The sequence below is a fragment of the Pristiophorus japonicus genome, chromosome 10, assembly GCF_044704955.1.
Source record: "Pristiophorus japonicus isolate sPriJap1 chromosome 10, sPriJap1.hap1, whole genome shotgun sequence".
Lineage (NCBI taxonomy): Eukaryota > Metazoa > Chordata > Chondrichthyes > Pristiophoridae > Pristiophorus > Pristiophorus japonicus.
Genome location: NC_091986.1, coordinates 29,342,130 through 29,414,218, shown reverse-complemented (window position 1 = coordinate 29,414,218; position 72,089 = coordinate 29,342,130). Strand labels below are relative to the sequence as shown.

The following is a 72,089-nucleotide window of genomic DNA, read 5'->3' as shown; positions in this document are numbered from 1 at the left end:
AAATGTCTGCAATATTGAAAACATATCAAGATACTGTGGTGTTATCAATTTCTGGTCTGCCCCAGATATTCACTCAGGTCTCCCCTGTGAGACGACCTTACATCCTTCATGATCAGGAGTTGGCTTTCACTACCCAATCTCTAGATGTAAAATAGTGTGATCAGAGGTCATAAAAATGAAATCCCTTTGCGATATAGACTAGGTATCATAATCCTCTGCCCGTGTCCTCACTTGAGCTTCTCCAATCTTCTGACAGGCAGACAGATTAACATCTTAGTGAGAAAAGGACAAATACCAATCATTAAGCTGCTTTATTTTACAGTCAGTAAGTCCATGTCCAAATTAATAGTTGTAGCAAATCTCTCCTTACTTTAACTTAATGCCAGTCTCTTCTTGTAATAAGGCAAATAATAAACCAGGTCATATTATTCCTGCTGGCTAGCTAAGTGGCCCTTTTTTTGGTCAATCCCAATGAGTGACCAAGGCTTGCTCTGGACTCTGTTGTCTCTTTTCTTAATGCAGACTGGCCTAAGCTCTTGTATGCCTCTTCCAAAAGGTGATTGGGGGAACCCTTGTGGAAATTCTATCCCCAGAACCTTTCATCATCATCATAGGCAGTCCCTCGAAACAAGGATGACTTGCTCCCCCGCCAAAAATGGATGAGTAATGAAGAGATCGCAAAGTTGCTGTTTAAAGAATGGACTCAGTCGAGAATATTTCATGGACTTGATGGGTTTTTCTGAGGGTATTTTCCCTGTGATGGGATCACCCTGTGCAGAGAAGTGAGAAAAAAAAAACTGTTTAGTTAAAACTCCAGAGACCGCATGGCAGTTAGCTGTGACAAAAGAACTGTCAGTCATCCAGAACGGGTTTGCCCACCAGTCCCAGCTAAAGGAAGGGGCCACGAATATTGACAAAAGAGCTGTCGGCCAGGAAGGGGGGGCCATTGACAAAGCCACTCTAATATGCAAAAGCACTTCTCACCTCCACCTCAGAAGGAAAAACAGGACAAGGAACCCACTAGCCTGGCCTGCCAAGGAGGAACCGGGTGTTTCCCAACACAAAGACTCAGAGATGCCCAGATTAAGGGCCATCAGCCCAATCCATATGGGTTGGATGGCCCAGCACTGACTAAGTACCCGTGCTTAGAAACAAAGGGGTTTTAAAGATTGGCGGGAAAGATAGGGATTGCAAAACTCCCATAAAGACAGTGTCTTTTCCACTTTGTTTTTAGCTTGAAGCTTGGAGTTTGGAGTGAAGCTTGGAGCTGGCAGCTTGTAGAGAGAGAGAGAGAGCTCTCCCTCTCGCTCCACCAAGATCGATGTGCCAGGAGGGAGCTGCAATTCCACAGAAGAAGCCGCCGAGACTGAAAACCAGGCAGTGACCTCCCACAGCGGAGCAGAACTGTGTGTGGAGCGGTGAGCATGATCGCGAGAATCTCACTCAGCTTGGGACAAAGGGCTCAGGGTTTTCTCAGAAGTGAAGCTCTTCAGGGCTATTCTGGGGCGGGAGCTTCGACTGGGTAATTCATGGGTAGGGGTAGAGTTAGAATCCACCAGGGAATTACTGCATGTTACTAGGTTTCATTTCTGTACTGTATTGTAACCTGGATTTTATTCTCCACAGAGACAGTGATTTTGTTTAGTACTACATGTTTTAGCCAGTGTAAATATGAATGATTTTCACCAAAGCATTCCTGCCCGTGACACATTTTATTTACACTCTGAATAATAATTCCCGTGTCTAGAACTTGCGTAAGGCGGGGGTGATTCGAATAGCAATTGGGCCAGTATCAAAACCGCTTACAGTTCACAGACGTTTCAATCATATTCCGGATCCCGAACTACATCCTGAAGGGTGGAAGATGCCTGTGCATGGGTTTTTTTAACGTGTGGTGACCGTTGCACACCAGCCATCACACGGGGTTGACAGAGCTCGATCTTGGTCCAGTGGCAAGGATTAACCAAGACGACTGGAGACCAGCTCTGCTGCACGGACATAGTGCGCACACATATCGCAGTGTGGGCTGGCCCGTGCTGCCCCTGGGCCCTCACCTCTGTGGGGCCCCGAACCTTCGCCTCTCCTGGGCCCCGATCACATCCCTCTGCCGCTCCTTCGTCCCGACCTCACCGCTCCTGCTGCACCTGCCCACCTTTCAGAGCACACAGTGTAAGCAAGAGGGTAGCCCAAACAATGAGGCAATGTAGAAGGAGCCTCATGACGCACGTATACACTACATCAAGTTAGGTCCATTCGCTGTGTAAATATGATGTCACACCGTGGGCATCTGCTATACATACAACATGTCTGGTTGGAGAGGTGATGGGTTATCACAACACTTCCTTTGAAAATGTAAAAACACTTTTTTTGATTGACATCTAAACGTAGCTACGATATTCAACTAACACTGAAGCAATGCAGCATTCAACACAGTCCCATGAAGCAGTCGGCTTCACATTATTGCTATTGCATATTGCAAAGATTCTTTATAGTCATCATCATAGGCAATCCCTCGGAATCGAGGAAGACTTGCTTCCACTTTTAAAATGAGTTCTTAGGTGGCTGAACAGTCCAATCGAGAACCACAGTCCCTGTCACAGGTGGGACAGATAGTCATTGAGGGAAGGGGTGGCTGGGACTGGTTTGCCGCACGCTATTTGCACTGTCTGCACTTGATTTCTGCATGCTCTCGGCGATGAGATTCAATGTGCTCAGCGCACTCCCGGATGCACTTCCTCCACTTAGGGCGGTCTTTGCCCAGGGTGTCAGTGGGGATGCTGCACTTTACCAGGGAGGCTTTGAGGGTGTCCTTGTAACGTTTCCACCGCCCACCTTTGGCTCATTTGCTGTGAAGGAGTTCCGAGTAGAACGCTTGCTTTGGGAATCTCGTGTCTGGCATGTGAACTATGTGGCCTGCGGAGCTGATCAAGTGTGGTCAGTGCTTCAATGCTGCAGATGTTGGCCAGGTCGAGGACGCTAATGTTGGCGCGTCTGTCCTCCCAGGGGATTTGTAGGATCTTGCGGAGACATCGTTGGTGGTATTTCTCCAGCGTCTTGAGGTGTCTGCTATACAAGGTCCATGTCTCTGAGCCATACAGGAGGGCTGGTATTACTACAGCCCCGTTGACCATGAGCTTGGTGGCAGTTTTGAGGGCCTGGTTTTCAAACACTCTTTTCCTCAGGTGACCGAAGGCTGCACTGGCGCACTGGAGGCGGTGTTGAATCTCGTCATCAATGCCTGCTCTTGTTGATAGGAGGCTCCCGAGGTATGCGAAGTGGTCCACGTTGTCCAGGGCCGCTCCGTGGATCTTGATGACTGGGGGGGTGGCAGTGCTATGTGGCGAGGACAGGCTGGTGGAGGACCTTTGTCTTATGGATGTTTAGCATAAGGCCGATGCTTTCATACGCCTCACTAAATACGTCGGCTATGTATGTGCACAGAAGCAGGCATCGTCCGCGTACTGTAGCTCGACGACAGAGGTTGGGGTGGTCTTGGAACTGGCATGGAGGTGATGAAGGTTGAACAGGTTCCCACTGGTTCTGTAATTTAGTTCCACTTCAGCGGGAAGCTTGTTGATTGTAAGGTGGGACATGGCAGCGATGAAGATTGAGAAAAGGGTTGGGGCGATGACGCAGCCCTGTTTAACCCCTGTCCGGACATGAATTGGGTCTGTAATGGATCCATTGGTAAAAATCACAGCCTGCATGTCATTGTGGAGCAGGCGGAGGATGGTGACAAACTTTTGGGGGCATCCGAAACGGAAGAGGACGCTCCATAGACCCTCGCGGTTGACAGTGTCAAAGGCATTTGTACGGTTGAAGAAGACCATGTATAAGGGCTGGTGCTGTTCCCTGCATTTTTCCTGCAGCTGTCATGCTGCTAAAATCATGTCCGTTGTGCCCCGTAGGGTACGAAATCCACACTGCGACTCCGGGAGGAGCTCCTCGGCCACAGGGAGCAGACAGTTGAGGAGGACTCAAGCAACGACTTTCCCAGTGGCTGATAACACAGAGATTCCTCTGTAGTTGCCGCAGTCGGACTTGTCTCCTTTTTTCAAGATGGTCACGATTACTGCATCTCTGAGATCCACCGGCATGCTCTCCTCCCTCCAGATGAGAGAGATGAGATTGTGTATTCGCGCTAACAGCGCCTCTCCACCATACTTCAGTACCTCAGCAGAGATTCCATCCGCACCCATAGCCTTGTTGTTTTCAAGCTGTCCTATGGCTTTTTCTACCTTGTGCAGTGTTGGGGTCTTGCTGAGGTGGTGACGAGTAGCATGCTGTGGGATGGAGTCGAGAACACTCGAGTCAAAGGCAGAGTCTCGATTGAGGAGATCTTCGAAGTGCTCCTTCTAGCAGGCCCTGACAGCCTCGGTGTCCTTGATGAGTGTTTCCCTGATCTTGGCCAGTCATGGGGTGGGGACTTGGGTGTTTGGACCATAGGTGGCCTTGACTGCGATGAAGAATTCTCGCACATCATGGTTGTCGACCAGCTGCTGTATCTCCTGCGCTTCCTCCATCCACCACCTGTTCTTTAGATCCCGGGTTTTTTGTTGGACCTCAGCCTTGAGCCGCCTGTAATGCAGCTTTGCTGCTCCCGAGTTGGGTTGTTGTTTAAGGTTCAGAAATGCTCTGCGCTTGCGATCTATTAGCTCTTGGATTCTCATCAAACCAGTCCTGATGTTTCCTGGTTGAGTGACCGAGCGTCTCTTCGCAGGCACTGGTTATGGAGGCCTGAAGGGCGGACCAAGCACTGTTGTCATTCTGCGTCTCAGGATCATCGAGGCACGCCAGGTTAGCTGTGAGGCGCTGACTGTAAAGGGCTCTCTTAGCTGGGTCCTTAAGTGCTCCGGCATTGACTTTTTTGCGGCACTGCTTCTGCTGCCCCCTCCGCTTTGGGGCTGTGTTGATGTCGATGATGGATCGGATTAGGCGATGGTCCGTCCGGCAGTCGTCAGCTCCTGTCATGGCGCGGGTGATGCGCACATCCTTGCGATCCCTGCCTCTGACGATGACATAGTCGAACAGGTGCCAGTGTTTGGAGTGTTGCCACGATGCCTTGTATTTGTCCCTCTGGCAGAACAAGGTGTTGGTGATGACAAGTTCACGTTCTAGATATTTTGTCAGGAGTAGGGTACTGCTGGAGTTGGCTTTCTCTACCACCTCTCTGCCAATCACGCCTCCCCAGAGGTCTGTGTCCTTGCCGACCCTGGCATTGAAGTCACCGAGGAGAATCAGTTTGTCATCCGTGGGGACGCGGGACAGGGATTTTGTGAGGTTGGAGTAAAAACCCTCTTTGGTCTCGTCTGTTGCACGAGTGTTGGGCGTATGCACTGATGACTGTGGCGCATTGATTCCGGGATAGGGTGAGTCAAAGAGTCATGAGGCGTTCGTTAACCCTGCAGGGGGAGTCTTTGAGGTGGTCGACCAGCTCATTTTTGATGGTGAAGCCGACTCCGTGGAGGCAGCGTTCTTCCTCTGGTTTTCCTTTCCAGAAGAAGGTGTAACCTCTGCCTTGTTCCTTGAGCTGGCCTTCCCCTGCCCGCTGGGTTTCGCTTCGGGCAGCGATTAGTACACTAATAATGTTAAACCAATCACAGGGCCACGCTATATAATATATTGACATGGGCTTTGATATAAGCTCTCTCAGATGAGGCGTTAAACCGAGGTCCCATCTTCCCTCTCAGGTGGGTGTAAAAAGATCCCATGGTACTATTTTGAAGCAGAGCGTGGGAGTTATCCCCAGTATTCTGGCCAATATTTACCCCTCAATCAACATTACTAAATCAGATTATCCGGTCATTGTCTCATTGCTGTTTGTGGGTATTATGTCTGTAATGTACTTATGAATGACTCCACGAGGCAATGTGTTGTACTCAAACTGTAGTGACCTTGGTCCTTTATTCCAAAGTCCAGAGTGAGGCACAAGCATGGTGTTCAGCCTTTTATACTGGGCCCTGCCACCAGTTGCACCCTCTAGCGGTACCAGCATGTATATACACAGTGTAAACCTTATTGATAGTACATCAGGTAAACAAGTCTCCATTTTATGCAACCACACAGTGACTACACAGAGAGTACATCCATAGTCTGCATATACAACAATGGGAGCTTGCTGTGTGCAAATTGGCTGCCGCGTTTCCCACATTATAACGGTGGCTACACTTGAAAAAAAGTACTTAATTGGTTGGAAAGTGCTTTGAGGCATCCTGAGGTTGTGAAAGGCGTTGTATAAATACGTTTTTCTTTCTTTTCTCTCGCGACATCTCTACATTGTAGAAAAAACAAACACCAGAAATAAGTGCAAATGCTTCTTTTGTGCAACTTTGCATTCACGAATTTGTACCTCTTCAAAGAAATAATCGAAACAGCATTAAGAGACATAAAGTAACATAAATTGGTGGACCAGTGAGAGGTAAGGATGGAAATAGAATGGAATACAAGAGTATTGTCCTATTACAACTCTGTCCTCCTGTGAGATGATTGGGAAATTAGCATCGTAAGCCGTATAGTGCTGGCAGCACGATGACATCAGCGGCAGACTGCTGCAGTCACATGCCATGTACGAAGAATCACTGCAGGACTGTCAGAATTGCCTTATTAATGGACATGCTTCACACGGCTAGTGCTTGGCAGCTCATACGAAAGGTCTTCTTCGCCAGGCCCCTGAAACCCCAGTGACAACCCAGTTTTGTGCATCACTGTCATAAATCAATAGCCGGAGACATCTGAAAGTCAATAATCCACACGTGTCAGACAGCAGATGATTAATTTGTACATTTTTGAAAGTATAATGAGATGCACTGAAAGAAAAGCTTGCCTATATTTTTCTTTTTTTTTCTTCCAGCTTTTTGGACATTTATTAATGAATAACCGCTGTAACAGTGACAATAACTAATACCATTATAGTGCATTGTTTCCAGGTATTGCATGTTTGCCACCTAGGAACATGGTCAGCTGTTAGAAACCAACAGTTGTGTCTGCGCGACAAGACCAGAAAAAATGCTCCTTAATTCAGATGCCACAGGATTCTGTGGCATTTCTATTTCTGAATATATTATACAATTTGGCTACCTGCACTAGGTACCTCAGGCAATGGAGTTCTGGCACACAGATTGCCTATAAATCTGCCATTCAAACTGCATATTTAATTAAATCTGCACCATGATTACATGTTGTACAATCGTGTATTGTAATGATTCCTGAATTTTTAAATACTGACAGAATATTCCAAAGTTTTCTTTTGAATTCTTTTAACCTCTTCTGTCATCTCTGCTTCATAGAAGCTGACAAGAAAGCGATAAAATGACATAATCAGATAGCAATTTTGAAATGTAAGACATTCTTTTGTCAACTTGTAGTTACTTGTTAGTGGAGATTTTACCCTTTTTTTAAAGTTCGAATATTCCGATTTGTAGGTATTTTAGACAGTTATTGGATCATATGATGCTGTATTTTATTGTAACGCTGTCAATAAGTTAAAACAACCAATTATCGCATCGGAAGAAAGGCCTTGCATTTATATTGTGCCTTTCACATTCTCGAGATCTTTTAAAGTGCATTGCAGCCTATGAATTGCTTTTCTTTCAAAGTGTTTTGTAGGCAAGCGTGATAGCCAAATTGCGCACAAGGTCCCACTAAGAAATTAGATAAATGACCAGATAATTCTTTTTGAGGGTGTTAGTTGAGGAATGAATGCGAGGAAAGACACCAAGAGAACTTCCCTTCTCTTCTTCAATGACTACCGTGAGATCTTTTACATCCACCCGAGTAGGTACATGGGACGTCGGTTTAATATAACACCTTAAAGATAGCACATCTGATGCTGCAGGACTCCCTCAGTGTTGCACTGAAGTGTCAGTGTACGTTATGTGCTCCACTCTCTGGAATGGGACTGGAGCCCACATCCTTCTGACTCAAAGACAAGAGTACTTCCACTGAGCTGAGGATTACATTTATAGGATTGCATTTCTAGAATTAGTAAATGAGGCCCTTCTCCCTTTGATGGTCACTTGACAGGAATTACAGAGCCAGAGCCGATCAGAAAATAGCACCTCCGCACAAGTTGGTGGATCGCACTGATCGGGTAGTGGCTTTGGCCCTCGATGGTGGAGGAGGCTATCACCAAGATACCTGCAGTATTTGGGATTGGCCTCTATTGTTCATAACACATACAATAGGAGGGCGGCATGGAAATAGACTTCACAGCATGGGAATGTAATCTCCAGGAATAGAAGTACATGGAAGAATGTCTCTAAACAGTTGAATGAGAATGATGTTTAGAAAAGCATAGAATTAAATATTACACTCAACCACCATGTGAATAGAAAAGAAAGAAAAACTTGTATTAATATAACATCTTTCACAACCATGAGTTGTCTCAAAGCACTTTACAGCCAATGAAGTACTTTTGGAGTGTAGTCATTGTTGTAATGTAGGAAACGCGGCAGCTAATTTGTGCACAAGCAAGCTCCCACAAACAGCAATGTGACAATGACCTGATAATCCATTTTGGTTATGTTGATTGAGGGATGAATATTGGCCAGGACACCGGGGATAACTCCCCTGTTCTTCTTCGAAATAGTGCCATAGGATCTTTTACAGCCACACGAGGGAGCAGACGGGGCCTCAGTTTAACGTCTCATCCAAAAGACGACACCTCCAACAGTGCAGCGCTCCATCAGTACTGCACTGGAGTGTCAGCCTAGATTTTTGTTCAAGTCTCTGGAGTGGGACTTGAACCCACAACCTTCTGACTCAGAGGTAAGAGTGCTACCCACTGAGCCACAACTGACACCAGGGGCCCGAAATTCAGTGCCGCTGGAAAGCTGGTGCTCCCCCCACCTTTTGGGGTCATTATCATGGAAATTGTTTTGTGGCTGGGCCACCCCAGATTCAGCTCCAATAGTGGAAAAATGGGTCCCAGCACTAATGAACCCTTCCAATGTGGATTTTTCAGCGGTGTGGCTGTCTTAATTTGAGCGCTATGACCGCTGAGAAATTTTAAAGGCCAGGGTTTGCAGCAAGGCCCTGAGGGGGGGAAGGCGTTTGGAAGGAGTTTGGAAGGATGGCTGGCGTAAGAGATGCAAGGAGAGCCAACAGGTTCACTGATATGGAGCTGGAGACACTGATGAATGGTGTGAAGGACAGAATTAGAATACTGTTCCCTGACGTAGGTAGACCAGGCAGTACATAACGCATGGAGGGAGATTGCAGGGGAGGTGTCAGGCAGCTCCATATATGTGAAGACGCACCCTCCCAGGAGGGTGCTGGTCAGTCTGCACCCGGCCCTTCCAGGGTGGCAATGGGTCGACACCTCCTCGCTCTGGGGCGCTGGGGATCCTCCTCCTGCGCCTCCTCCTCCTCCTCAGCTGGTACTGCTGGCTCGACCTCCAGCGGCTGTCCCCTCATGATGGCCCGGTTGTGCAGCATGCAGCAGACCACGACGATTGTGGAGACCTGTTGAGGAGAGTGCTGCAAGGTGCCACCAGAGCAGGCCAGGCACCAGAACCTCTGTTTAAGGATGCCTGTGCATTGCTCGAGGATGCATCTAGTGGCACAATGAACATCATTGTACGCATGCTCTGGTGCTGTCCTGGGGTTCCGCAGTGGAGTGAGCAGTCAAATGGACAGGGGATATCCCTTGTCCCCAAGCAGCCAACCGCAATCCTGATTCGGGCCGGTCAAGAAGGCGGGCACACAGGTCTGGCGCAGAATGAACAAATGGCTACTGCCTTCCTTGCCCGCTGCCTCTCTGCACGACGCTGACGGTGATGCCTTCTCTTGCGTGCCACCCTGCTTCTGACCATGTATACCAGTTTCACCCTCCCAACACTGCTCCCATCCTCAGGGTGAACCCTGCCAAGCAGGTCTCTGCAGCCCACAAGCCCCCGCTAAAGAGTCAAACCTGAAAATTGTGCAAATGTACAGGGATATGTGCAAACCTCTGAGCAGCACGCAGCAGGTTCAATGGAGCCAAAAACAATGAATAAAACTATTTAAAAAGCAAAATACTGCGGATGATAGAATATGACGTAAAAACACTAAAATTAATAAAACTATTTCCCGACCTAACGGACCCGATTGCGGCAAAACTCCAGTGGTGTCACGTTCCTGCACCGACTGGAAAACCTCGCAGGGGCATTGCCGGGAAAAATCCTATCGTTTTATGCCTGAATTTCGCTGGCCTGGCCACTTTTTAGCGGCTCGCACGCTGCTGAGCTCACCGCTGAAATCCTTCCTTACTGCGGCTTTACCCGCCCTTTCTGGCAGAAGTGGCACCACTCAACTGCTCCCCCCGCCCTCCCCCCCCCCCCCACCCACCCAGCTGAATATGGCTCGGGGAGGGAAAAACACCCGACCGCAGCGTCCGATCAATTTTTCCGATCGGACGCCCAAACCCCACGGTAGCCATCCCTTCGGAGACGGTGAATTTCGGCCCCCAGATGTACACCAATTGTCGGAAGTTTTAGATGCAGAGACGATACAAAGGATGACATCAGCTGTAGTGGTGCCTCCATTTCTGACTTTGGTAAGGATCTTACCTTTTCTGTCATGTGTGAGGAGGAGAGATTTCAGTGCCAAAAATTTCCAATTCAACTGTAGAATGCTGGCAGATATGATTTCATTTTTAAATCGACTAAGTTCGCTTGTAATTCCACAGACAATTTCTCCCTAACCAACATAGGCCAGACACATAAGGTACTGTATCCTAGATTTTCCAATCAGTGTTATTATAAGGCTGGCATTAACCTATTTAAAATAAATGAGTTAATATTGGCATAAAGTAATGCTAGTTGGGAAATCTAGCCTTGTCTATAGCCTGCTTCATGTGGAGCCTTTGTAAAGCAGCAGGAGGGAAGGGTAATTATTCCGGTGCTCCACCTTTTGGTTCTGGGCTCATAACTTTACTTCAAAACAAGCTATCAATAATACTGAACATATTATTTAAACCTATTGTAACATTAATGTAACACCGCTAGAAATGTACACCTTTTAACAAGAATAGTCTAGAAAAATAGAGCAAAGTTATCCCTGCCTCACATGACTTCAGTAACAGCTTATACAATCAGAATCTGCCACCTATTACTGGAACAAGACAACAGAAATGCTGATGCAATCTATTATGTTACACAGTAACTGTCAATGCATAAACATGCACATTATTTTGATGTTGTTAGGAAGACACCATGATACACTATTAATAGGCAACCTGTTTCTCTCCACAGATGAGCTCTGACCACCTCAAGTCCAAGAGAGCAGAGCAAATCCATTTGGGGCGGGGAAGATTGTAAGGTGAGGAGAAAGTGAAACACTTGAGAGGGGGCCAGTAAAATATTGGGGTTCGGGAGGCGCGAATTGGTCGGGCAAGGTGTAAAATGGGTGACTGATCTGATTCTGCCTGCTTATTACAGGAAAGCTGTGATTGCACTAAAGAGGGTACAGAGGAGGTTTACAAGGATGTTGCCAGTGTTATGTATGTAAACTTTACCAATGCATAAAACTTGCTGCCAGGGGGTGCACCTGTGGGAGACCCAAGGGTCACCTGCACACCCTGGGCAAGCAGGTATAAAAGGCTTGCTCACTCTGGAGTTACATTAAAGAGATCAAGGTCACAACAGTTTGAGCTTACAGCGTACAGTCTTGTGGAGTTATTCTGAACATAACAATTGGCGACGAGTAACAGATCACAAACTTTTACACGGTTATGGCTGCCGTTGGTATTCTTGAGAGATTTGTTGGGGATGATGATTGGGAAGCCTTCGTTGAGCATCTTGACCAGTACTTCGTGGTCAATGAGCTGGATATGGAAGAGACCACGGTCAAGCGCAGGGCGATTCTCCTCACTGTTTGCGGGCCCACGATATATGGCCTCATCAAAAATCTGCTAGCACCGACGAAACCAACGGAGAAGACATATGAAGAGTTGTGCACGCTGGTTCGGGAACACCTCAAGCCGAAAGAGAGCATCTTAATGGCCAGGTATTGCTTTTATACGCATCATCGCTCCGAGGGCCAGGAAGTGGCGAGCTATGTTGCCGACCTAAGATGCCTTGCGGGACCGTGCATATTTGCTGGATTTTTGGGGGAAATGTTGCGGGACTTTTTCATGCTTGGAATCGGCCACGAGGTCATTCTTCGCAAACTGCCGTCTGCCGAATCCCCAGGTATGAGCAAGGCCATCACGATAGCCCAGGCTTTCATGTCCATGAATGATAACACTAAACAGATATCTTTGCAGCATCAAAGTTCACCGGCAAGTACAGTGCATAAAATAATGCCTGCAGCAGGCAGAACTGTACATGGCAGGGCCTACATGCCTGCAGAGGCCAGACCTAGGATGATTCAGAGTCCGCCGTGGGGCGTGAATGCAAATCCATTAGCACCATGTTGGCGCTGCAAGGGTAATCATCGAGCCCATCAGTGTCGATTCAAGTACTACGTGTGCAAGGGCTGTGGAACAATGGGGCACCTCTAGCGAGTGTGCAGATGTGCTGCAACTCACCACGTGGCAGAGTTGGCAGAAGATGTTCGATCCGGCGTGGATCACGCTGAACGAGTAAGAGAGGCAATTCCACCCTGAGGCTGAAGAGGAAGTGTATGGGGTACACACCTTCACCACCAAAAGCCCTCTAATAATGTTAAAAGTCAAATTAAACGGCATTCCAGTTTCCATGGAATTGGGCACGGGGACGAATCAGTCAATTATGAGCCAGAAGGCTTTTGAGAAACTGCGGCAACAAGGCACAAAAGCCAAAACTAACTCTGATCCACACCAAGCTGCGCACTTACACCAAAGAGCTCATACCAGTCGTTGGCAGTGCGGCAGTGAAGGTATCGTACGATGGAACTGTGCGTGATTTACCACTATGGATTGTACCAGGCAATGGTCCAACGCTGTTTGGCAGAAGTTGGCTAGGAAAGATCCAGTGGAACTGGAACGACATCAAAGCACTATTTTCAGTGGATAATGCCTCGTGCGCCCAAGTGCTAAACAAATTCCCGTAGTTATTTGAGCCAGTCATCGGCAACTTCACATGCGCCAAAGTGCAGATCCATCTAGTCCCTGATGCACGGCCCATTCATCACAAGGCCCGAGCGGTTCCATACATGATGTGAGAAAAAGTCAAGATCGAGCTGGACAGACTTCAACGAGAGGGGATCATATCGCCGGTTGAGTTCAACGAGTGGGCCAGTCCAATTGTTCCGGTGTTGAAAATCGATGGGACGGTCAGAATCTGCGGGGACTACAAGGTAATGATCAACTGAGTCTCGTTACAGGACCAGTACCCACTACCCAAAGCGGATGACATGTTCGCAACGCTAGCAGGGGGGAAGTCGTTCACCAAGCTAGATCTAACTTCTGCTTACATGACACAGGTGTTGGCTGAACCGTCAAAGAAATTGGCGTGCATCAACACGCACAAAGGACAGTTCATATACCACAGATGCCCCTTTGGGATTCGCTCAGCTGCAGCCACCTTCCAGAGGAACATGCAGAGTCTGCTGAGATCGGTTCCGCGCACTGTGGTGTTCCAAGATGAAATCCTGATCACTGGCCGCAACACCACCGAACTCTTGCACAACCTGGAAGAGGTTCCAAAGTGACTGGACAGAGTGGGACTCAAACTGAAATGCTCCAAGTGTGTTTTCCTGATGCCAGAGTTCGAATTTCTGGGGAGAAAGATTGCGGCGGACAGCATCAGACACACGGACTCCAAGACGGAGGCCATCAAGAATGCACCCAGACCACAGAATGTGACGGAGCTACGTTCATTCCTGGACTCATCAACTATTTTGGTAACTTTCTACCGGGGGTGAGCACTTTGCTAGAACCTTTACATTTATTGCTACGTAAGGGTGACGACTGGGTTTGGGGTAAATCTCAAGAGACTGCCTTTAACAAGGCCCGAAACCTGCTATGTACTAACAAGTTACTTGTATTGTATGACCCGTGTAAACATTTAGTACTACTTGTTATGCATCTTCGTACGGGGTCGATTGTGTGTTACAGCAAGCCAATGGGTCAGGCAAACTGCAATCAGTTGCATATGCGTCCAGGAGTTTATCTAAGGCTGAAAGAGCCTACAGTATGGTTGAGAAAGAAGCATTAGCATGTGTATACGGGGTTAAGAAAACGCACCAATACCGATTTGGACTCTGGTTTGAGCTCGAAACCGACCACAAGCCGCTTATTTTGCTGTTCTCAGAAAGCAAAGGTATTAACACCAATGCAAGACGAAATTAAGCAGTTCCACCGACACAAGGATTTAATGTCTATTCATTCGGATTGTCTCCTATGGGGAAATCGTATAAATGTTTCCTTGCCAAAAAAAGACAGGGAAACATTTATACGCGACCTTCACAGTACCCACCCAGGCATAGTCATGATGAAGGCTGTCGCCAGGTCGCACGTTTGGTGGCCCGGCATTGACTCAGAATTGAAGTCATGCATACACCAATGTAACACTTGCTCACAGTTGAGCAATGCACCAAGGGAGACCCCACTGAGTCTGTGGTCATGGCCCTCCAAACCGTGGTCCAAGGTCCACGTAGATTTCGCTGGCCCCTTTCTAGGAAAGATGTTCCTAGAAGCAGTGGACTTAATGTATAATGGATTTAATGTATAATAATGTCGTCACGTACGTCCACCGCCATCATTGAAAGCCTCCGGGCCATGTTCGCCACCCATGGTTTACCCGACATCCTTGTTAGTGACAATGGACGACATTTCACCAGCTCGGAATTCACTGAGGTCATGACCCGGAATGGCATCAAGCATGTCAGGTCTGCCCCGTCTAAGCCCATATCCAATCGTCAAATGGAATGGGCAGTCCAAACTATCAAGCAGAGCTTGAAATGCGTGACGGACGGTTCCCTGCAGGCGCGGTTATCTCGGATTCTGCTCAGCATCCATACGCAATCTCACTCGCTTACTGGGGTTCCCCCTGCAGAATTGCTAATGAAGAGAGCATTCAAAACCAGACTCTCCTTCATTCACCTGGATCTCAACGATCATGTAGAAACCCAGTGTCACCGGCATAACGTGTAGAACGATCGTGCGGCTGTATCGCGTGACATTGAGGTTAATGACCCTGTGTTTGTTCTTAATTACTGTCATGGTCCCAAATGGGTTGCTGGCACTGTTTTAGCTAAGGAGGGGAATAGAGTGTTTGTTGTCAAACTTTTGAATGGACAAACGTGCAGAAAGCACTTGGATCAGACCAAACTGCGATTCACTGACAACCAAGAACAGTTTGAAGAGGACATTACCATCATTGATCCACCCACACACACCCAACCAGCAATCGACATCACTGTCAACCACGAGGATGAACCCACCATGCCCGACAGTCCAATCAGACCAGCCACACCGCAGTGCAGCAATGATCCGACCGATTCACCCATGCCAGGACTTCAACTCAGGCAATCAACCCGGGAACGCAGAGCCCCTGATCGCCTCAACTTGTAATAACTTGTATCTAAGACTTTGCGGGTGGGGTGGGGTGGGGAGTGATGTTATGTATGGTTGGTTCAGTTACATACTGCTCAAGGAACCCATCCCTTATGCACTCTATGAACTCCTCCTCAAGGCTATCCTGACCAATTTGATTTGTCCAATCAATATGGAGGTTAAAATCACCCATGATTATTGCTGTTCCCTTTTTACAAGCCCCCACTATTTCCTGGTTTATGCTCCCACCAAAAGAATTGCTACATATAGATTGGGCTAACCAAACTGGTAGCAGTATGGTACATAAAAAGGAAAAGAGTGGCTAAAGTAAATGTTGGTCCCTTAGAGGACGAGACCGGGAATTAGTAATGGGAACATGGAGATAGCAGAAACTCTGATCAAATATTTTGTATCAGTCTTTACGGTAGAGGACACGAACAATATTCCAACAGTGGATAGTCAAGGGGCGAGAGAGGGGGAGGAACTTAACACAATCACAATCACTAAGGAGGTGGTAATCAGTAAGATAATGTGACTAAAGGCAGATAAATCCCCTGGACCTGATGGCTTGCATCCTATGGTCTTAAGAGAAGGAGTGGCAGGGATTATGGATGCATTGGTTGTAATTTAGCAACATTTCCTGGATTCTGGGAGGTCTCAGCAGATTGGAAAACTGCAAATGTAACGCCCCTCTTTAAAAAAGGAGGCAGACAAAAAAGCAGGAAACTATAGACCAGTTAGCCTAACATCTGTCATTGGGAAAATGGTGGAGTCCATTATTAAAGAAGCAGTAGCAGGACATTTGGAAAAACAATATTCGGTCAGGCAGAGTCAGCATGGATTTATGAAGGCGAAGTCATGTTTGACAAATTTGCTGGAGTTCTTCGAGGATGTAACGAACAGGGTGGATAAAGGGGAACCTGTGGATGTAGTGTATTTAAACTTCCAGAAGGCATTTGACAAGGTGCCACATAAAAGATTACTGCACAAGATAAAAGTTCACGGGGTTGGGGGTAATATATTAGCATAGATAGAGGATTGGCTAACTTACAGAGAACAGAGAGTCGGGATAAATGGATCATTCTCTGGTTGGCAACCAGTAACTAGTGGGGTGCCGCAGGGACCCCAACTATTTACAATCTATATTAACGACTTGGAAAAAGGGACTGAGTGTAACGTAGCCAAGTTTGCTGACAATAGAAAGATGGGAGGAAAATCAATGTGTGAGGAGGACACAAAAAATCTGCAAAAGGACATAGACAGGCTAAGTGAGTCGGCAAATATTTGGCAGATGGAGTATAATGTTGGAAAATGTGAGGTCATGCACTTTGGCAGAAAAAATCAAAGAGCAAGTTATTATTTAAATGCAGAAAGATTGCAAAGTGCCGCAGTACAGTGGAACCTGGGGGTACTTGTGCATGAAACGCAAAAGGATAGTATGCAGGTACAGCAAGTGATCAGGAAGGCCAATGGAATCTTGGCCTTTATTGCAAAGGAGATGGAGTATAAAAGCAGGGAAGTCTTGCGACAGCTACATAAGGTATTGGTGAGGCCAGACCTGGAACACTGCGTGCAGTTTTGGTTTCCATATTTAAGGAAGGATACACTTGCTTTGGAGGCAGTTCAGAGAAGGTTCACGAGGTTGATTCCAGGGATGAGGGGGTTGACTTATGAGGAAAGGTTGAGTAGGTTGGGCCTCTACTCATTGGAATTCAGAAGAATGAGAGCTAATCTTATAGAAACATATAAGATTATGAGGGGGCGCGACAGGGTGGATGCAGGGAGGATGTTTCCACTGATGGGGGAGACTAGAACTAGGGGGCATGACCTTAGAATAAGGGGCCGCCCATTTAAATGAGGAGAAATTTCTTCTCTGAGGGTTATAAATCTGTGGAATTCGCTGCCTCAGAGAGCTGCGGAAGCTGGGACATTGAAAAAATTTAAAACAGAAACAGACAGTTTCTTAAACGATAAGGGGATAAGAGGTTATGGGGAGCGGGCAGGGAAGTGGGGCTGAGTCCATGATCAGATCAGCCATGATCTTATTGAATGGCGGTGCAGGCTTGAGGGGCCATATAGCCTGCTCCTGCTCCTATTTATTATGTTCTTATTAAGCTGGATAGCTCTTTGTTGGCCGGCACAGGCATGATGGGCCAAATAGCCTCCTTCTGTGCTGTAAAGTTCTATGGGCCCAAGTTTCGAGCCGCGCCTAGAACGCCGCAGTCCCGACCTGGACGCCCATTTTTCGCGCCACAAAGTCCGCCTAAAAAAACCCTCCAGATTCTCCAGCTCCCTGCAGGTCCTCTGGCCCTCAGCGCAGCGCAGCAGGAGCTGTAGGGGGCGGAGCCAGGTCCCTGCACTGAAAACAATGCCGGGACTTCTGCACATGCGCGCTTCAGTGGGCGCGCATGTGCAGTAGCTCCAGGCGCCCAAAACTGTGTGGGAGGGGCCGAAGCACGCAGCCCCTAGCCCTGGCCGAATGGCCTCACTGGGGCTACGTGAATAAGCTCCTCCCACGGCCAGCTCCTGCTTCCTCCCGACCCGACTCGACTCCCGCTTCCCCCCCGCCCCACCCCCGGACCGGACCCGACCCGAACCCCCGGACTGGACCCGACCCGACTCCCGCACCCTCGCCCCCCCCGCCCCCGGACTGGATCCGACCTGACCTCCCTCCCCCCGACCTGACCTCCCTCTCCCTCCCTCCCACCGACCCGAACCGAACCGACCTCCCTCCCATCACCCCCCCGACCCGCGCTCCCCCCGACCCAACCCAACGCCACCTACCTGTAAATCTGGTGCTGGGGACGGGCCCTGCCCGAAGTCTCGGGCCCGACCTGTTCAGCCTCCCTCCTCCTTCTCCTTCCCCCCCCCCAATCTCCTTCCCCCCCAATCTCCTCCCCCCCAATCTCCTTCCCCCCATTTCCTTCCCCCATCTCCTTCCCCCCAACTCCTTTCTTCCCCTTCTCCCCTTGATCCCCTTCTCCCCCCTCCCCCTTCTCCCACATCCCTCCCCATCCTCCCCCATCCCTCCCCCTTCCCTCCCTCTGCTCCCCCCTCTCTCCCTCTACCCCCCTCCCTTCGCTGTCAGAAACACAGACACTGACAGACAGAGAATGAGAGACACATACAGACAGACAGAGAGATAGAGACACTGACAGAGACACACTGGGGGGGGCGGCATCCCAGCACGCTGTTGGAGGGCTCCCGGTGCTGCAGTCGGTAAGTAGAAAATGTTTTATTTATTGATTTTAAAAAAAAATTATTTCTTATTAATTTTTTTTGATTGATTTATTGGTTGATTTATTGATGTATTTATCATTTATTATTGATGATGGCTCTTTATTTGTAAAACTGAAGTCTTTAATGTTTGTAAACTTCCCTTTAAACCCCCCCCCCCGCCCCCCCCATTCCCTACGCCTGATTTGTAACCTATGCCTGATATTCTAAAGTGCAGACAAGGTTTTTTCCAGCGTACAAAAATCTTCACTTCCTCCATTCTAAGTTAGTTTGGAGTAAGTTTTCACTGCCGAAACTTTGAAAACGGGCGTAAGTGGCCGGACACGCCCCCTTTTGAAAAAAAATTCTGTTCCAAAGTGAAACTGTTCTTACTGACTAGAACTGGAGCAAACTAAATGCCGAGAATTTGAATTTCTAAGATACTCCGTTCTACACCAGTTGCTCCTAAAAATCAGGAGCAAATCATGTGGAAACTTGGGGCCGATGATTCTATGATTCTTTCTCACCAGGAGAGGTGGGTTAAAATTACCCCTCTTGGGAGTTATTTACTTCAATTTCTTAATCTTTTTCAGTGTGCTGTTTGGAGCGTGCCTTTTCAGTAATATAGTGCATCTCCCAGGATGTTGCTCAGGGCTCCACCTGCAGACCATATAGCAGCCACAGCCACAGCAAGAGCACAGACTCCAATCCTAGGCCAGCAGCAAAGATTAGGCCTCATGCTCCAAAACCTAATAGCCTAATTTCCAAAAGGGGTTGGCCAATCTTATGGGAAAGTCAAAGCAACTTTCACTAATTATTTATGCTTCTACACGTCTATATGTTACAATTGAATTTACTACCTGTGTTGTGATTGGCTGGTGGAGGAAAAGCTATTAGCTGCATTACTTTCAAAAATGCTTCATAGCGATTACTTTAATTCCACTTTTGCATCTTTGCCATTGATAGCCATTTACTGGCTTTTGATTGGAGGTTTTTGGAGATTTCTGATAATTTTAGTTCCCATTTGCTATCTGTTGACAGATACGTTCTGGATCACTTCAGTTGAGATTATCACAATTCCATACATAGAAACAAAGAAACATAGAAAATAGGTGCAGGAGTAGGCCATTCGGCCATTCGAGCCTGCACCACCATTCAATAAGATCATGGCTGATCATTCCCTCAGTACCCCTTTCCTGCTTTCTCTCCATACCCCTTGATCCCCTTAGCAGTAAGGGCCATATCTAACTCCCTCTTTAATATATCCAATGAACTGGCATCTACAACTCTCTGCATCAGGGAATTCCACAGGTTAACAACTCTCTGAGTGAAGAAGATTCTCCTCATCTCAGTCCTAAATGGCCTACCCCTTATCCTAAGACTATGTCCCCTGGTTCTTGACTTCCCCAACATCGGGAACATTCCTCCCGCATCTAAGCTGTCCAGTCCCGTCAGAATCTTATACGTTTATATGACATCACCTCTCATCCTTCTAAACTCCAGTGAATACAGGCACAGTTGTTCCAGTCTCTCCTCATATGACAGTCCATCCATCCCTGGAATCAGTCTGGTAAACCTTCGTTGCATTCCCTCAATAGCAAGAAGGTCCTTGCTCAGATTACGGAGACCAAAACTGAACACAATATTCCAGGTGAGGCCTCACCAAGGCCCTGTATAACTGCAGTAAGATCTCCCTGCTCTTTTACTCAAATCCCCTAGCTATGAAGGCCAACATACCATTTGCCTTCTTCACTGCCTGCTCTACCTGCATGCCAACTTTCAATGACTGATGAACCATGACACCCAGGTCTCGTTGCACCTCCCCTTTTCCTAATCTGCCACCATTCAGATAATATTCTGCCTTGGTGTTTTTGCCCCCAAAATGGATAATCTCACATTGATCCACATTATAATGCATCTGCCATACATTTGCCCACTCGCCTAACCTGTCCAAGTCAATCTGCAGCCTCTTAGCGTCCCCCTCACAGTTCACACCACCACCCAGTTTAGTGTCACCTACAAACTTGGAGATATTGCACTCAATTCCTTCATCCAAATCGTTAATGTACATTGTAAAGAGCTGGGGTCCCAGCACTGAGCCCTGCGGCACTCCACTAGTCACTGCCTGCTATTCTGAAAAGGACCCGTTTATCCCAACTCTCTGCTTCCTGTCTGCCAACCAGTTCTCTATCCACATCAGTACATTACCCTCAATACCATGCGCTTTGATTTTGCACACCAATCTCTTGTGTGGGACCTTGTCAAAAGCCTTTTGAAAGTCCAAATACACCACATCCACTGGTTCTCCCTTGTCCACGCTGCTAGTTGCATCCTCAAAAAATTCCAGAAGATTCGTCAAGCGTGATTTCCCTTTCATAAATCCATGCTGACTTGGACCAATCCTGTCACTGCTTTCCAAATGCGCTGCGATTTCATCCTGAATGATTGATTCCAACATTTTCCCCACTACCGATATCAGGCTAACCGGTCTATAATTACCCTTTTCTCTCTCCCTCCTTTTTTAAAAAGTGGTGTTACATTAGCTACCCTCCAGTCCATAGGAACTGATCCAGAGTCAATAGACTGTTGGAAAATGATCATTAATACATCCACTATTTCTAGGGCTACTTCCTTAACTACTCTGGGATGCAGACTATCAGGCCCCGGGGATTTATATCAATCCCATCAATTTCCCTAACACAATTTCCCACCTAATAAGAATATCCTTCAGTTCCTCCTTCTCCCTCGACCCACTGTCCCCTAGTACATTCGGAAGGTTATTTGTGTCTTCCTTTGTGAAGACAGAACCAAAGTATTTGTTCAATTGGTCTGCCATTTCTTTGTTCCCCATTATAAATTCACTTGAATCCGACTGCAAGGGACCTACATTTGTCTTTACTAATCTTTTTCTCTTCACATATTTATCGAAGCTTTTGCAGTCAGTTTTTAGGTTCCCTGCAAGCTTCTTCTCGTACTCTATTTTCCCCCTCTTAATTAAACCCTTTGTCCTCCTCTGTTGAATTCTAAATTTCTCCCAGTCCTTAGGTTTGTTACTTTTTCTAGCCAATTTATATGCCTCTTCCTTGGTTTTAACACTATCCTTAATTTCCCTTGTAAGCCATGGTTGAGCCGTTTTATTTTTAGTCCAGACCGGGATGTACAATTGCTTAAGTTCATCCATGTGATCTTTAAATGTTTGCCATTGCTTAACAACCGTCAACCCTTTAAGTATCCTTTGCCAGTCTATTCTAGGCAATTCATGCCTCATACCATCGAAGTTACCTTTCCTTAAGTTCAGAACCCTAGATTCCAAACTAATTGTGTCACTCTTCATCTTAATAAAGAATTCTACCATATTATGGTCACTCTTCCCCAAGGGGCCTTGCACAACAAGATTGCTAATTAGTCCTTTCTCATTACACATCACCCAGTCTAGGATGGCCAGCTATCTAGTTGGTTCCTCGACATATTGGTCGAGAAAACCATCCCTAAAACACTCCAGGAAATCCTCCTCCACCGCATTGCTACCAGTTTGGTTAGCCCAAGCAATATGTAGATTAAAGTCGCCCATGATAACTGCTGTACCTTTATTGTACACATACCTTATTTCTTGTTTGATGCTGTCCCCAACCTCACTACTACTGTTTGGTGGTCTGTACACAACTCCCACTAACGTTTTCTGCTCTTTGGTATTCCGCAACTTCACCCATACCGATTCCACATCATCCAGGCTAATATTGCATTAATTTCCTTTTTAACTAGCAACGCCACCCCGCCTCCTTTTCCTTTCTGCCTATCCTTCCTAAATGTTGAATACCCCTGGATGTTGAGTTCCCAGCCTTGGTCATCCTGGAGCCATGTCTCCGTGATGCCAATTACATCATATCCGTTAACTGCTGTCTGCGCAGTTAATTCATCCACCTTATTCCGAATACTCCTCGCATTGAGGCACAGAGCCTTCAGGCTTGTCTTTTTAACAGACTTTGCCCCTTTAGAATTTTGCTGTAATGTGGCCCTTTTTGTTTTTCGCCTTGGGTTTCTCTGCCTTCCACTTTTATTATTCTCCTTTCTATCTTTTGCTTCTGCCTCCATTTTATTTCCCTTTTATTTCCCTCTCTCTTCCTGCATAGGTTCCCATCCCCCTGCCATGTTAGTTTACTCCTCCCCAACAGCACTAGCAAACACTCCGCCGAGGACATTGGTTCCGGTCTTGCCCAGGTACAGACCGTCCAGTTTGCACTGATCCCACCTCCCCCAGAACCGGTTCTAATGTCCCAGGAATTTGAATCCCTCCCTTTTGCACCTCTCCTCAAGCCACGTATTCATCTGGGCTATCCTGTGATTCCTACTCTGACTAGCACGTGGCACTGGTAGCAATCCTGAGATTACTACTTTTGAGGACCTACTTTTTAATTTAGCTCCTAGCTCCCTAAATTCATCTCGTAGGACCTCATCCCATTTATTTTACCTATATCGTTGGTACCTATATGCACCACGACAACTGGCTGTTCACCCTCCCTTTTCAGAATGTTCTGCACCCGCTCCAAGACATCCTTGACCCTCGCACCAGGGAGGCAACATACCATCCTGGAGTCTCGGTTGCGGCCGCAGATACACCTATCTATTCCCCTTACAATCGAATCCCCTATCACATAGCTCTCCCACTCTTTTTCCTGCCCTCCTGTGCAGCAAAGCCACCCATGGTGCCATGAACTTGGCTGCTGTTGCCCTCCCCTGATACGTCATCCCCCTCAACAGTATCCAAAGCGGTGTATCAGTTTTGCAGGGGGATGACCGCTTGCACTGCTCTTCCTGTTGGTCACCCATTTACTATCTGGCTATGTACCCTTTACCTGCGGTAAGACCAACTCGCTAAATGTGCTATTCACGTCATTCTCAGCATCGTTCATGCTCCAGGATGAATCCACCCACAGCTCCAGTGCCGCAATGCGGTCCATCAGGAGCTGGAGGCGGATACACATCCCACACACATAGTCGTCAGGGACACCGGAAACGTCCCTGACTTCCCACATAGTACAGGAGGAGCATAACACGTGTCCTAGCTGTCCTGCCATGACTTAACCCTTAGATAAACTTCATTTGGCAACAACATTGCTAAATGTTACTTACTGATATAGAAAAGAAAAAGAAAAACTACTTACCAATCACTTACCCCCTTGGCTGTGACGTAACCTTTCGATTTCTTTCTACTTCTTTTTTGCCTTCTCTCTCCGTTGCAGTTGCACAAGCTGGCCTTTATAGGCCTCACTCACGCACCTCGAACTCTCGCCTCTGACTGCCGCCGCCTCCCCCTGCTGCTGGGCCTTTATAGGCCTCTCCACGCACTTCAAACTCCCGCCTCTCCTCTGCCGCTGCCGCTGGGCCTTTATAGGCCTCTCCGTGCACTTTGAACTCCCGCCTCTCCATACATATGAACATTCATCTGCACAAGGACATAGGACATCCCATGACGGGTTGCTCTTGCTCACATTGCTTGGCAGTAGCACAGGACAGTAAATCAAACAGTAGTGACATTTTTAGTGTAAAAATAAACAGCAGTATTTGAAGCATACTGTATAAACAAGAATATCACGAGCCACATCATCGTGGATGTTCTGTTCTCTGACACTTTCGGGAATCTCATGTTTGCAGAATTGGGACTTCCTCTTCAACATATCAATTTGCCATTTTCCTGACTTCATGGGGTCTGAAGCAGAATCTGAAACGAAACCCAGTAAGCAATCCTGAGTGCTTGTGCCTTTAAATAAAGCCTTAATTTTAATTCTGGACACACTCCAGAATGTGTTGTATGAGGCGGCGAGAGTTGAACGTGAGGCTCAGGCTATTTTAACTCTCGGGCCTCATTAGAATTTGGCAAAGCTGTCTCCTGTCCAAAATCAACCAGGATTGATGCACCGCTGACAGCATTAACCAGTTACCTCTATACAAACTGAATTGTCCAACGCGCACTTTCTGGCTGAATTTCTTCAAGAGAGGGTTGATGACTAGTCGTGGTATATTCTTGTTGTACCATCAAATGAACAAGATAAGTTGGCTCACAACCAGTTCATTTGCATCCAGCTGGATGAAGACATTTGCTTAAGTAAGGTCAGTCATATAATCGAGGCCATCATTAGAATTAGCCCTGGACCTGGAATAGGTTGAAGTAGCCAGCTATCAGAATTTCAAACCACAATGTCAAACAATGTGCACCTGCTGCATAGTGGCACTTGGTCAACATGAGAATGAATTAACTTGCCGGCAACAGGTCAGTTTATCAGCCAGACGTTAGAGCTGACCAATTGTTGAAAATAAATGATCATGGCGACATCTCCAGGAAGTAGCCCAAACAAAGAAGAACTTGCATTTATATAGCACCTTTCACAACCACCACACATCTCAAAGCACTTTACAGCCAATGAAGTTCTTTTACAATACAGTCACTGTTGTAATGTAGAAAACGCAGCAACCAATTTACACACAGCAAACTCCCACAAACTGCAATGTGATAATGATCAGAGATAATCTGTTTGTGTTACATTGATTGTGGGATAAATATTGGCCAGGACACCAGGGATAACTCCCCTACTGTTTTTCAAAATAGTGCCATGATATCTTTTACATCTACCTGAGAGAGCAGATGGGGCCTTGGTTTAACATCTCATCTGAAAGACAGCACCTCCAACAGTGCAGCACTGGAGTGTCAGCCTAGATATTTTTGTGCTCAAACCCCTGGGTCTTGAACCCACAACCATAGGATCCAGAGAGAGGAGTGCTACCCACTGAGCCATAGCTGACACCACTACAAATGCAGTTAAGTTGTGGGATGCTGGTGATGAAATTCATTATTGCTCACAGCAGAACAAAATTGTCTACTTTGTGCTACTGAAGACACCAACCTGCCTGAACTCATCTGATGTTACTTAGAGATGGGATAAAATGTAAATACAACGGTCTGAGTGAGGTCTGCGTGAGTAAGGAAAGTTGTGTGTGATTACATAGCCTACAATAGGATAATATTTTTTTCAGATCTTGGCAAGATCCTAAGGTGGTCCATATTTACTTGACCAATGAAATCATAATCTGTTGCATTCAGCAGGGACCTGGGAATACATTGAAAATTATGTGAAATGTTCAATTGAGATACCACAGAACTGAGAAGTGTTTAGATTACTTGAGAAGGAAGAAATATCATGCAAGATAGATATTGTAGAACCAGTTTAGTCGAGTGGAAATATCAAAGGAGAGTCTTGATTTGAGGTGAGCATTAAGAGAACACATTGATGTTGCAGAGGAATCAGTGATTCATAGACTAAATAACAACAACTTGCAATTATATAGCATCTTTAATATGGTAAAACGTCCAAAGGCACTTCACAGGGGCATTACCAGTCAACATTGTCACTGAGCCACAAAAAGAGATATTAGAAATAAAAACAGAAAATGCTGGAAATGCTCAGCAGGTCAGGCAGTATCAGTGGAGCGAGAAACAGAGTTAACGTTTCAGGTCGGTAATATTTCATCAGAACTGGAAAAAATTACCGACGTAGCAGGCTTTAAGCAAGTGCAGGGCAGGGAAAGGGGGAGGGGAGGAAGGAACAAAAGGGAAGGTCTGTGGTAGAGTGGAAGGCAGAAGTGATTAAATGACAAAAGGGATGATTGTACAAAGCAAATGGATCCTGCAAATCCCCAGGGAGGACGGATGCATCAACGTTAACGTCCTCGAACAGGCCAACATCCCCAGCATCGAAGCATTGACCACATTCAACAGCTCCGTTGGGCAGGCCACATTGTTCACATGCCTGATACAAGACTCCTAAAGCAAGCGCTCTATTCGTAACTCCTACACGACAAGCGAGCCCCAGGTGGGCAGAGGAAAGAGTTCAAGGACACCCTCAAAGCCGCCTTGATAAAATGCAACATCCCCATTGTTAAGTTCAGAATAACTCCACAAGACTGTGTTGTAAGCTCAAACCATTGTGACCTTGGTCTCTTTACTGTAACTCCAAAGTGAGGAAGCAGCATGGTGGATTGCCTTTTATACCTGCTTGCCTAGGGTGCACAGGTGACCGTTAGGTCTCCCACAGGTGTGCCCCCTGGTGGCAAGTCTTACTCATTGGTGAGGTTTGCATACATAACATCACTTCCCCTCCAAAGTCTTATGTACAAGTTATTTACAGGTTGAGGCGATCTGGCGCTCTGCGTTCCCTGGTCAATCGCCTGAGTTGAAGTCCTGGCATGAGTCGGGTCATTGCTGCACTGCGGTGCGGCTGGTTTAATCAGACTGTTGGGCATGGTGGATTCATCCTCGTGGTTGACAACGAGGTCGATTTCTGGTTGGGTGTGTGTTGGTGGATCATAGATGGTAAAGTCTTCTTCAAACTGTTCTTGGTTGTCAGTGAATCGCAGTTTGGTCTGATCCAAGTGCTTTCTGCATGTTTGCCTATTCAACAGTTTAACAATAAACACTCTATTCCCTTCCTTGGCTATAACAGTGCCAGCAATCCATTTGGGACCATGACCGTAATTGAGAACAAACATGGGATCATTAATCTCAATGTCATGCTATTCAGCCACGCGATTGTGATACGCGATATGCTGGTACCGCCGGGTTTCTACGTGATCGGTGAGATCCGGTTGGACTAAGGAGAGCCTGGTTTTGAGTGCTCTCTTCATTAACAATTCTGCAGGGGGAACCCCGGTGAGCGAATGGAGGTGCGTCCAGTAGCTGAGCAGGACCCGAGATAACCGGGTCTTCAGGGAGTCGTCCGTTATGCGTTTCAAGCTCTGCTTGATGGTTTGGATTGCCCATTCTGCTTGACCATTGGATGCGGGCTTAAATGGGGCAGACCTGACATGCTTAATGCCATTGCGGGTCATGTACTCGTTGAATTCTGAGCTGGTGAAACATGGTCCATTGTCACGAACAAGGACGTCAGGCAAGCCATGGGTGGCGAACATGGCCCGGAGGCTTTCAATGGTGGCAGTGGACGTGCATGATGACATTATTATACATTCAATCCATTTAGAGTAAGCGTCCACTGCTACTAGAAACATCTTTCCTCGAAAAGGGCCAGCAAAATCTACGTGGACCCTGGACAGTATGGAGGGCCATGACCACAGGCTCAGTGGGGGCCTCCCTGTGAGCAAGTGTTGCATTGTAGTACGCATGACTCCAATTCGGAGTCAGTGCTGGGCCACCAAACATGCAACCTGGTGATAGCCTTCATCATGACTGGGTGGGTACTGTGTAGGTCGCGTAGGTCCCTGTCTATTTTCTGGCAAAACAACGCAATTACCCTATAGGAGACAATCCGATTGGATGGACAATTCATCCTTACGTCGGTGGAACGGCTTAGTTTCATCTTGCATTTACCCGGGAACCGCCAACCAGCTCCTATTAAGGATGCAGCTTTTTACTAGAGATAGCACAGGGTCTTGGCTAGTCCAGGTCCTGATCTGGTGAGCCGTGACGGGTGATCCCCTCGCTCACAAAAGCATCCATTACCAGTCTGCGGGTTGCGCCATTTCCACCCGGGTGGTGGGCAATGGTAGCCGACTGAGGGTGCCAGTGCAGTTCTCAGTGCTTGGTCTGTGGCGGATTACATAGTCATACGCAGACAATGTTAGTGCCCATCTTTGGATGCGGGACAAAGCATTGGTGTTGATACCTTTGCTTTTTGAGAGCAGTGAAGTAAGTGGATTATGGTCGGTTTCAAGCTCGAACCGGAGACCAAATAGGTATTGCTGCATTTTCTTAACCCCGTATACACATGCTAAAGCTTCTTTCTCAACCATAATGTAGGCTTTTTCAGCCTTGGATAAACTTCTGGGTGCATATGCAACAGGTTGCAGTTTGCCTGACACATTGGCTTGCTGTAACACACAACTGACCCCATACAACGATGCATCACAAGCGAGTACGAAACGTTTGCATGGGTCATACAATACAAGTAACTTGTTAGAGCAGAGCAGGTTTCTGGCCTTGTTAAAGGCTGTCTCTTGAGATTTACCCCAAACCCAGTCGTCACCCTTGCATAGCAATAAATGCAATGGTTCCAGCAAGGTGCTCAACCCGGGTAGAAAGTTCCCAAAATAGTTGAGGAGTCCAGGAACGAATGCAGCTCCATCACATTCTGTGGGCTGGGTGCATTCTTGATGATCTTCATCTTGGAGTCAGTGGACTGATGCCGTCCGCCACAAGCTTTCTCCCCAGAAATTCGACCTCTGGCGCCAGGAAAACACACTTGGAGCGTTTCAGCCGGAGTCCCACTTTATCCAGTTGCTTTCGAACCTCTTCCAGGTTGTGCAAATGTTCAGTGGTGTTGCGACCAGTGATCAAGATGTCGTCTTGGAACACCACGGTCCATGAACCGATTTCAGCAGACTCTCCATGTTCCTCTGGAAGATGGCCGCAGCCGAGCAAATCACAAAAGGGCATCTGTGGTACACGAACAGTCCTTCGTGCGTGTTGATGCACGTCAAATTTTTTGATGGTTCAGCCAGCTCCTGTGTTATGTAAGCAGAGTTTAGATCTAGATTGGTGAACGACTTTCCCCCTGCTAGCGTTGCGAATAGGTCATCCACTTTAGGTAGTGGGTACTGGTCCTGTAACGAGACTCGGTTGATCGTTACCTTGTAGTTCCCATAGATTCTGACCGTCCCATTGCTCTTTAGCACCGGCACGATTGGACTGGCCCACTCGTTGAACTCGACTGGCGATATGATCCCCTCTCGTTGAAGTCTGTCCAGCTCGATCTCGACTTTCTCTCGCATCATGTATGGAACCGCTCGGGCCTTGTGATGACCAGGCCGTGCCCCAGGAACAAGATAGATCTGCACCTTGGCGCCTGTGAAGTTGCTGATTCCTGGCTCAAATAACGCCGGGAATTTGTTTAGTACCTGGGGGCACGAGGCATCATCCACCGAAGACAGTGCTTTGATGTCGTCCCAGTCCCATCGGATCTTTCTTAGCCAGCTTCTGCCATCGCCTGGTACAATCCATAGTCGTAAATCATGCACCATTCCGTCGTACGATACTTTCACTGCCGCACTGCCAATAACAGATATGAATTCTTTGGTGTGTGTGCGCAGCGTTGTGTGAATTGGGCACAGTTTTGGCCTCTGTGTCTTGTTGCCCCACAGTTTCTCAAAAGCCCCTTCTGGCTCATGATTGATTGACTCGCTCCCGTGTCCAATTCCATGGAGACTGGAATGCCGTTAAGTTTAACTTTTAACATTATCGGAGGGCTTTTGGTGGTGAAGGTGTGTACCCCATACACTTCCTCTTCATCCTCCGGTTGAGTAGCCTCTCCTGCTCGTTCAGCATGATCCGCGCTGGATCGGTCACCCTCTGCTGACTCTGCCACGTGGTGAGTCACAGGTCGTTTGCACATTTGCTGGAGGTGCCCCGTTGTTACACAGATCTTGCACACATAGTGCTTGAATCGACATTGATGGGCTCTATGACTACCCCCGCAGCACCAACATGGTGTTAATGGATACGCATTCACAACCCACAGCGGCCTCTGAGTCACCCTAGGCCTGGCCCCTGCAGTCGTGTAGGCCCTGCCATGTACAGTTCTGCCTGCTGAAGGCATTATTTTATGCACAGTACTTGCCGGTCAGCTTCGATGCTGTGAAGATATCGGTTTCGTGATGGCCTTACTCAGATCTAGGGATTCGGCAGACAGCAGTTTGCGAAGAATGACTGCGTGGCCGATTCCAAGCTCGAAAAAGTCCCGCAACATTTCTCCCAAAGATCCGGCAAATTCGCACTGTCCCGCAAGGCTCGCCACGTTCTGGTCCTCGGAGCGATGGTGCATGTAAAAGCGATACCTGGCCATTCGGATGCTCTCCTTCGGCTTGAGGTGTTCCCGAACCAGCGTGCACAGCTCTGTGTAAGTCTTGTCCGTTGGTTTGACCGGTGCCAGCAGATTTTTGACTAGGCCATATATCGAAGACCTACATACGGTGAGGAGAATCGCCCTGCGCTAGATCGCCGTCTCAGCCTTTTCCAGTTCGTTGGCCACAAAGTACTGGTCGAGATGCTCAACGAAGGCTTCCCAATCATCACCCTCAACAAATCTCTCAAGAATACCAACAGCAGCCATTACCGCATGAAAGTTCATGATCTGTAACTCGTCGCCAGTTGTTAAGTTCAGAATAACTCCACAAGACTGTGTTGTAAGTTCAAACCATTGTGACCTTGGTGTCTTTAATGTAACTCCAAAGTGAGGACGCAGCAAGGTGTATTGCCTTTTATACCTGCTTGCCCAGGGTGCACAGTTGACCCTTAGGTCTCCCACAGATGTGCCCCCTGGTGGCAAGTCTTACTCATTGGTGAGGTTTGCAAACATAACACCCCCAACAGTGGGACCTAGGGGAACTTGTGCATGAAACACAAAAGTTTAGTATGCAGGTACAGCAAGTGATCAGAAAGGCTAATGGAATCTTGGCCTTTATTGCAAATGGGATGGAGTACAAAAGCAGGGAAGTCTTGCTACAGTTATACAGGATATTGGTGAGGCCACACGTGGAATACTGCGTGCAGTTTTGGTTTCCATATTTAACGAAAGGATATAATTGCTTTGGAGGCAGTTCAGAGAAGGTTCACTAGGTTGATTCCGGAGATGAGGGGGTTGACCTATGAGGAAAGGTTGGGCCTCTACTCATTGGAATTCAGAAGATTGAGAGGTGATCTTATCGAAATGTATAAGATTGTGAGGGGGCTTGACGAGGTGGATGCAGAGAGAATGTTTCCACCGATGGGGGAGACTAGAACTTGGGCCATAACCTTAGAATTAGGGGCCGCCCATTTAAAACTGAGATGAGGAGAATTTTTTTTTCTCTGAGGGTTGTAAATCTGTGGAATTCGCTGCCTCAGAGAGCTGTGGAAGCTGGGGCATTGAATAAATTTAAGATAGAGGTAGACAGTTTCTTAACCCATAAGGGAATAAGAGGTTATGGGGAGCGGGCAGGGAAGTGGACCTGAGTACATGATCGGATTAGCCAAGATCGTATAAAATGGTGGTGCAGGCTCGAGGGGCCGTATGGCCTACTCCTACTCCTAGTTCTCATGTTCTTATGTTCTTATGACACCTGGGTGTCCTTGGCCAAAGACCACCCTAAGTGGAGGAAGTGCATCCGGGAGGGTGCTGAGCACCTCGAGTCTTGTCACCGAGAGCATGCAGAAAACAAGCGCAGGCAGAGGAAGGAGCATGCGGCAAACCAGTCACACCCACCCTTTCCTTCAACGACTGTCTGTCCCACCTATAACAGAGACTGTAATTCCTGTATTGGACTGCACAGTCACTTAAGAACTCACTTTTAGAATGGAAGCAAGTCTTCCTCGATTTTGAGGGACTGCCTCTGATGATGATGATGGGACAGGTAAAGAAACAAAAGATGAATCAAGAAGAGGTGTAAATCACAATGGCAGAACTTCGACAGGGCGTAAAACCAACATTATTGGATCAGCCATCCGTCAAAGAAGCAATGGTTGTTTCCCTTCACCTTGAGCAAAAATAAAGAATAGGATTAGGATTAAATCAGCCGTGGCCACATGTTATACTTATGGTCTGCACTGGAGATGAGTGAATTGTTGAGATGTAAGCAATTGGAAGCATCTGCTTGTGCTGACTCAATCCATGTGTACTGTTAAACCCATCCCAGCATCTGAACTGATGGCAACACAATTCTGTCAGGTGCTCCACACATCGACGTGAATAAGCTGACTTTACTTGTGATTCAATAAACAATTTTTGTGTAGAGCACAGCTGTGTGCTAATGAAAGGAGGCGGGGGAGGGAAGGGGAAGAGATCATCATAGTGGTTCAGTAAGATTAATGGCTTCCCTAAACATCGAATAGAGATGCATGTTACATCATCACACCTGATGTAGCATTCATTGTGGATGATGTTGCAGCTATTGTGTCATTTCCATCTCACAAAAGGAAGAGGGAACAACACACAAAATGGTAGTCATGAATTAAATATGAAATCTTTTAATTAAAAGCAAATCTTCATTCAGTGTCCTTGCTAAGTAGGGAATATCATATTTATTTCATTTCTTTGCATGTTTTAATGAAGCCAGGATCGTCTCTGAACTAAAGTAAACTGGGGAACCCAAGTACCGATGGAAGTATCTGCCATAACATTTTCCATCAGTACAGTACTTAGATAGTTTACTTAAGTTATCACCATATCGTAATCCCCAAGATAGTAAAATGGAGCATTTTACCCCAAGTCTCTTTAGCAGATTAAAATATTTGATGCAAGAGAACTCCAGGGCATTACACGAATTTCTACTTAATGTTCATTTTATTCAGTACCTTTAAAATATTAATGATAATGTCTTGGAGATGTTAATGTTGCCTTTTTAAAACTTTAGAAAAATGTTACATTAAAGCTGAATGAGACCTGTCCAGACTATAAAACTATAGCTTTTTAATGTACACTGTAGTTACGTTCCCTGTTTATTATACTTCACCCTATCTCAATTATCTTATCGGTTTTTCCTTTTCCAAATCAAGTGATTGACACTGAGGCAAAGTCCCATGGTCACTGACAATTTTCCAGTACCTCATCCAAGTGACCATTTTTCATATAACAGTCCGTGAGTCCCAGCAGGCTATTTTTTTTGGATTACAAGTATTCATATTTTATTTTAGAAGCTGAAGGATGTATTTTGAGACAAGACCCAAATAATCTGAGGAGTCAGGACACAAATTATTCAAATGGATGCAATCTATTTCTTTCACATAAATACAGCCAGCCTCAAAAGCTGCTAAAACTCATTCTGCTCCAGCTTTAAAGTTCAAAAACAGAAATATTCAGTTCAGAAACGTCTTGACTGTCCTGATGTCTGAAGCCATTGGTCACTTGACTGGATTGTTCCTCTACATCCATTTAATCATTGAGTAGTTCATTCAGTCTTGAATTTTCCTCTTATGTACGGGATACGATCAACTATTACTCTCTAGTCTGTAGCGTATACCAGTGCTACACTACCAACAGCTCCCCATGTTGCCATCGCTGGAATCCAGTTTTTGATCAGCTGGACGTATTTGGGTCCAATAACTTTCTCCAACATCTCGGCGTCGCCTCTCGCCCTCTGCTGCCCGACACCCGCAAAATCCCAGCAGGCTATTTGTCCAGTGGAGCATAACAGCTGAGCTTAATCTTGTCCTAACCCAACACACATACACACCCACTTCCAAAGAAGGTCAATGGGTAGAAACCAGCAGTGGAATATCTGGCGATTATTTTTCCTCTTTCGTATTCCAGGAACACTAATGTCATGCCGACTGTTTCACAAAATCACATCGAAGTTACAGCACAGAAACAAACCATTTGGACCAACATAAGAACATAAGAACATAAGAATTAGAAACAGGAGTAGGCCATCTAGCCCCTCGAGCCTGCTCCGCCATTCAATAAGATCATGGCTGATCTGGTCGTAGACTCAGCTCCACTTACCCGCCCTCTCCTCGTAACCCTTAATTCCCTTATTGCTTAAAAATCTATCTATCTTTGACTTGAAAACATTCAATGAGCCAGCCTCAAATGCTTCCTTGGGCAGAGAATTCCACAGATTCACAACCCTCTGGGAGAAGAAATTCTTTCTCAACTCGGTTTTAAATTGGCTCCTCCGTATTTTGAGGCTGTGCCCCCGAGTTCGAGTCTCCCCTACAAATGGAAACAACCTCTCTGCCTCTATCTTGTCTATCCCTTTCATGATTTTAAATGTTCCTATAAGATCACCCCTCATCCTTCTGAACTCCAAGGAGTAAAGACCCAGTCTACTCAATCTATCATCATAAGGTAACCCCCTCATTTCTCGAATCAGCCTAGTGAATCATCTCTGTACCCCTTCCAAAGCTAGTATATCCTTCCTTAAGTAAGGTGACCAAAACTGCACGCAGTATTCCAGGTGCGGCCTTACCAATACCTTATACAGTTGCAGCAACATCTCCCTGCTTTTGTACTCCATCCCTTTCGCAATGAAGGCCAACATTCCATTTGCCTTCCTGATTACCTGCTCCACCTGCAAACTAACCTTTTGGGATTCATGCACAAGGACCCCCAGGTCCCTCTGCACCACAGCATGTTGTAATTTCTCCCCATTCAAATAATATTCCCTTTTACTGTTTTTTTTCCCAAGGTGGATGACTTCACACTTTCCGACATTGTATTCCATCTGCCAAACCTTAGCCCATTCGCTTAACCTATCCAAATCTCTTTGCAGCCTCTCTGAGTCCTCTACACAACCCGCTTTCCCACTAATCTTTGTGTCATCTGCAAATTTTGTTGTACTACACTCTGTCCCCTCCTCCAGGTCATCTATGTACATTGTAAACAGTTGTGGTCCCAGCACTGATCCCTGTGGCACACCACTAACCACTGATTTCCAACCGGAAAAGGACCCATTTATCCCGACTCTCTGCTTTCTGTTCGCCAGCCAATTCTCTATCCATGCTAATACATTTCCTCTGACTCCGCGTACCTTTATCTTCTGCAGTAACCTTTTGTGTGGCACCTTATCGAATGCCTTTTGGAAATCTAAATACACCACATCCATCGGTACACCTCTATCCACCATGCTCATTATATCCTCAAAGAATTCCAGTAAGTTAGTTAAACATGATTTCCCTTTCATGAATCCATGCTGCGTCTGCTTGATTGCACTATTCCTATCCAGATGTCCCGCTATTTCTTCCTTAATGATAGTTTCAAGCATTTTCCCCACTACAGATGTTAAACTAACCGGCCTATAGTTACCTGCCTTTTGCCTGCCCCCTTTTTTAAACAGAGGCCTTACATTAGCTGCTCTCCAATCTGCTGGTACCTCCCCACAGTCCAGAGAATTTTGGTAGATTATAACAAATGCATCTGCTATAACTTCCGCCATCTCTTTTAATACCCTGGGATGCATTTCATCAGGGGACTTGTCTACCTTGAGTCCCATTAGTCTGTCCAGCACTACCTCCCTAGTGATAGTGATCATCTCAAGGTCCTCCCTTCCGACATTCCTATGACAAGCAATTTTTGGCATGGTTTTTGTGTCTTCCACTGTGAAGACGGAAGCAAAATAATTGTTTAAGGTCTCAGCCATTTCCACATTTCCCATTATTAAATCCCCCTTTTCATCTTCTAAGGGACCAACATTTACTTTAGTCACTCTGGTCTATACTGCTGTTTATGCGCCACACGAACCTCCTCTCGCCCTATTTCCTATAACTCTATCAGCATATCCTTCTATTCCTTTCTCCCTCATGTACTTATCTAGCTTCCCCTTAAATGTATCTATACAAGTCGCCTCAACCACTTCTTGTGGTAGCAAGTTCCACATTCTCCCAACTTTCTGGGTAAAGAATTTCTCCTCAATTACTTATTGGATTTATTAGTGACTAGTGACTACATATCGATTGGTCAAATCAAATCGCACAGGGTAGCCTTGAGGAGGAATTTATAGAATGCATACGGGACTATTTCTTAGAACAGTATGTTACAGAACCTACAAGGGAGCAAGCTATCTTAGATCTGGTCCTGTGTAATGAGACAGGAATAATAAACAATCTCCTAGTAAAAGATCCTCTTGGAATGAGTGATCATAGTATGGTTGAATTTGTAATACAGATTGAGGGTGAGGAAGTAGTGTCTCAAATGAATGTACTATGCTTAAACAAAGGGGACTACAGTGGGATGAGGGCAAAGTTGGCTAAAGTAGACTGGAAACACAGACTAAACGGTGGCACAATTGAGGAACAGTGGAGGACTTTTAAGGAGCTCATTCATAGTGCTCAACAAAAATATATTCTAGTGAATAAGGGCGGTAAGAGAAGGGATAACCAGCAGTGGATAACCAAGGAAACAAAGGAGAGTATCAAATTAAAAACCAATGCGTATAAGATGGCCAAGGTTAGTGGGAAGCTAGAAGATTGGGAAAATTTCAAATGACAGCAAAGACTGACTAAGAAAGCAATAAAGAAAGGAAAGATAGATTACAAAAGTAAACTTGCGCAAAACATAAAAACAGATAGTAAAAGCTTTTACCGATATATAAAACGGAAAAGAGTGACTAAAGTAAATGTTGGTCCCTTAGAAGGTGAGAAGGGGGATTTAATAATGGGAAATGTGGAAATGGCTGAGACCTTAAACAATTATTTTGCTTCGGTCTTCACAGTGGAAGACACAAAAACCATGCCAAAAATTGCTGGTCATGGGAATGTGGGAAGGGAGGACCTTGAGACAATCACGATCACTAAGGGGGTAGTGCTGGGCTCGAGGTAGACAAGTCCCCTGCTCCTGATGAAATGCATCCCAGGGTATTAAAAGAGATGGCAGAAGTTATAGCTGATGCATTCGTTATAATCTACCAAAATTCTCTGGACTCTGGGGAGGTACCAGCGGATTGGAAAGCAGCTAATGTCACGCCTCTGTTTAAAAAAGGGGGCAGACAAAAGGCAGGTAGCTATAGGCCGGTTAGTTTAACATCTGTAGTGGGGAGAATGCTTGAAACTATCATTAAGGAAGAAATAGCAGGACATCTAGATAGGAATAGTGCAATCAAGCAGACGCAACATGGATTCATGAAGGGGAAATCATGTTTAACTAATTTACTGGGATTATTTGAGGATATAACGAGCATGGTGGATAGAGGTGTACCGATGGATGTGGTGTATTTAGATTTCCAAAAGGCATTCGATAAGGTGCCACACAAAAGGTTACTGCAGAAGATAAAGCTACGCAGAGTCAAAGGAAATGTATTAGCATGGATCAAGAATTGGCTGGCTAACAGGAAGCAGAGAGTCGGGATAAATGGGTCCTTTTCGGGTTGGAAATCGGTGGTTAGTGATGTGCCACAGGGATCGGTGCTGGGACCACAACTGTTTACAATATACATAGATGACCTGGAAGAGGGGACAGAGTGTAGTGTCACAAAATTTGCAGATGACACAAAGATTAGTGGGAAAGCGGGTTGTGTAGAGGACACAGAGAGGCTGCAAAGAGATTTAGATAGGTTAAGCGAATGGGCTAAGGTTTGGCAGATAGAATACAATGTCGGAAAATGTGAGGTCATCCACCTTGGGAAAAAAAACAGTAAAAGGGAATATTATTTGAATGGGGAGAAATTACAACATGCTGCGGTGCAGAAGAACCTGGGGGTCCTTGTGCATGAATCCCAAAAAGTTAGTTTACAGGTGCAGCAGGTAATCAGGAAGGCGAATGGAATGTTGGCCTTCATTGCGAGAGGGATGGAGTACAAAAGCAGGGAGGTCCTGCTGCAACTGTACAGGGTATTGGTGAGACCGCACCTGGAGCACTGCGTGCAGTTTTGGTCAACTTACTTAAGGAGGGATATACTAGCTTTGGAGGGGGTACAGAGACGATTCACTAGGCTGATACCGGAGATGAGGGGGTTACCTTATGATGATAGATTGAGTAGACTGGGTCTTTACTTGTTGGAGTTCAGAAGGATGAGGGGCGATCTTATAGAAACATTTAAAATAATGAAAGGGATAGACAAGATAGAGGCAGAGAGGTTGTTTCCACTGGTCAGGGAGACTAGAACTAGGGGGCACAGCCTCAAAATATGGGGGAGCCAATTTAAAACCGAGTTGAGAAGGAATTTCTTCTCCCAGAGGGTTATGAATCTGTGGAATTCTTTGCCCAAGGAAGTAGTTGAGGCTAGCTCATTGAATGTATTCAAATCACAGATAGATAGATTTTTAACCAATAAGGGAATTAAGGGTTATGGGGAGCGGGCGGGTAAGTGGAGCTGAGTCCACGGCCAGATCAGCCATGATCTTGTTGAATGGCGGAGCAGGCTCAAGGGGCTAGATGGCCTACTCCTGTTTCTAATTCTTATGTTCTTATGTTCTTATGTACCTTATATTTATGGCCTCTAGTTTTGCACTCCCCACAAGTGGAAACATCTTCTCTACGTCTACCCTATAAAACCCCTTCATAATTGTAAAGACCTCTTAGGTCACCTTTCAGCCCTCTCTCGAGAAAACAGCCTCAGGCTGTTTGGTCTTTCCTGATAGCGTTATAACTTTTCAGTTCTGCTATCATCCTTGTAAGTGCACCTCTATCCATTTTGCAACATGGAGACTAAGGGCTAAACTTTCCACTTTTGTGCAGATTGCCCAAAAATGGGCATTATTTCCAGCGTTGGTGGTAAATATGGGTATTGAGATCGCCAGATTATCGCCCATTTTCCAAACCCCAACTTTCTATTTTATAAAATGGCCATTACCGCGAGCGATCTGAAGTGAGCATTAGCATTAAATTTTTTGACCTTCTGACATAAAGTGTCGACGACAATAGCAACAGCATGGCAACGGTCGTTTTCCATGTTTCAGGAGGTCAGGGGTCATCAATGCATGCACAGAAGAAGAGAGAGGGAGGGAGCAGAGAGGAACTGAAAGCGTGTGTGGGTGTGTTGTGTGCTTGTTTGGCTGTTTTGGGAGGTAGGAGGGAGATTTACCAGCAGCAAAAAGACTGCTGAGCACAAAGAATGTTGTTCCCACCGAGTTTTCGTTGAAAAAAAAAATATTTAAAATGGAAGGGATAGAGGAGGCGACACAGCACGCTGTGGAGACTGAGGACGCTGGGTAAGCAGTGAGGTGGGAGAGGAACAATTGGGAGGACGCAAACGAGCGAGGAGATTCTCATACGAGGCAAATGCCTCTCTCCTGCAGGAGGTGGAGTCAAGCTGGGGTAAATTGACCCAGGGTGGGTGTGGGAAGCCCACCACAAAGGTCTACCAGAGGATGTGGGACGACATAGCCGAGGTGGTCTCAACGGTGAGTGAGGACAACCAGTGCTGCAACACTGGAAAGACTTGTCGGATCCGCCAGAGTAAGCATTACATTTATTTACATGTACTTAATTATTTATATAATTTGAATTATAAGTGTAATGATTGATTATAATCAGAAGTGATGTCTTGCACTTATACCGGGAATGTTTTACTCAAAGGCTGCGTTTACGGTGTAGACTTTAGGTAAAGAATGATAATTATCATGATAATCATGATTACATCTGCCGGTTATGTGTTGTATCAGCCTCTGTGACAGTACCGAGCAATGATGTCACTCAATGATCTCATGCCATACCGCGCTGGTGTTACCTTTTACAGAAGAAGCTTTCGAAGAATAGGGCCGAGCAGAGGCGAACTGGTGACGGGTCACCAGTCATCATCGAGCTCACCCACATCGAGGAGCGGGTGCTGGCACTAGTGGGGAGCCACCCCTGGTCAGCCACACATACAGCTGCAGAACCTGATGTGATGCCACGTGAGTAAAGTATACACCATTGCGTGAAGTAAAGTCAATAGATGCCACACCCACTCATATCCGACCAATAATATATGATAGATAGAAACATAGAAACATAGAAAATAGGTGCAGGAGTAGGCCATTCGGCCCTTCGAGCCTGCATCACCATTCAATAAGATTATGGCTCATCATTCACCTCAGTACCCCTTTCCTGCTTTCTCTCCATACCCCTTGATCCCTTTAGCCGTAAGGGCCATATCTAACTCCCTCTTGAATATATCCAATGAACTGGCATCAAGAACTCTCTGCAGTAGAGAATTCCACAGGTTAACAACTCTCTGAGTGGAGAAGTTTCTCCTCATCTCAGTCCTAAATGGCTTAGCTCTTATCCTTAGACTGTGTCTCCTGGTTCTGGACTTCCCCAACTTCGGGAACATTCTTCCTGCATCTAACCTGTCCAGTCCCATCAGAATTTTATATGTTTCTATGAGATTCCATCTCATCCTATTAAACTCCAGTGAATACAGACCCAGTCGATCCAGTCTTTCCTCATATGTGATCCTGCCATCCCGGGAATCAGTCTGGTGAACCTTCGCTGCACTCCCGCAATAGCAAGAACATCCTTCCTCAGATTAGGAGACCAAAACTGAACACAATATTCCAGGTGAGGCCTCACCAAGGCCCTGTACAACTGCAGTAAGACCTCCCTGATCCTATACGCAAATCATACCATTTGCCGCCTTTACCGCCTGTTGTACCTGCAGGCCAACCTTCAATGACTGATGTACCATGACCCCTGATCTCGTTGCACCTCCCCTTTTCCTAATCTGCCGCCATTCAAATAATATTCTGCCTTCATGTTTTTGCCACCAAAGTGGATAACCTCACATTTATCCACATTATACTGCATCTGCCATGCATTTCCGCACTCACCTAACCTGTCCAAGTCACCCTGCAGCCTCTTAGCATCCTCCTCACAGCTCACACTGCCACCCAGTTTAGTGTCATCTGCAAACTTGGAGATATTACACTCAATTCTTTCATCTAAATCATTGAGGTATATTGTAAATAGCTGGGGTCCCAGCGCTGAGCCCTGCTGCACCCCACTAGTCACTGCCTGCCATTCTGAAAAGGACCCGTTTATCCCAACTCTCTGCTTCCTGTCTGCCAACCAGTTCTCTATCCACATCAGTACATTACCCCCAATACCATGTGCTTTAATTTTGCACACCAATCTCTTATGTGGGACCTTGTCAAAAGCCTTTTGAAAGCCCAAATACACCACATCCACTGGTTCTCCCTTGTCCACTCTACTAGTTACATCCTCAAAAAATTCTAGAAGATTTGTCAAGCAAGATTTCCCTTTCATAAATCCATGCTGACTTGGACCGATCCTGTCACTGCTTTCCAAATGCGCTGCTATTGCATCTTTAATAACTGATTCCAATATTTTCCCCACTACTGATGTCAGGCTAACTGGTCTATAATTACCCGTTTTCTCTCTCCCTACTTTTTTAAAAAGTGATGTTACATTAGCTACCCTCCAGTCCATAGGAACTGATCCAGGGTCAATGGAATGTTGGAAAATGATCACCAATGCATCCACTATTTCTAGGGCCACTTCCTTAAGTACTCTGGGATGCAGACTATCAGGCCCAAGGATTTATCGGCCTTCAATCCCATCAATTTCCCGAACACAATTTCCCACCTGATAAGGATATCCTTCAGTTCCTCCTTCTCTCTAGACCCTCGGTCCCCTAGTTATTCCGGAAGGTTATTTGTGTCTTCCTTCGTGAAGACAGAACCAAAGTACTTGTTCAATTAGTCTACCATTTCTTTGTTCCCCATTATAAATTCATCTGAATCTGACTGCAAGGAACCTACGTTTGTCTTCACTAATCTTTTTCTCTTCACATATGTATAGAAGCTTTTGCAGTCAGTTTTTATGTTCCCTGTAAGCTTCCTCTCATACTCCATTTCCCACCTCTTAATTAAACCCTTTGTCCTCCTCTGCTGAATTCTAAATTTCTCCCAGTGCTCGGGTTTGCTGCTTTTTCTGGCCAATTTATATGCCTCTTCCTTGGATTTAACACTATCCCCTGATGAGCTGGCATATCTCACTGATAAACTTCTTTCCAGAAGTGCAGTCTCCTAAGGCACGTGTTATCAGACAAGTTCAGATAAGACCGCTTCTCCCTGTACGTGCGTGGGGTGTACGGTCTCGTCCTCATCAGCAGTCTGGCACATCTTTGATTGGGCATGTAATGCTGTTGAATATACCTTCTGCCATCCCTAGTCTGCAGCATGTGCATAGTCATCAAGACAGGCTCAGAAATTACAGGCCCCATTGCAATCACAATCAGTATTATACCTATTGTTCACAAACAATAAATTTACCTACTTAAACAGTGTGATAAGATGTTTGTTCAGATGTTCAAATCACCTTAAAAGACCTCCAGAGTACATCAAAACTTCCCAGAAGTTGAAGCAGCCTTTTATATGAACCGACCTCTGATTTACAAAATGGGGTCCATGCCACTGCGTTTAGTTCAGGTGAGTGCAACTTTTTCTCAGCGGCTTTATCGGCGAGCGATATTTTCGGTGATATGTGGGTGAGGTGCCGAAAGTAACGCTCGCCGATATTATGGGCTTTAGTTTTGCCCATTCCGATCTTTACAGCAAAAAAAAATGGCCGGGTGGTATTATTGTTTCTCGACGTTAACTACATGCCGAAAGTAACGCTGGGTGATAAGTGAGCGATACATGGGCATTAGTTTCCATTTTGTTGCTAAATGGCCGATATCTTGGCGTTATACCTCATCTCAGCGTTAAAATGGATGATAAGTGGGTGGTATCGATGCAAAAAAAGTGGAAAGTCTAGCCCCAGGACTGTGTACAAGTATTTTTTGTTATTCAAAAGTTAAGATAAATCTTATGCAGTACATGATTAGATTTTCCTGTAAATCGTGTCTTTTCCCTATATTTGTCGATTTATCTTATATTTTTTTTGTGTAAATGCAATTGAGACTGCAATAAGAAAGTGACTGAAAATAAAATATCCTTTCCATACTTTTCTTTTTTTTCCTACTTGTCTGTGTGTAATTTTTTTAAATCGAAGATTAAATCTGGTATCTTTTTTCTTGCTTGACGCTTTTTTTCTCCTGAACTTTATTTTTCCCTCTGCTGTTTCTTCTTCTCTCTTTCATTTATCTATTTTCCTTTGTCCTGCTCTCTTTCTTTTGTTCATCTTTTACTTTTTTGTTTAATCCTTGATTATTTTCATTCTTCCGCCAAGAATTCCCCACAGATGTAAAACCACTAGCTGCATGCTTTTTTTTTTCATTTTAATGACATCTAATCCAAAGGAATGTTAATGTACTTCCCATGACCCAATATATTTATCAAAATAAAGTTTCCGATAAAGATGGAGACCTCAAAAGTTTTTTGATGGCAGACTGTGCATTTCTTGTGCTTCCGAAACAAAAATACTTGTGAAAATACCATCAAACTAATCATTTCTGATGTAACCCATGGCAAAACTGCAGTGTTGAAAAAGCCTCACTGATTGGCACAAAGACCTCGGTTATTTTGCTTTGCACCTTTGAGTTTTATTGTCTGAATAATCATTGAGATTTTGTATGCATCAATGTTTTATCTTTGTAAAGGTCAAGTGACAAGGATTGGATATCTGCATAATTGAATAATACTTTACAAAGAGCCAGCTGGAAATTTCTAATCGCAGTGATTCAATTGATTAACCCATGTGTCCGGATGAAAGATTGTATGGACTTAATAGGTCCAAATTGTGAAAACATGAAAACATCATGGTACAGGAGAATAGATTCAGTAGGGAGAGAAGCAAAGCTGGAATTGGGCAGCAGAGAAGTAGTAAGTGAATTTGGAAGACAGAGGAAACAAGGGCTGAAAGATAGACAACAGCAAAGTTTGGTAATACTAAATGGTATATACTTCAATGCAAGGAGTATAGGAAATAAGGCCGATGAGCTGAGAGCACAGATTGACACTTGAGAGTACGATATTTTAGCTATTATTGAGACATGGCTGAAAGAAGGGCAGGTATAGCAGCTCAACATTCCTGGTTATAGGGTCTTTAGATGGCATCGAGAGGGAGGAAAAAGGAGGGGGGGGTCACAATATTGATAAAAGAAACAATTACAGCTGTGAGAAGAACATAAGAACATAAGAACATAAGAATTAGGAACAGGAGTAGGCCATCTAGCCCCTCGAGCCTGCTCCGCCATTCAATAAGATCATGGCTGATCTGGTCGTGGACTCAGCTCCACTTACCCGCCCTCTCCCCGTAACCCTTAATTCCCTTATTGCTTAAAAATCTATCTATCTTTGACTTGAAAACATTCAATGAGCCAGCCTCAACTGCTTCCTTGGGCAGAGAATTCCACAGATTCACAACCCTCTGTGAGAAGAAATTCTTTCTCAACTCGGTTTTAAATTGGCTCCTCCGTATTTTAAGGCTGTGCCCCCTAGTTCTAGTCTCCCCCACCAATGGAAACAACCTCTCTGCCTCTATCTTGTCTATCCCTTTCATGATTTTAAATGTTTCCAAAAGATCACCCCTCATCCTTCTGAACTCCAAAGAGTAAAGACCCAGTCTACTCAATCTATCATCATAAGGTAACCCCCTCATTTCTCAAATCAGCCTAGTGAATCGTCTCTGTACCCCTTCCAAAGCTAGTATATCCTTCCTTAAGTAAGGTGACCAAAACTGCACGCAGTACTCCAGGTGCGGCCTTACCAATACCCTATACAGTTGCAGCAACACCTCCCTGCTTTTGTACTCCATCCCTTTCGCAATGAAGGCCAACATTCCATTTGCCTTCCTGATTACCTGCTGCACCTGCAAACTAACCTTTTGGGATTCATGCACAAGGACCCACAGGTCCCTCTGCACCACAGCATGTTGTAATTTCTCCCCATTACACACTACTATAAATTCACACGAGGCACATTCTGCAGACAAGGTCACTCTGTGACCTGAATCTTTATTCACAGGACCAAGAAGTGATGACCCTGCGTGGGACCTCCCTTTATAGACCTGGATGACCAGGTGAGGAGTGTCTCCCACAAGTTTACCCCCTGTGGTCAAGGTGTGCAGTTCTTAGGTGTATACAGTTTGCAGTGTTGTTATGAAGGTTACAGTCACATGAAGGTTACATACATGACACCGTCAACACGGGCCCGTAGCAAACTTCATTAATTAAATATGATATATTTAAGATGGCAGGGGAGGCGATGTGTTACAGCTGCAGCATGTGGGAGCTGGTGGACACCAGTGTGATCCACGGCGACCACATCTGCAGTAAGTGTTGGCTGCACGAGGAACTTCAGCTCCGGGTTGATGAGCTGGAGACGGAGCTTCAGGCACTGTGATACATCAGGGAGGGGAAAGTTACCTGGACGCTGTGTTCCAACAGGAAGTCACATTCCTTCGGTTAAATAATTCAAATCTGGTCCGTGGTCAGGGACAGGAGGGTGTGACTACGAGTGAGGAAGGTATGGGCACCCAGGATGTAGTGATGGAGGAGCCTCAGTCCTTGCTCTTGTCCAACAGGTTCGAGGCTCTTACTCACTGTGTGGACAAGAGCAGGGACTGCAGGGAGGATGAGCAAACTGACCACAACACCATGGTACAGGGGCCCATTCAAGTTGGAGGAGTAAAAGGAAATGTTGTAGTGGTAGGGGACAGTATCATTAGGGGGATAGATACGGTTCTCTGCAGCCGAGAGCGTGAGTCCTGAAGGCTGTGTTGCCTGCCCAGTGCCAGGGTTAAGGACATCTCCTCTGGGCTGGAGAGGAACTTGGAGTGGGAGGGGTAAGGGAAAGATCCAATTGTCATGATCCACATAGGTACCAACGACATAGTAGGACAAAGAAATAGGTCCTGCTGGGGGAGTATGGGCAGCTAGGGGCTAAATTAAAAAGCAAAACAACAAAGGTAATAATCTCTGGATTACTACCTGAGCTACGCGCACATTTGCATAGGGTAAATAAGATCAGAGAAATAAATGCGTGGCTCAAAGACTGGCGTGGGAGAAATGGGTTTCGATTCATGGGGCACTGGCACCAGGATAAGAGGGAGCTGTTCTGTCGGGATGGGCTTCATTTCAATCAGACTGGGACCAGTGCCCTGGAGAATCGAATAACTAGAGCTGTAGATAGGACTTTAAACTACATAGTGGGGGACGGATCCGGTGAGCGGAAGTTTAAAAAGTCAAAGAAAAAGGAAAAGACAATAGTGCAGGGTAGCGATAGGGGTAATGATATCCAGAGTATGACGGGAGGGACAAAGCTATATACATATTAGTGCATCAGAAAGTGGGGTCAGAGTAGGGAAAATAGTAAAAAGACACAATTAAAAGCTCTTTATCTGAATGCATGCAGCATTCGTAACAAGGTAGATGAGTTGACGGCACAAATAAAAATAAATGGGTATGATCTGGTAGCTATTACAGAAACATGGTTGCAATGTGACCAAGGCTGGGATCGGAACATTCAGGGATATTTAACATTTTGTAAGGATACGCAGAAAGTAAAAGGAGGTGGGGTAGCTCTGTTAATAAAGGATGTGATCAATGCATTAGTGAGAAATTATATTGGCTCAGTGATCAAGATATAGAATCAGCTTGGGTGGAGATAAAAAATAATAAGGGAAATAAGACACTGGTGGGAGTAGACTATAGACCCCCTAACAGTAGCCACACTGTAGGGCAGAATATAAATCAAGAAATAATGGAGGCTTGTAAGAAAGGTACGGCAATAATCATGGGCGATTTTAATCTTCATCTTGATTGGACAAATCAAATTGGCAAAGGTAAACTTGAGGAAGAGTTCATATTGTGTATTCGGGATGGTTTCTTAAAACAATGCGTTGTGGAACCAACTAGGGAGCAGACTATTTTAGATCTGGTAATATGTAATGAGTCTGGATTAATTAATGATCTCATAGTGGAAGGTCCTCTTGGGAAGAGTGATCATAGCATGGTAGAATTTAAAATTCAGTTTGAGGGTGAGAAAGTTAGGTCTCAAACTGGTGTCCTGAACTTAAATACAGGCAACTACAAAGGTATGAAGGCAGAGTTGGCTAAAGTGGACTGGGAAAATAGATTAAAGTGTAAGACGGTAAATAGGCAGTGGCAAACATTTAAAGAGATATTTCATAACTCTCAACAAAGATATATTTCAGTGAGAAAGAAAGACTCTAAGAGAAGGATGAACCATCCATGGCTAACTAATGAAGTGAAGGATGACATCAAATTGAAAACAAAGGCATACAATGTTGTAACAAATAGTGGAAGGCCAGAGGATTGGGAAATTTTTAGAAACCAGCAAAGGACAACTAAAAAAATGATAGAGAGAAGATAGTTTATGAGAGTAAACAAGCAAGAAATATAAAAACAGGCAGTAACAGCTTCTACAGGTATATAAAAAGGAAAAGAGTAGCTAAAGTAAACATTGGTCCCTTAGAGGATGAGACTGGGGAATTAATAATGGGAAACAGGGAAATAGCAGAGACTGAACAAATATTTTGTGTCGATCTTCATGGTAGAAGGTTCTTAAAGCATCCCAAAAATTGATAATCAAGGGGCTATTGGTGGGGTCGGAGGAAGTTAAAACAATCACTATCACTAGAGAAAAAGTACTAGGCAAACTAATGGGACTAAAGGTGGACAAGTTCCCCGGACCTGATGGCCTGCATTCTAGGGTCTTAAAAGAAGTGGCTGCAGAGATATTGGATGCATTGGTTGTAATCTACCAAAATCCCCTGGATTCTGGAGCGATCCCAGCAGATTGGAAAACCACAAATGTAACACCTCTACTTAAGAAAGGAGCGAGTCAGAAAGCAGGAACTATAGACCAGTTAGATTAACATCTATCATTGGGAAAATGCTGGAGTCCATTATTAAGGAAGTAGTAGCAGGACATTTAGAAAATCATAATGCAGTCAAGCAGAGTCAGCATGGTTTTGTGAAAAGGAAATCATGTTTGACAAATTTGCTAGTTCTTTGAGGATGCAACGGGCAGGGTGGATAAAGGGGAACCAGTAGATGTCGTGTATTGGATTTCGAGAAGGCATTCGATAAGGTAGAAACATAGAAACACAGAAGGGATGATACATTAGGGGGGGTCATCAAACGAGGCCATATGGGTTGAATTAAAGAACAAAAAAGGGGCAATCACACTACTGGGAGTGTGCTATAGACCACCAAGCAATCAGAGGGAGATAGAAGAACAAATATATGGGCAAATTGCTGAGAAGTGCAAAAACTAGAGCTGTAATAGTGGGGGATTTCAACTACCCTAATATTAACTGGGAAAAGGGTAGTGTGAATGGTACAGAGGGTGTGGAATTCCTAAAATGCATTCAGGAGAGCTTCTTTATCCAGTATGTAACAAACCCAACAAGGGAGGGGGCGGTTCTGGACTTGGTATGGGGAATGAAGAGGGGCAGGTGGAAGGGGTATCAATGGGAGAGCATTTTGGTGCTGGTGATCATAATTCAGTGAGATTTAGGGTAGTTATGGAAAAGAACAAAAGGGGACCAGGAATAAAAGTTCTCAATTGGGATAAAGCCAATTTTGCTGAGCTGAGATGGGATTTGGTTAAAGTGGACTGGAAACGGCTACTTGATGGTAAATCAATGTCAGAGCAGTGGGAGGCATTCATGAGGGTACAGAGCAAGTATGTTCCCCTAAATAGCAAGGGTGGCGCTAACAAATCTAAAGCCCCCTGGATGTCAAGGGACATACAGGGTAAGATAAAGAAAAAAAGAGAAGCTTATGACAGATACCGATACTTCTTATACTCGTGGTCGCTGAGGCGTGAGTCCGGGGATCAGCAGAGGCCTATAAAAGGCCGCGAGAGGCAGCGGGAGTTCGTGGTCCCTGAGGCGTGAGTCCGGGGATCAGCAGAGGCCTATAAAAGGCCGCGAGAGGCAGCGGGAGTTTATAGTCGCTGAGGCGTGAGTCCGAGGATCAGCAGAGGCCTATAAAAGGCCGCGAGAGGCAGTGGGAGTTCGTAGTCGCTGAGGCGTGAGTCCGGGGATCAGCAGAGGCCTATAAAAGGCCGCGAGAGGCAGCGGGAGTTCGTAGTCGCTGAGGCGTGAGTCCGGGGATCAGCAGAGGCCTATAAAAGGCGTACTTGTGCAGCTACAGGGAGAAGGCAAAATAGAAGTAGAAAGAAACAGAAAGGTGACGTCACAGCCTAGGGGGTAAGTGATTGGCTGGTGATTGGTGAGTAGTTTTTCTTTTTCTTTTTTATATTAGTCAGTAACTTTTAACATTGTTGTTGCCAATTTAAGTGTATCTCAGGGTTAAGTCATGGCAGGAGAGCTCGGTCGGGTGTTATGCTCCTCCTGTACCATGTGGGAACTCAGGGACACTTCCGGTGTCCCTGACGACTACGTGTGCGGGAAGTGTATCCGCCTCGAGCTCCTGACGGTCCGCGTTGCGGAATTGGAGCTGAGGGTGGATTCACTCTGGAGCATCCACGATGCTGAGAATGACATAAGTATCACGTGTAGTGAGTTGGTCTTACCGCAGGAGAAGGGTCCACAGCCAGATAGGGAATGGAAGACCAGCAGGAAGAGTAGTGCAAGGAAGGTAGTGCAGGGGTCCCCTGTGGTCATCCCCCTGCAAAACAGATACACCGCTTTGAGTACTGTTGGGGGGATGACTCATCAGGGGAGGGCAGCAGCAGCCAAGTTCATGGCACCGTGGCTGGCTCTGCTGCACAGGAGGGCAGGAAAAAGAGTGGGAGCGCGATAGTGATAGGGGATTCAATGGTGAGGGGAATAGATAGGCGTTTCTGCGGCCGCAACCGAGACTCCAGGACGGTATGTTGCCTCCCTGGTACAAGGGTCAAGGATGTCTCGGAGCGGGTGCAGGACATTCTGAAATGGGAGGGAGAACAGCCAGTTGTCGTGGTGCACATTGGTACCAACGACATAGGTAAAAAAAGGGATGAGGTCCTACGAAACGAATTTAAGGAGCTAGGAGCTAAATTAAAAAGTAGGACCTCAAAAGTAGTAATCTCGGGATTGCTACCAGTGCCACGTGCTAGTCAGAGTAGGAATCGCAGGATAGCGCAGATGAATACGTGGCTTGAGCAGTGGTGCAGCAGGGATGGATTCAAATTCCTGGGGCATTGGAACCGGTTCTGGGGAAGGTGGGACCAGTACAAACCGGACGGTCTGCACCTGGGCAGGACCGGAACCAATGTCCTAGGGGGAGTGTTTGCTAGTGCTGTTGGGGAGGAGTTAAACTAATATGGCAGGGGGATGGGAACCAATGCAGGGAGACAGAGGGAGACAAAAAGGAGGCAAAAGCAAAAGACAGAAAGGAGATGAGGAAAAGTGGAGGGCAGAGAAACCCAAGGCAAAGAACAAAAAGGGCCACTATACAGCAAATTCTAAAAGGACAAAGGGTGTTAAAAAAACAAGCCTGAAGGCTTTGTGTCTTAATGCAAGGAGTATCCACAATAAGGTGGATGAATTAACTGTGCAAATAGATGTTAACAAATATGATGTGATTGGGATTACGGAGACGTGGCTCCAGGATGATCAGGGCTGGGAACTCAACATCCAGGGGTATTCAACATTCAGGAAGGATAGAATAAAAGGAAAAGGAGGTGGGGTAGCATTGCTGGTTAAAGAGGAGATTAATGCAATAGTTAGGAAAGACATTAGCTTGGATGATGTGGAATCTATATGGATAGAGCTGCAGAACACAAAGGGCAAAAAACGTTAGTGGGAGTTGTGTACAGACCTCCAAACAGTGGTAGTGATGTTGGGGAGGGCATCAAACAGGAAATTAGGGGTGCATGCAATAAAGGTGCAGCAGTTATAATGGGTGACTTTAATATGCATATAGATTGGGCTTGCCAAACTGGAAGCAATACGGGTGGAGGAGGATTTCCTGGAGTGCATAAGGGATGGTTTTCTAGACCAATATGTCGAGGAACCAACTAGGGGGGAGGCCATCTTAGACTGGGTGTTGTGTAATGAGAGAGGATTAATTAGCAATCTCATTGTGCCAGGCCCCTTGGGGAAGAGTGACCATAATATGGTGGAATTCTGCATAAGGATGGAGAATGAAACAGTTAATTCAGAGACCATGGTCCAGAACTTAAAGAAGGGTAACTTTGAAGGTATGAGGCGTGAATTGGCTAGGATAGATTGGCGAATGATACTTAAGGGGTTGACTGTGGATGGGCAATGGCAGACATTTAGAGACCGCATGGATGAATTACAACAATTGTACATTCCTGTTTGGCGTAAAAATAAAAAAGGGAAGGTGGCTCAACCGTGGCTATCTAGGGAAATCAGGGATAGTATTAAAGCCAAGGAAGTGGCATACAAATTGGCCAGAAATAGCAGCGAACCCAGGGACTGGGAGAAATTTAGAACTCAGCAGAGGAGGACAAAGGATTTGATTAGGGCAGGGAAAATGGAGTACGAGAAGAAGCTTGCAGGGAACATTAAGGCGGATTGCAAAAGTTTCTATAGGTATGTAAAGAGAAAAAGGTTAGTAAAGACAAACATAGAATCAGGGGAAGTCATAACGGGGAACAAAGAAATGGCAGACCAATTGAACAAGTACTTTGGTTCGGTATTCACTAAGGAGGACACAAACAACCTTCCGGATGTAAAAGGGGTCAGAGGGTCTAGTAAGGAGGAGGAACTGAGGGAAATCTTTATTAGTCGGGAAATTGTGTTGGGGAAATTGATGGGATTGAAGGCTGATAAATCCCCAGGGCCTGATGGACTGCATCCCAGAGTACTTAAGGAGGTGGCCTTGGAAATAGCGGATGCATTGACAGTCATTTTCCAACATTCCATTGACTCTGGATCAGTTCCTATGGAGTGGAGGGCAGCAAATGTAACCCCACTTTTTAAAAAAGGAGGGAGAGAGAAAACAGGGAATTATAGACCGGTCAGCCTGACCTCAGTAGTGGGTAAAATGATGGAATCAATTATTAAGGATGTCATAGCAGCGCATTTGGAAAATGGTGACATGATCGGTCCAAGTCAGCATGGATTTGTGAAAGGGAAATCATGCTTGACAAATCTTCTGGAATTTTTTCAGGATGTTTCATGTAAAGTGGACAAAGGAGAACCAGTTGATGTGGTATATTTGGACTTTCAGAAGGCTTTCGACAAGGTCCCACACAAGAGATTAATGTGCAAAGTTAAAGCATATGGGATTGGGGGTAGTGTGCTGACATGGATTGAGAACTGGTTGTCAGACAGGAAGCAAAGAGTAGGAGTAAATGGGTACTTTTCAGAATGGCAGGCAGTGACTAGTGGGGTACCGCAAGGTTCTGTGCTGGGGCCCCAGCTGTTTACATTGTACATTAATGATTTAGACAAGGGGATTAAATGTAGTATCTCCAAATTTGCGGATGACACTAAGTTGGGTGGCAGTGTGAGCTGCGAGGAGGATGTTATGAGGCTGCAGAGTGACTTGGATAGGTTAGGTGAGTGGGCAAATGCATGGCAGATGAAGTATAATGTGGATAAATGTGAGGTTATCCACTTTGGTGGTAAAAACAGAGAGACAGACTATTATCTGAATGGTGACAGATTAGGAAAAGGGAAGGTGCAACGAGACCTGGGTGTCATGGTACATCAGTCATTGAAGGTTGGCATGCAGGTACAGCAGGCGGTTAAGAAAGCAAATGGCATGTTGGCCTTCATAGCGAGGGGATTTGAGTACAGAGGCAGGGAGGTGTTGCTACAGTTGTACAGGGCCTTGGTGAGGCCACACCTGGAGTATTGTGTACAGTTTTGGTCTCCTAACTTGAGAAAGGACATTCTTGCTATTGAGGGAGTGCAGCGAAGATTCACTAGACTGATTCCCGGGATGGTGGGACTGACCTATCAAGAAAGACTGGATCAACTGGGCTTGTATTCACTGGAGTTCAGAAGAATGAGAGGGGACCTCATAGAAACGTTTAAAATTCTGACGGGTTTAGACAGGTTAGATGCAGGAAGAATGTTCCCAATGTTGGGGAAGTCCAGAACCAGGGATCACAGTCTAAGGATAAGGGGTAAGCCATTTAGGACCGAGCTGAGGAGAAACTTCTTCACCCAGAGAGTGGTAAACCTGTGGAATTCTCTACCACAGAAAGTAGTTGAGGCCAATTCACTAAATATATTCAAAAGGGAGTTCGATGAAGTCCTTACTACTCGGGGGATCAAGGGGTATGGCGAGAAAGCAGGAAGGGGGTACTGAAGTTTCATGTTCAGCCATGAACTCATTGAATGGCGGTGCAGGCTAGAAGGGCTGAATGGCCTACTCCTGCACCTATTTTCTATGTTTCTATGTTTCTATGTTTCAACACTGCAGAAACTCTAGAGGAGTATAAGAAGTGCAGGGGTGCAATTCAAAAATATATCAGGAAAGCAAAGAGAGCATGAAGGAATGTTGGCAAGTGAAAACAAAGAAAACCTAAAGATGTTTTATAAATACAAAGGGGCTAAAATTCCAGTTGGAGGTTTCCTTTGGACGAATACCTCCAACCCGAAAATTTTATGTGAAACTACCTGGTGGTCCCAGAGCCTCCTTCGATTCTGGTCCGAGGCCTTCTTTTGATGTGCAGCGTATGGGAAGAGGACATCCCCTTATGCATGAAAAAGCTGGGGTCATGTGGACCTGGACCACCAATCACCCTGCCGTATTCTCATTGATAATAATGGAAACTCTATTTTTATGAGTTCCCTTTATTATCAATGAGAACAAAGCCCTAAGACAAGAAACACAAAATAATAAATAAATAAAACACCTCCCATATTTAAAATTAATTGCAATTAAAGTTAATTAAATGTTTTTGAGAAATTTTTTTTTTTTTTTTAAATGTGGTTTTAATACGGTTTAAAATAAACTTACCTTAATGGACAGGGTTTTTAACGTAAAAATGTGTGTTTAAATTTAATTTTTATATGTTTTAAAACTCTTACGCTGGTAAAAGTAGGCAATACGCCTGCCAGGCATAAGAGTTTGAAGGACATGAGTTGGGCATAAGTTGGGCAAATAGCCCAATCTCTCCCGCGCGAATGTCCTTCTCTCGGAGATGTGGAGGATCTGTCAAGACAAATCTTGACAGATCAGAAAAGCCGGTTTTCGGCACATGCACATCACACCTCGAAAATCGGCTTTTGCCATACCTCACCGGGTCTGTCCGCACTTCAGACCACCCGGTGAGGCCGGAATTTTAGCCTCATTAAGAGCAAAAGGATAACTCGAGAAAGAGTGGGGCCTATTAGAGACCATAAAGGAAATCTGTGTGTGGAGGCGGAAGATGTGAGTATGATTCTTAATAAATACATTGCATCTGTTTTCACAAAAGAGAGGGGTGATGCGGACTTTGCAATGAAGGAGGAGGTGTGTGAAATATTAGATGAGTTAAACATAGTGAGAGAGGAAGTGTTAAGGGGCTTTGAAAGTGGATAAATCCCCAGGCCCAATGAAATGTATCCCAGGCTGTTAAGAGAAGCAAAAGAGGAAATAGCAGAGGCTCTGACCATTATTTTCCAATCCTTTCTGGCTACAGGTGTGGTGCCAGTGGACTGGAGGACTGCTAATGTTGTACCTTTGTTTAAAAAGGGAGAAAGGGATAGACCGAGTAATTACAGACCAGTCAGCCAAACCTCGGTGGTGGGAAAATTATTGGAAACAATCCTGAGGGAAAGAATAAATCTTCATTTGGAAAGGCATGGTTTAATCAAGGACAATCGAGGTCGTGTCTGACTAACTTGATTGAATTTTTCGAGGAGGTAACCAGGAGGGTCGATAAGGGCAGTGCACATGATGTAGTGTATATGGATTTTAGCAAAGCTTTTGATAAGGCCCCACATGGCAGACTGGTCATGAAAGTAAAGGCCCATGGCATCCAGGGCAAAGTGGCAAGTTGGATCCAAAATTGGCTCAGAGGCAGGGAACAAAGGGTAATGTTTGATGGGTGTTGTCATGACTGGAAGGCTGTATCCAGTGGGATTCCGCAGGGCTCAGTGCTGGGTCCCTTGTTTTTTGTGGTATATATCAATGACTTGGACTTAAATATTGGGGGTATGATTAAGAAGTTTGCAGATGACACTAAAATAGGCTGTGTGATTGATAATGAAGAAAAAAGCTGCGGATTTCAGGAAGATATCAATGAACTGGTCAGGTGGGCAGAACAGTGGCAAATGAAATTCAATTCGGATAAGTGTGAGGTAATGCATTTGTAGAGGTCTAACATGACAAGAGAATACACATTAAATGGTACGACACTTAAAAGTGTAGAGAAACAAAGGGATCTTGGAGTGCAGGTCCACAGATCCCTGAAGGTAGCAGGCCAGGTAGATAAGGTGGTTAAGAAGGCATAAGGATTACTTGCCTTTATTAGTCGAGGCATGGAATACAAGAGCAAGGAGGTTATGCTTGAACTGTATAAAATACTGGTTAGGTCATAGCTGGAGTACTGTGCAGTTCTGATCACCACATTACAGGAAAGATGTGATTGCACTGGAAAAGGTGCAGAGGAGATTTACAAGAATGTTGCCTGGACTGGAGAATTTTGGCTATGAGGAAAGATTGGAGATGCTGGGTCTGTTTTCTTTGGAACAGAGGAGGCTGAGGGGAGACCTGATTGAGGTGTATAAAATTATGAGGGGCCTGAATAGAGTGGATAGGAAGGGCCTGTTTCCCTTGGCAGAGGGGTCAACAACCAGGCGGGATAGATTTAAAGTAATTGGGGGGAGGTTTAGAGGAGATATGAGGGGAAATTTCTTCACCCAAAGGGTGGTGTGGGTCTGGAACTCACTGCCTGAAAGGATAGTAGAGGCAGGAACCCTCATCACATTTAAAAGATACTTGGGTATGCACTTAAAGTGCCATAACCTTCAGGGCTACGGACCAAGAGATGGAAAGTGGGATAGCTCTTGTCGGTCGGCGTGGATACGATGGGCCAAAATGGCCTCCTTCCATGATGTAAACTTTTATGATCAGAGTGGATCAAGAAATTCAGATTAGGATTTGGATCAGCTTCAGTTGTCAACCTAGGAAGGAAGAGAAAGTGAATTCACCTTGAGTGTCAGCTGTAGCTCAATGGGTAGCATTGAAGCACTGACCACACTTGATCAGCTCCGCTGGGCAGGCCACATAGTCCGCATGCCAGACACGAGACTCCCAAAGCAAGCGCTCTACTCGGAACTCATCCACGGCAAACGAGCCAAAGACGGGCAGAGGAAACATTACAAGGACACCCTCAAAGCCTCCCTGAAAAAGTGCGACATCCCCACTGACACCTGGGAGTCCCTGGCCATAGATCGCCCTAAGTGGAGGAAGTGCATTCGGGATGGCACTGAGCTCCTCGAGTATCGTCACTCAAGAGCATGCAGAAATCAAACGCAGGGAGTGGAAGGAGTATGCGGCAAACCAGGCTCCCTGCCCACCCTTTCCCTCTACGACTATCTGTCCGACTTGTGACAGAGACTGTGGTTCTCGTATTGGACTGAACAGCCACCTAAGAACTCATGCTAAGAGTGGAAGCAAGTCTTCCTCGATTCCGAGGGACTGCCTATGATGATGATGATGATGGTGCCAGTAATAGAAGAAAAGAAAGACTTGCATTTATATACCGCCTTTCACAACCACCCGACGTCTCAATGCTCTTTACAGCCAATTAAATACTTTGGAAGTGTAGTCACTGTTGTAATGTGGGAAACGCAGCAGCCAATTGCCACACAGCAAGATCCCACAAACAGAAATATGATAATGACCAGATTTTGTTTGTGGGATAAATATTACCCAGGTCACCGGGGATAGCTCCTCTGTTCTTCTTCGAACTAGTGCCATGGGTTTTTTAACATCCAGCTGAGAGAGTATTCAGGGCCTCGGTTTAACATCTCATCCGAAAGACAGTGCAGTACTCCCTCAGCATGTCTGCCTAGATTTATATGCTCAAGTTCCTGGAGTGTTGGTCTGGTCGAGGACGCTAATGTTTGTGCGTCTGTCCTCCCAGGGGATTTGCAAGATCTTGCGGAGACATCGCTGGTGGTATTTCTCCAGTGACTTGAGGTGTCTACTGTACATAGTCCATGTCTCTGAGCCATACAGGAGGGCAGGTATTACTACAGCCTTGTAGACCATGTGCTTGATGACAGTTTTGAGGGACTGATCTTCAAACACTCTTTTTCTCAGGCGGCCGAAGGCTGCACTGGCGCACTGGAGGCGGTGTTGGATCTCATCATCAATGCCTGCTCTTGTTCATAGGAGGCTCCCGAGATAGGGGAAGTGGTCCACGTTGTCCAGGGCCGCGCCATGGATCTTGATGTATATAAATGCAAGTCTTTCTTTCTTTTCTTCTATTACTGGCACATAACAATGCTAACCACACAGTATGAACCATGGAGAATTGCAACTATGCACTTGCATAATTGACCTGCAAAATAAAAGGGCCTGAAATGTTTGTCAGGCATTAGCCTGATTACTTGAAATGGTTTAATGCCTCTGCTAAGATATCGGTCAAAGAAAAGCATTCAGCATTCATCTGCTAACACCACCAACAGTTAAGACTTGGGTATAATCGATAAAGTATATGAAAAGTCAATTGTGTTCAAACAACATGAATACGTAGGATCAGAAATGTATGATTCATTTGCTAATAAACATCAGCTTCTTTTACATATTGGCTTCTGAAGCAGAACAACATTTTATAAGTTAACAATACAAAAAGATTTATGTAGATCTTGAAAAATAATTGAATTTTTCTAATATTTATCCCTTAATCAAAATACCAAAAAAACAGATTATCTGGTCATTATCACATTGATGTTTGTGGGAGCTTGCTCTGTGCAAATTGTTTGCCACGTTTCCTACATTACAACAGTGTTTACACTCCAGTAAGTATTTCATTGGCTGTAAAGCCCTTTGAGACGTTAGATATGGCCCTTACGGCTAAAGGAGTCAAGGGGTATGGAGAGAAATTAGGAAAGGGGTACTGAGGTGAATGACCAGCCATGATCTTATTGAATGGTGGTGCAGCCTCGAAGGGCCGAATGGCCTACTCCTGCACCTATTTTCTATGTTTCTATGAGACGTTCGGTGGTCGTGAAAGGCACTATATAAATGCAAGTTTTTGTTTCTTTCGGGCTGCTTGGGATTAAGGGGTGTGTCAGTACTAGAGGAACCAAAAATACAATTAGGTATTGTAGTTGAAATGAATAACTTAAATGCATTTAAGGAGATGTTAAATAAGTACATGAGGGAGAAAGGAATACAAGGATATGCTGATAGTGCTAGATGAAGTAGGGTTGGGAGGGGACTCTTGTGGAGCATAAACACTGACATAGACCAGTTGGGCTGAATGGCCTGTTTCTGTGCTGTACATTTTAAATAATTCTGTGTATTTACTGAGGTAATATAAAATGATGCATTGACATTAGACAAAAAAATAATGCATGTATTGCATCACCCTGAGGGTATACTGGGCTCACTTCCCAAATCCTCACTGCCCAGTGGGAAATCTTACCGACTGACAGTGTATATTGGAAAATCATGGGCAGACCTCCTGTGACTCTCCAATGTACATTACTGGTGGCTGTTCCAAACTTGGAAGATGACCCCGAGTGACTAGTCCCATGTTTGTGGTGAGTTAGCTGGTCTGAGCTGGAGCAGTGTGAGGAAAGAAGGGAGGGGGGGAATTGCATTAATTTGGTTTAATGCGTTACCCTAAAGGACCATTGTCAAAATCGTATAAATTGAGCTGCCCTGGCACTGCATTAGAGACTTGACTTAAAGAGCAGTGCACGGCAAAATTGTCGGATCTACCAAAAGTTCCCCGTGGCTCCCTGGAATGAACCCGTGTCATAAAAAATGAGAGCAGTGCTCCCTTTCTGTGCCACAGAGAGAGCAGTCTGCGCTGTGGACCTTGGTTGCAGATCTGGCCGCAGCAGCAAACAGGCCTCCTCCAAAGCTTCATGACTGAAACTCAGCTTCCTGAGACAGAGGGCTGGATTTTCGGCATGACTGATTTTGGGGCAGTAATGGCGGCGGAGCAATAAAGTTTGTACCCGGGAACAGTTTGCGCCTCAATCATCAAAATTGGGCAGCTGGTCCCTGAGTGCGGGACGGAGCGTTAAGGGAGGTGTTGTACATCTGTCTTAGGGCGTTAGGCCAGCTGAGCATGGGAAGATCCCGAGCTAAAGAGCCGGCCTGGGAGCGCTTTGAGAGAGGCCTAGAGAGAAACAAAGACATCAAAAATATTCCCAATCCATATCCCATGCCACCACAACATAAATCACAAAAAAAAAGGAAAAAACAAACACACTTATCTGAGATGGACATTACTTAGCTCACTGCAGCTGGTAGAGGTTAGACCGCCCGTTTCCACAGGCGGTCCCAGCAGGACGCTCTATGCAGCGCTATGAGTCGAGCGGGAGTCCAAAAGCGAGCTGGTATCACAACCAGGGGCGTTACACACCAGCTCAATTCTTCCGGGCGGTAATGCTCCGCGCCCCCGCAAAACCAGCCCTGAAAACCCCCGGGGGGAGCTGGAAGCTGGTCACCCACCTGGAAGAGCTCACCGTCGCCATTGCCGCCCCTCTGGGGCAAAAATAGAGGTGGAAATCACCGGAAAATCCAGCCCAGGGTTCCTGAGAGATCCTAGGCCTAGAGGACAAGTAGTGCTGGGATGGTCAGGCTCTCCGCTGGTTGCTGCCTGATTAATCTGACTTCCCTTACCGCCTGCTTCTGCTCCTCTTCCTCCACCAGATAAATCTTGTAAAATGGGATTCCCATTCCCATCTCTCCAGCGGCTGCTGAGGCCAAGTGTAGGCCATTGAGAGGAGGTGGCCTGCATTGCATCTGATTGGTGGAAGGAGGCCCATACCCAGCATCTTTAGGAAAATTTGGAGGGAGATTGCCCAGGAGGTCTCAGCGGCAGACACAGTGGCCAGAACTGGCACACAACGCCGCAAGAGATTCAACGACCTCACGAGGGTCGTCAGGGTGAGTACCCTACACATTTATGTAGGCCTGCCATACTTGCAAAGTCACTGTCTCTCACAATGATTCGGGGTCAAAATTCAGTATGGCCGTTTTTGAGACGTGGTCACTGACTGAGTGCTGATTTTAGCGTCAGGCGTTAGGTGCAACCTCAAAATGACATTCAGTTTTTAATGCCCAAAGATGAGACCAGTACTAAAAGTGATGTTGCACACTGATCCTCAGTTGGGAGCTCAGGAGGCCGACTGAATTTCGCACCGGGGGGCTGCCGGCATGCAAGCTGGAAAAACGGGGAGAAAAAAAAACACGAATACTTCTCCGACCCACAAACACACTTCCCCACTGGTATAACTAGTAAATAAAAGCTGAAGTAAATAAAGGAAAAAATTTACCTTGATCTCTGGGCAATTCCGCCCGAGATCCGCTGCATTGACACCACTTTTTCTGGCTGTACGGACGTGCCGTTAGGCCTCCGTACAAACCAAATATTGCGGGAGCAGTGCCAAGGGGGCGTTGTATGCTGGATAACGTTACCACGTGGGTGGCGTTAGAGGGCACAGCATAATCTCTTCATGCCTCCACCAATGACGAACTCAATTTGCAGGGAGTCGTGGACGCCGCTCACTGCCGACGGAAGGCCTGTGCCGCCCGTTAGCCGCCCATCGCCGACGTGAACAGGCGGTGTCCTCAAGGGAATTTCGGCCCCTAAGTCTTTGATGGAGCTGCCCCTTCTCAATGTGTTGCAGCCCATGGTGGGTGTTGCTGAATTGTCGAATCCAGCAGAGAGCTGGAAGCTCACATCTCCAGCCATTCCCTCTGCATTCAGGATGCACGTACCTTCTTGTCCCCTAATCATTGTCAACCCTTCCCGCATGCCACTCCCGCTGTTGATATGCGTTTTCCAACCAGCACCCTGAGCCGGTATGCTACCTACTTCTCACCTCCTCCCAGTCTTTGAAAAACCTCAGTCAACAGCCACACAGATTGAACTGAACACATTTGCACATTCACACAGTGGCAGCTATTGAACTATGGAAGGCTCATGTGGCACAACAGGAGGTGGACCCTTACCAAACCCTTCTTGCTCTTATTGCAGGCAGGCCAAGCTCTCCCATAATAGAAGGGAGCAACGGTGTACAGGAGGCGGACAGCTGTATCTGCAGGAGCTCACAGAGGTCGAGCAGAGAGTGTCGGCCCTCATGGGCACCTCAGTTTGCGCAGTGTCGATGCCAAGCCCCCTTAGTGAGGGTATGTGAATGGAACTTGCGACTGATGTGACTTCCTTGACCCATAATATGAAGTGGCATTGCATATACATGTCCAATGCCACCTTCCTGCTATCACCCTTCCCCTCCCCTGCTGCTAACCACACATCTGTTGTTTTGTGCTTACAGATGACCAGCCACAAGCACGCCAGCCTTCCCATGAGCCATCGACATCTGGCCACGGGGAGATGATGAGGGAGGGGAAGAGAGTCTGCTGCCTGAGCGTCAGAGCCCACCAGTCGTACCGTGTGGAGACGCAACATCGGGATCAAAGGCGACTTCCAGGGGTTTGTGGGCTCTGAGACTCCTGGCCCCAGTGGCCTACAGCAACATCGAGCAGGACGGGAAGCTGGGAGGCTAGCTCCCTGGAGGGTGAGTCAGCACAGTTGTCCTGCTGAAGAACAGGCAGATGTGGACCTGGACTTGGTGGCAATGTCCAGAGAGAACAAACAGATGCACTGCGAGCTCATGAGTGCATTGGGTAGGATCACCGAGAGCAAAGACAAACTTCCTGTGAATGTTGCGGAGGCCGCCTCACACATTGTCCATGCGTCTAAGGACTTCAGCAAAGCCATCCTTGCTCACTCACAGAGGCAGGTGGCCTCCTGCAGCGAAAGTGGCGTTCCAGAGTGTGTGGCACGTGCCATGGGTGAGGTTGTAGCAGCGATCGCATCGCAGGCACAAGCTACGACCCAGCTTGGTGATGTCATGCGGCCACTGACTGCTGCCATCCTCTCTGTCTTCCCCACTGTCCAACGGGGAAGTGACAGTGCCGAAGCAGGCCAGCAAATTGTGGTGACACATAGTGCTCTGAATACCAAGGCTCAGCCCCGTGAGTGTCATTGGGTCCCAGGAAATGGAAGGTGCTGTCCTTCCTCAGGATGACAGCATTCCGGCTCCCATCACTGACTCTCCCACCATGCACCTTACGCAGTCTGCACCCGAGCCATCAGAGACTGCTACCCCCAATGCTGCAGTGCAGTAATCTGCAACCGGGCCTTCCAGGCCCAAACCTGCTCCAGGGCATCCTCCTAGGCCATCTGCACTGTCTGGCCCACCAACACAGCAGCCCTCAAGCAGCCTTGCTGCAGGCACTAAGACCTCATTGAGGAGGAGCAACAGGTGTGTGAACGGTGTGTAGATGCCCTCGTGTATTGTGATGATGCTTGACAATAGTTCAGTTGAAGTAATCAAATGCATTGTTCTTGAGTGCCTTGCAGCAGAAGGCTGTTTATTGAACTGTTTTGTTTTGTTGGGGGGGGGACTGTTTGTTACTTTGTCGGAGTAAATGTTCACTTTGACTGTTTGCCATCCTGTGTATCATTCCAAAGTTCACCGCCTTTATGGTTGCACATAACGTGGTCGGTTTTAGCTGCATCCCTCAGCTACCGGCATTCAAACAAAGCAGTCCATTATGAGCTGGCGATATGCGGCTCTTGGTCCAGCAGCATCTGGAAGTTGCCTCCCCATGGATGGAGTGGCTGTGTAATCGGGGCCTCGCCAGGCTCCTCTTCATCGCCTCCGCCTCCTAAGGTGGGCCTGCAATCATCACTGGCATTGCCTGTCCCCTCATGATGGTCAAGTTGTGTAGAATGAGTTCAGAGACCTGTTGAGGGAAGTATTGAAGGCGGCCTCCAGAGCGGACCAGGCATCGGAAGCACTGCTTGAGCACCCCAATTGTCTATTTAATGATGTTGCAAGTGGCTGCATGGCGCTCATTGTAGCGCTCCTCTGCTTCTGTGGTGGGGTTGCAGAGGGGGGGTCATAAGCCAGTTGGCTAGGCCATATCCTTTGTCCCCATGTAGTCAGCCGTGCCCTTCACTTTGCCGCTGAAACATTCGTGAGAAACTGATCTCACGCAAGATTGAAAGCATCATGTGCACTCCCTGAATAGCGGGCATTCACTGCGAGGATGCGCTGAGTGTGGTTACACACCAACTGGATGTTTAGGGAGTGATATCCCTTTCGGTTTCTGAATACCTTCATTGTGGAATGGTGCTCTCAGTGCCTCGTGTGTGCAGTCAATGGCTCCTTAAACCCTCGGGAAGCCTACAATTCTGCCAAACCCAAATGCCCGCTCATTCTGGATGTCCCTGCTCATCGGGAACTTTATGAAGTCCATTCTGTGGACATACAGATCCTTTGTGATGTGCCAAATGCCACGATGTGTAGCATATTGAGAGATGCTACACATGTCCCCTGCGGCTGCCTGAAAGGAGCCAGAGGCATAGAGGGCCAGCATAGAGGGCACAGTCACCTTCACCTCAATGGGCAGTGCAGTCCTGTTGCCGCTGGTAGGCTGCAGGTCGGTCTGCAGGAGATGGCATATCTCTGTCAGCACTTCCTTTCCGAAGCTCAGCCTTCTCACATACTGCTCCTCAGAGAGCTGGAGGTATGAGCGTTGGTGCCTGTAAACCCTTGCGGGGTAAGCTCTCCTCCCCAGACATCTTCGGCCTCTCCTCATCCGTGGGTTGACATGGCCAAGAGCACTTCTTCTAGCTTGACGCCGCTTAGCAATAGCATGCAGCATGATACGCTGGCGAACTAGTAATGCCCCATTAAATTCTCTCACTGAAGTTGTAAGGAGACTAACGGCAGATAATACTGCTGCATTCAAGTCGGAGATTCATGCAGCGTGTTGTGCGCAAAGCAACCGTTGCAGTCAATGTGACCTGTGATGTAAGATCCTCCTCCCTCCATTTAAATACGCCGCCAATACCGCCTGCTGCACCCTGGGAATGCCTGGTTTTGCAGGCGTTTCCTGTGGTGGGCGTATAATGGGGCGTTCAGGCCTAATTTTGAATCGGGAGTGTTAGCGGAGCATTGTACGTCGATTTAACATCATGATCTTAGTGAAACTAGAGGGCAGGCAGGTGTGTTTTTGCACCGCCGCAAACCATGTGCCGAATTTGCCGACTGGGCGGTAAAAGCTAGATGCCTGCCGTAACGCCTAGAAACACCCTTTACCGCGCTAACACAGCCACAAGGGAGACGAAAATCCAGCCCTCTGGAGTATCAACTGAGAGCAAGACTCATAGTTGGAGCAAAACATTTTTATAAACTTACAACTGTACTGTGTAATAACTGGAGCATCGGACTGTCAATAGAGGATGAATTGTGTTCCTTCAAATGTCTTCAAAACAGATCATCAATAGTCTCTGTAAGACTGTGGAATGTTTGTAAGCTCTGTGGTAGGGCAGGACAGTTGCAGGCAAGCGATCTTCAAAAGAACATCATTACAAAACTTCACCATCTAAAACATAAAACTCGACTGAACTACTAAATGTCTCGGCACTAATGATGAAGACAGTAACAATATTGAAAATATCCACACCAAACAATAAGTTTAAATATACTGTCTAATTAGAATATGGAACAACAAGCAGTTTCTCAGAAGATGCATTATTCATATACAGTCCTCTTTCATAATAACAGTCCTCAAGAACCAACCAAGTATGTATCATTACCAACAAACCCATTGAAGGTTGCATGAAATTTTTATGCTATTTAATAAAAGTACAGATTTGTTAAAACAGCAGACAGAGGAATTCATACATTCACATGTTCCTTATTAATATTGCACCGTGTGATTTCAACTCATAAGCATGATGACCATTATGCAGAGTGCATCCTACAATAAAAGCCTTGTAATTCTAACATGTACGAGCCAGGAACCAAGATTCACTATCAAATAACTACAACTGCACACCCTTATCAGAAAGGTGGAATATACCTATCATACTGAAACACTGCAGCTCCCTTTAATGATTCTTAAAAGAAAGCCTCTTCCTCCAAACATAGGTTTAACACAGAAATGCTCCACCGATATTTGCAACCAGCTATTTATTATTTTTTGCCATTTCATCTACACAAGTTCCAAAGTCAATGATTTCCATTCACCTAAAAGCAGTTATTATTGCCTTTGAAGGGATTATTTGTAACCCTTTCTCGCCCATCATATTGTCAAACTATGTAATTTCAGCCTGCTCCAAACTGCGATTCCACCCCACAACACCACTGAATCTCTGCTCAAGGGCTCCAGGCACAGGTCAGAGGAGTGCCGGCCGGCTGAAGGATCGCTACCTCGGCCGGACACAAGCACAGGAGCTCGGCGCTTGGATTCCACCCCCACCCCGGCTCAGCTTGTAAAAAGCCCGGCGGGGTAACGGAGCGGTGGAATACAAGCACCGAACTCATGTGTTTCTGTCCAGCCGAGGGAGCGATCCTACCTGCATGCACTCTGAACTGTGCATCAGAGTGGCCCAACACAGCAGCAAACAAACGCATTTTGGCAAAAGCTCTTAGTGCCATTATTCACTGTGCATCACGTCTCCATAGAGACAGAGCTTAGTGTTGCGCATGCGCGCAAACCAGGGTGTAGCAAAGGTGTGTGTGTGTACTGCGCTGCAGTAAGTCTCACAATAACAAGAATAACAAAATTAAGAATAATAATTATGGGTGAAAATATTACTATGCCTCATGTAGTAAGGTTGGTTTACATGTATGCCATGCAGAGGCGACGGATAATACGACGCCACCATCACAGAAACTAGATTGCTCGGGCATTAATGGGGAGGAGGCCATACCCTGATCGAATCTACAGGGACAGGCACTCATCCCTACACCTGAGTGAGGCAGACTGCCTTCGCAGACTGCAATTTAGAAAGGTGGCCACCACTGAGATCTGCCAGCTAATCAGGGCAGACATACAGCCAAGAATTGGTCGGAGGACTGCCCCGCCTGTAGTAATGAAGGTCACTGAAGCACTTGCCTTCTCTGCTTCTGGCTCATTTCAAGCAGCAATTGGGGACATGTGCTGCATCTCGCAGCATGCCACACATTGCTGCATTCGGCAGGTGACTGCTGCACTGTATGCCAAAAGGGACCAGTTCATCAATTTCCCTATGACCACACAGGCAATGCGAGACAGGGCTATGGGGTTCTCCAGAATTGCTGGCTTCCCAAAAGTACAGGGTGTGATCGAATGTACCCACATCGCCTTGAGAGCACCTTTGGACAATTCCGAAGTTTATCGCAACAGGAAAGGGTTCCATTCCCTAAATGTGGATCATGGCAGTGGATGCCAACTACCCAGATAGCATCTACGATGCTTTCATCCTATGTGAAAGCGTTACATCTATAATGTTTCAGGAGCTGACAAAAGGGCACAGTTGGTTGCTCGGGGACAAAGGGTACGGGCTCACCACCTGGCTTATGACCCCCCTACACAATCTCCGCACTGAGCCAGAGCGTCGGTACAACATGTCGCACATGACGACACGGAGCAAAGTAGAGCGGACAATTGGCATACTGAAGCAGCGTTGCCGATGCCTGGACCACTCTGGAGGATACTTTCAATACACCCCTCGCCATGTCGGTCAGTTCACTGTCGTGTGCTGCATGCTACACAACTTGGCTGTCATGAGGGGCCAGACACTGGACATTGAGGTTTCTTCCTGAAGGGAGAAGGGGGTGGGGAAAGGAGGAAGAGGAGGCTGACAATGAGGTTGAGGAGGACCAGCAGCAGGAGGAGGACGACAGACCCATGCCACCACCTCAACCCTCAGGACGACGGCGGAGGAGGCCTTGTGCACCTGTAGCCATAGCTAGAGACTTGTGTCAGTGGCTAATCCATGATCGCTTTGCTGCCTGAAGGCTAATCGGCCTGACAGTGTTCACTCTTTGCACCTGTTAGTGTGAAAAAATAATGTACATAATGTTTTGTTGGTCTCCTACAGGACATAGTCGACATATTTACTGAGGCGTACGAAAGCATGGGTCTTATGTAAAACATCCGTAAGACAAAGGTCCTCCACCAGCCTGTCCTCGCCACACAGCACTGCCCCCCAGTCATCAAGATCCATGGCGCAGCCCTGGACAACGTGGACCATTTCCTATACCTCGGGAGTCTCTTATCGATAAGAGCAGACATTGACGACGAGATTCAACACCGCCTCCAGTGCGCCAGTGCAGCCTTTGGTCACCTGAGGAAAAGAGTGTTTGAAGACCAGGCCCTCAAAACTGCCACCAAGCTCATGGTCTACAGGGCTGTAGTAATACCCGCCCTCCTGAACGGCTCAGAGACATGGACCATGTACAGTAGACGCCTCAAGACGCTGGAGAAATACCACCAACGATGTCTCCGCAAGATCCTACAAATCCCCTGGGAGGACAGACACACCAACATTAGCGTCCTCGACCTGGCCAACATCTGCAACATTGAAGCACTGACCACACTTGATCAGCTCTGCTGGGCGGGCCACATTGTTCGCATGCCAGACACGAGACTCCCAAAGCAAGTGCTCTACTCGGAATTTCTTCACGGCAAACAAGCCAAAGGTGGGCAGAGGAAACGTTGCAAGGACACCCTCAAAGTCTCCCTGATAAAGTGCAACATCCCCACTAACACCTGGGAGTCCCTGGTCAAAGACCGCCCTAAGTGGAGAAAGTGCATCCGGGAGGGCGCTGAGCACCTCGAGTCTCCTCACCAAGAGCATGCAGAAATCAAGCACAGACAACAGAACGAGCGAGCGGCAAACCAGTCCCACTCACCCCTTCCCTCTGTCCCACCTGCTACAGAGACTGTGGCTCTCGTATTGGACTGTTCAGCCACCTAAGAACTCATTTTAAGAATAAAAGCAAGTCTTCCTCGATTCCGAGGGACCGCCTATGATGATGATGATGAGTTTATATTGCTTTAATTCAAAAAATAATGTACGTGATAATGTATGGAATGTTGTATTGGTTTATGTTGCTTTAATTCAAAAATTAACGTGCAAGATTCTGCATAAATTTAAAAAATAATTAGGTTTATTAAACATTTGTACTGTTTTACTTAACTTTAATAAAACATTTTGTATCAAGCTTTAAACTTTTCAATGAAGCAGCAGCAACGAATACACAAACAAACTCTAGCTCCTCCCCCTTATTCAAAGACCTTAGCTCTGTACGCCCCTCTTGCCACCTGTACCCCTATCCGTGCCCGTTGTCTCAGACTTCTGCTTCCTCACCATGACGCCAAGGTTTTTTCTGCTTTCTGCGCGAAGGCACATTTGTTGTTGGTGGGGTAGGACAGGGACAGACCTAGCAGACATCCTTGTGGAAGGCCCGAGTACAACGTCGGACTCTTCTTCAGCCTGTGGATCAATCCCCGGTACACTACCTGACTTTGGTCTGGGGATTGGAAAGTGAGTGTCAGCAGTTGATGAAGCCAATTGCTGTTGGGCAATAACAGCCTGGATGTGTCATAAGAACATAAGAAAATATGAAATAGCAGCAGGAGTAGGCCATTTGGCCCCTCGAGCCGGCCGGCCATTTAATAAGATCATGTTTTATCTGATCATGGACTCAGCTCCACTTCCCTGCCTGCTCCCCATAACCCTTTATTCCCTTATCGCTCAAAAATCTGTCCATCTCTGCCTTAAATATATTCAATGACCCAGCCTGCACAGCTCTCTGGGGCAGAGAATTCCATAGATTTACAATCCTCTGAGAGAAGACCTTCCTCCTCATCTCAGTTTTAAATGGGTGACCCCTTATTCTGAGACTATGCCCCCTAGTTTTATTTTCCCCTATCAGTGGAAATATCCTCTCTGCATCCACCTTGTCAAGCCTCCTCATTATCTTATATGTTTCGATAAAATCACCTTTCATTCTTATCCCCAATGAGTTTAGGCCTAACCTACTCAACCCATCTTCATAAGTCAACCCCCTCATCTCCGGAATCAACCGAGTGAACCTTCTCTGAACAGCCTCCAATGCAAGTATATCCTTCCTTAAATTCGGAGACCTAAACTGTACACTGTACTCCAGCTGTGGCCTCACCAATATCCTGTACAGCTGTAGCAGGATTTCTCTGCTTTTATACTCTATCCCCCTTGCAATAAAGGCCAACATTCCATTTGCTTTTCTGATTACTTGCTGTACCTGCTTACTCTTTTTGTTTTTCATGCACAAGAACCTCCAGGTCCCTCTATACTGCAGCATTTTGCAATTTTTCTCCATTTAAATTATAATTTGCTTTTTTATTTTTTCTGCCAAAGTGGATAACCTCACATTTTCCCATATTATACTCTATCTGCCAAATTTTTGCCCACTCACTTAGCCTGTCTATATCCCTTTGCAGATTTTTTATGTACTCCTCATAATTTGCTTTCCCACCCATCTTTGTATCATCAGCAAACTTGGCTACATTACACTCGGTCCCTTCATCCAATTCATTAATATAGATTGTAAATAGTTGAGGACCCAGCACCGATCCCTGCCACACCCCACTAGCTACTGTTTGCAAACCAGAAAATTACCCATTTATCCCGACTCTCTGTTTTCTGTTAGTTAGCCAATCCTCTATCCATGCTAATATATTACCCCCAACCCCATAAATTTTTATCTTGTGCAGTAACCTCTTATGTGGCACCTTATCAAATGCCTTCTGGAAATCCAAATTCACCACATCCACTGGTTGGTTCCCCTTATTCATTCTAATCGTTACATCCTCAAAAAACTCCAGCAAATTTCCCTTTCATAAAACCATGTTGACTCTGCTTGATTGAATGTTGCTTTTCCAAATGTTCCTGCTACTGCTTCCTTAATAATGGACTCCAGCATTTTCCCAACGACAGATGTTAGGCTAACTGGTCTATAGTTTCCTGCTTTTTGTCTGCCTTTTTTTAAATTTGTGATTTTCCAATCCACCGGGACCGCCCCAGAATGCAGGGAATTTTGGTAGATTACAACCAATGCATCCACTAACTCTGCAGCCACTTCTTTTAAGACCCTAGGTTGCAAGCCATCAGATCCAGGGGACTTGGCCACCTTTAGTCCCATTATTTTACCAAGTACTACTTCATTAGTGCTCATGATTGTATTATGTTCCTCCCTCCCTATAGCCCCTTGATTATTCACTATTGGGATGTTTTTAGTGTCATCTACCGTGAAAACCAATACAAAATATTTGTTCAATATCTCTGTCATTTCCCTGTTCTTCATTATTAATTCCCCAGTCTCACCCTCTAGGAGACCAACATTTATTTTAGCCATTCTTTTCCTTTTTATGTACCTGTAGAAACTCTTACTATCTGTTTTTATATTTCGTGCTAGTTTACTTTCATAATCTATCCTCCCTCTCTTTACCAGTTTTTTTAGTCGTTCTTTGCTGGCTTTTAAAAGTTTCCCAATGCTCTGGCCTCCCACTAGTCTTGGCCACATTGTATGCCATTGTTTTCAATTTGATACCATCCCTTATTTCCTTAGTTAGCCAGGGATGATTAGTCCTTCTCGTACAGTCTTTCCTTCTCATTTTGTTGCGAGTTTTGAAATATCTCCTTAAATGTCTGCCACTGCTCATCAACCGTCCCATACTTTAATCTATTTTCCTAGTCCACTTTAGCCAACTCTGCCCTCATACCTTTGTAGACTACTTTACTTAAGCCTAGGACAGTGGTTCTTTTTCACCCTCCAACTGAATTTGAAATTCAACCATATTATGGTCATTCATTCCTAGAGAATCCTTTACTCGGAGATCATTTATTAATCCTGTCTCATTACACTGTACCAGATCTAAGATAGCCTGCTCCCTGGTTAGTTCCACAACATACTGTTCAAGGAAACTATCCCGGATACACTCTATGAACTCTTCCTCAAGGCTATCCTGGCCAATTTGCTTTGTGCAATCAATATGAAGGTTAAAATCACCCATGATTATTGCCATTCCTTTTTTACAAGCCTCCATTATTTCTTGATTTATAATCCGTCCAACAGTGTAGCTACTGTTAGGGGCCTATAGACTACGCCCATCAGCGACTTTTTCCCCTTATTATTCCTGATCTCCACCCAAACTGATTCAACATCTTGATCTTCTGAGCCAATATCGTTTCGCATTAACGCACTGATCTTATCCTTTATTAACCTCCTTTTCCTTTCTGTCTATCCTTCTGCATTGTCAAATATACTTAAATATTTAATTCCCAGTCCTGGTCACCTTGCAACCACGTCTCTGTAAAGGCTATCAGATCACATCCATTTGTATCAATTTGTGCCGTTAACTCATATATTTTGTTACAAATCCTACATGCATTCAGATAAAGCACTTTTAAATTTGTTTTTTTTTACCATTTTTTCCTGCTTTGACCCCACTTTCTGATTCACCTTTATGTTTATACATTCTGTCTCTTCCTGGCACGCTCTGGTTTTAATTTCTCCCAGTGCTACCCTGCTCTATTGCCTTCTCCTTATTCTTTGACTTTTTAAATTTTCGCTCATCTGAATCCTTGCCCCCACTTATTATTACAGCAACAATCTCCAACATTCCCTCCTTAATCTGTCCCGACACTGCATCAGCTGCCTCCAACATTCCCCCCCTAATCTCCGACATTCCCTCTCTAATCTCCGTCATCCCCTCCCTCATCTGTCCCGACACTGCAGACAGCGTTGCCACTTCTACTGACAGTCCCGCTAATTCTACGTTCACCCCACCCATGGTGTCCAGGAGCGATTTTGTTCACTCAATGCTCTCCCTACTCATTCCCATGATCTGTCCTATGTCCACTGCATCCTGCATTTCAGGTTGAGCTCTCCTTCCCACCCTCCTCAGCCATCTCCCAGGTTTGGCTTGCTGCAACCCACTGGGACCCGCAGCCTCAGACTGTACCCCATGAAATGTCGCAGCCTCAGACTGCACCCCATGAAATGTCGCATCAGTTGTATCGCTCAGCAAAGGGTTTGGCGTCCTCAGGGGTCCACCGGCTCCAGTTGCAATGTAACCATCTCAGTATTGGGGTCTTCCTGCTGCCCTTCATTGTCCAGCTCATCCTCATCCTGAACTTGATGAAGAATATCTGGAC

The 72,089-nt window shown here is 46.0% G+C and overlaps 1 pseudogene; it reads right to left on the bottom strand.

The window, feature by feature from the left end:
• Window positions 1-33,598: 33,598 nt before the first annotated feature.
• LOC139274706 (cytochrome b-c1 complex subunit 10-like) lies at window positions 33,599-33,766 on the bottom strand (annotated as a pseudogene).
• Between the last annotated feature and the right edge of the window lie 38,323 nt (window positions 33,767-72,089).